Source organism: Toxorhynchites rutilus, chromosome 3 (assembly GCF_029784135.1).
Source record: "Toxorhynchites rutilus septentrionalis strain SRP chromosome 3, ASM2978413v1, whole genome shotgun sequence".
Taxonomy (NCBI): Eukaryota; Metazoa; Arthropoda; class Insecta; order Diptera; family Culicidae; genus Toxorhynchites; species Toxorhynchites rutilus.
In genome coordinates, this window is record NC_073746.1 from 2,785,331 (window position 1) to 2,857,419 (window position 72,089).

At 39.3% G+C, this 72,089-nt stretch overlaps 2 protein-coding genes across 2 annotated transcripts; both read left to right on the plus strand.

Moving 5' to 3' along the window:
- Positions 1–16,161: 16,161 nt before the first annotated feature.
- Positions 16,162–20,071, plus strand: LOC129779479 (uncharacterized). Its single transcript, XM_055786963.1, has 2 exons — positions 16,162–19,863; positions 19,916–20,071. Exons 1-2 carry the CDS (start codon positions 16,162–16,164, stop codon positions 20,069–20,071), a joined length of 3,858 nt encoding a protein of 1,285 aa, XP_055642938.1.
- A 9,779-nt stretch (positions 20,072–29,850) lies between these two features.
- LOC129779482 (uncharacterized) lies at positions 29,851–30,894 on the plus strand. The gene has a single exon (XM_055786966.1). The coding sequence runs from the start codon at positions 29,851–29,853 to the stop codon at positions 30,892–30,894; it is 1,044 nt and encodes a 347-aa protein (XP_055642941.1).
- The last annotated feature ends 41,195 nt before the right edge of the window (positions 30,895–72,089 follow it).

Here is a 72,089-nt window from a genome sequence, read left to right on the forward strand (position 1 = left end):
GTGGAGATTGGTTGTGTATGATTGAATCACACGTACGACTCGTTGGTTTTATGCGTTATGAAATAGATAGTAGTGACGGGGAAACAAATATGTAATCGGCTCGGGCTGCCTGTATCTAGCACGAAACGGATATCCGCGATGCATATTGAGTGCACTCGTGGATTGTTCACACGATAACAAGAATGATCCATGAATCGCCCAGCTTGAACTGCTTCTACTACATGGGCTGAAAAGTCCCAGGATTTTTAATGAAAGCAATCGTTTTGACGTAGGATTACGTCTTTCGGGAACATATTCGAATGCGAATTGAAAACCGAAAATCAAACACATCTTGAAAATTGTCTTGCCGAAAATCAAACACATCTTGTGAAAATTGGCTCAGCCATTTCATGATGGATTGATGATATTTTTGCGTCAATGGATTTCGGCACTCCATAACAATTTTTAACGTAGGATTACGTCTTTCGGGAACATATTGGGGTACAAATTGAAAAATGAAAATCGATCGCATCGTGAAAAATGTCCAATTTCAAACGCTTGTTACTCATTCATTTCATGATGGATTGATGGGATTTTTGCATCAAACGATTACGGCACTCCATAACAATTTTTCACATTGAATAAAATAGTATATATATCATATAACTAACTATCGAACAATTGAAACAATTCAACCCCTATCCAAACAGAGATACCCAGTCCTGATTGGTCGAAACTGACGTCATTTCTTTTTCGCGTCCGATTCGTTCTCTCACCGGCAAGCTGCATGGCAATCGAGTAGGAGGCGCCTACTCCACACATACCGAATGATATAAAAGGAAGGAGCATTCGTGGATCTCATTCATTCTTACAACGGACGTGGAACGGACAACAACAAGTGGAGAGCAGCAGCAGTGAAAGCGGCTAATATATAGGCAAGCATAGAAGTTGAGCGGTCAAAATGCGAGCTGTGTCTCACACCGAGCTTCTATGGCAGCATAAGCAGCGGCAAACAGTAGCAACGGTTGTTGAAACCGGTCTACTACTAATGGCAGAACCGGTCTACTACTAATGGCAGCAGAAGTGCGAGAACGTTTCTTGGCATCGTGAAAGTGCAGTATCGAATCTGAGCGGCCAACAATTGAGCTGTGTCTCACATAAGTGGCAGTAGCAGCAGCAGCGGCGGTAAACATCGAGGCTGAACCTCAACAATCGAGCTGTGTCTCGCATCGGTCTCTACTGCTGCTGCTGCTGCTGCTACTCAGTCAGATTTCTCATTCTTGTTGGACGCTCAGATCGATAAACATATGTGTTTCTAGTGTGCATTGCTGGTACTCCTGTTCACATCAACCAATACAATTGGATGCGGTAATGGAGGTAAAGGATACAAAAGATCCGGTTGAGGAAGAGTGTATCGCAAGGTTCCACATGACAACATCCAGTGTATCAAACCCGCTATCCGTTGTTTAGCTCACCGTGATGGTGTCAACGAAACCCTTGCAAACCGACGCACAGAAGCCGAAGATGCCAAAGCCAAGGAAAGCAGCAGCGACTCCGAAAAAACTACCGCTGCCAAAAAGTTAACAACTGCTACATCCGACTGAAACCTCACATTAGCACGCAGCAGATTCCGTACAACCCATTTAACCATTCCAGTCCTTTTCAGGACTTTCGATATTGCTTTGAAACGAAAGAGTTTAATTTATTGTTTTCCACTTATCATAAAAATGATATAAAACTACGATCAAAAATACTGTTTACTTTTACATTTTCTTTGATCATGTGCAACTAACAGGAAACTTATCACGTCAGAAACATACTTTCCATCAACCAACCTGACTGGATGCGGTAAGGGAGGCCAATGACATATGTATGCATATATATATATATATATATATATATATATATATATATATATATATATATATATATATATATATATATATATATATATATATATATATATATATATATATATATATATATAGCGAAACGGCTCCGGTCATGCCTCAAGGAATTTTCTAAAATAATATTTTGCCGATGCCTTTGCGCGAACTACACGGGCGAGTAGCACCATAACAGCAAATCAAATGTCGAAGTTCGTGATATGGGTGCGTTCATCGCTATTCGGTTCGGCGTCGGTTTAACCCTTTCATTACGGCAGTGTGCTCCGCCGAAGTGCTACCCCTGTACGAAGCACTGCGCCGAAAAGTATGTACATCGCGCTGGTGTGATCGAAGAGCAGTATGAATTTCATGTCGTCTAAAGACGACGCTCGTATACACAGCTCTTCGCGCGGATGTCGTCTATAGACGACGCTCGTAACGGAAGGGTTAACCATCAATAACTACGTTTGGCAACATTGACATCTGGCAATTTTCATATAAGATTTTTCCCCCGCATGTTAAAAGTGGTTTGTCATGTACATAAAAGCGCAGCGTAGTATGTCAACTGCTTCCTGGTTAGAAAATAAATGAGCGACCCGTCCAATTTCAAACGCTTATTACTCATTCATTTCATGATGGATTGATTAGATGTTTGCATCATACGTTGTCGGCACTCCATAATAAGTTTTCACATTGAATAAAATAATATATATCATGTAACTAATAATCGAACAATTAAAAAATCTCAACCACTATCCAAACAGAAGATACCTAGGCCTGATTGATCGAAATTGACGTCATTTCTTTTTCGCGCCCGATTCGTTCGTTCACCGGCAAGCTGCATGACAATCGAGTAGGAGGCGCCTACTTCACACATACCAAATGATATAAAAGGATGGAGCGTTCGTGGATTTTATTCATTTTTACAACGGACGTGGAACGGACAACAGTGGAGAGCAGCAGCAGTGGACGCGGCTAATATATAGGCGAGCATCGAAGCTGTGTGGTCAATAGGCTAGCTGTGCCTCACATCAAGCTTCTATGGCAGTATAAGCATCGGCAAACTACTACTACTCTACTAGTGGCAGCAGCAAACATCGCGAGCGGAGCATTTTGGGCACGCTCTCTCCATCAGAAGTGCGAGCACACGCTTCTTGGAATCGTGAAAGTGCAGCAGTGAACTTCAAGACGAGCATCGAATCTGAGCGACCAACAATTGAGCTGTGTCTCATATCGAACTTAAGTGGCAGTAGCAGCAGCAGCGGCGGTAAACATCGAGGCCTAACATCAACAATCGAGCTGTGTCCCGCATCGGTCCAGTACTGAAGGCAACAGCAAACATCATGAGCAGAAAGTTTCAGGCATGTTCTCTCTGTCTGCTGATGCTGCTACTCAGTCAGATTTCTCATTTTGTTCGACGCTCAGATCGGTAAACATATATGTTTTTAGTGTTTTAAGTGTGGTCACATCAGATCAACATCAACCAACATGACTTCATGCGGCAAGGAAGGCAAAGGAGGATCGAAGCGTATCGCAAGGTTCTACATGACAATATCCAGTGTATCAAACTCGCTATTCGCCGTTTAGCTCGACGTGATGGTGTCAACGAAAACCACTAAAATAAAAACAGAAATAAGCAGCAGCGGCTCCGAAAAAGCTACCGCTGCCAAAAAAACAACAGAAGTGAATTGTTGTTTTTGTTGCTCCATAAAGTTTTACGCGAGTAAATATGTCGGAATATATGTTCACGCAATATGAGCGCCAATCTCGTAAACGTGCCTCGGAGCTGAAACAACTTTCTATCACTGATACCGAAAGCTCGATTGTAACACTGGTGAAATGAACAAAAAATACCCAACAACCAAACCAAACGGCCCTTTTCAGGGCCATCAGATCATTATCAAAGAGTTTAACAATATATTTTTTCAAACATCCAATATCAGCATGCGACAAATAGCCTAACGTTATCCTACGTCAACTATGCGGTCGTGTCTCGGACACAACCTTCTGTGACTTTTTTATATTGAAGAAAATAATATAGGTCATGAAACTAACACTCGAACAATTGAAAAATTTCAACCCCTATCCTAACTTAAATACCCACTTCTGATTGGCCGAGATTGACGATACATGCGGCGGGTCCCCAACAGAGACATCAAAACCATGCTGACTGGGGGAAATCGGCATTGTAAATACATGAAAGTAGGGGGAGCTTTTGCTCCCACCGAAATGTGTTCCCTAACAGATACATCTAAACCAAGCTGCCTGGAGGAAATCGGCATTGCAAATACAAAAAGGTAGGGAAAACTTTTGTTCCTACCGAAATGTGTTCAAAACCAAGTTGCCTGGGGGAAATCGGCATTGCTAATATATGCAAGTCGAGGACATTTTTATATTGAAAATTGAAATTATTTTTTTTTTAAATTAATCGTTCATCAGCTAATCGAATACTTTTTAGCAGTTTGTTATTCGATACGATTAATCGCCCCAAATAATCGATTATTCGTCACACTGAGATAAATAATTAGTTGGTCTAATATTTCTCAATTTGCCATCTAGAATTAAAAAAGTGTTCATTCCGCCTGAAAATTAATATTATTTTTTACCCTCCCCTGAATTCGTAAACGAAGCTCAATTCGTGTTGGCGGCAAACTGCAGCGGCCGTACTTTTTTTTTCTGGGTTTGGATCGATTTATCCACGAAAATTATTCGTTCGCTTCGATTATTGGTTGCGCAGTATTCGTTCGATTAATAATCGATAATCGATGTGTTAAAAATGACTTGATATATGAAACGATTTATTTCAATTTTCATAATAAAAACCAAGGTGTTTTCCCGCTCGAGAACGGGTTGTTTGGTTTAAGCTGTCTGTTTTGTTGTGTTAATTTTCACCCAATGAAAGTTTATACAGCGAGAAAAATTGGAAAAATGAAGAAATATTCGGAAAAGTGATTTCCCATAAGCTCTACATATCGTATTAGGTGTTGTTAGCCCAAATAAAACTCGCATTCGCAGTAAAAATTTCATTCGAAAGTAAAAAATTATAAAAGAAAATTATCTTTTCCATTTCAAATATGTTTTCTCTATATTAAAGTAACATGTTTTTATTGATGAGTAAAATTGATAATTGTGTTCGGTATTGGTAATTATCTTATATTACATTGGTTAGTTTTTTTTCTTCGTTTATTTCATCCATACATCGCAGGCATCTCGTATAACATCGGTATAACATCGAGGCATCTCGTATAGGCTCATAGAGGGCGGTTTTCATCATATCTCGTTCCACTTCGGTATCTTTTTTCTGATATGCATCATACAACGGCTGTTTAGCATCCTTCTGTCATCATCACTCGGTAAACACTGGTGGAGTGAACAAACAATCTCCAACAACTAAACAAAACGGCCCTTTTCAGGACCTCAGCTAACTCGCGTAACTTCACTTTACGGTCGTTCGGAACGAGTCGATGCACTTGTTTTACGATTTCTGGATTCGTAGCCTCTTTTGGCTTTCCAGAGAGAGATGCATCTGCGGTGCTTGTACGGTGCCAATGCAAATTTTTTTGGCACCGTCTGAAAAGTCGATTTTGAACAAAACATTTTTTTTACATAACTGTATATCTCGATGTGTCATACAATTTTAAGACATTTGGCATCAAAAATTTTGTTTTTATAACCTCAATTCCGGTGATTTTCCGGTTTTCAAAACGCTCAAATTTTATCGTCTGTGACACTAATAAATGAAGTTCGAATGAGCTAATATTTTACACAGGGTATATTATCGTGCAAATCAACATTTCGCAGCAAGTTCCGAATGAAAAATCGAGATAATTATTTTTATTGGCACTTAAAACCACAAGTTTCGTCTCGTACTCCGAAAAAAAAACTATGTCGCAGAGTATCGATTTTAGATAAAACTTTTTTTTTTCGAGATGACACTAAATCTCGACGTTCCATGCAATTTCAAGACATTTGGTATCAACAACTTTTTTTCGAAAACCCCGATTTCCTTTACTCCTGATTTTTCGATTTTCTAAAAACTCAAACTTTCACCGCTTTGCGCCACTCTCCCTTAAGTCCGATTGAGCTGATATTTTGCAAAGGGTGTTTTTTTCGAAGTGGTAAACATCTTGTATAGGTTAACTTTTTGAAGTTTTAGGGTCGACTTTTTCCCATACATTTATTGGCACCCTATTGAACGGCATATTTCAAATTCGTTAAACCACCGATAAACTGTTGTTATCGAAGGTGCAGAAGTGGAATGACATTTCGTCAACCATTGATTCAGGAGTTTTCCCCATCAAAAATCAATGTTTGATCAAAATACAATATTCCTGTTTTTCCATTTTCTATACCAATGCTCAGGTAGTGGCAACTGTAGTATGTGAACAAACAAACGAAATATCATGAAACTTTACACATAAGCTATTGACAGATAAACCTCTCTGTATACGCGGTTCACTGCGCGATTTTATTTCCGCACGCGAAGGGATTTCTCTACGGCTGTGCCTCAGCCAGAATTTCGCGAACACTAAGCACCGTGTAACCAACTTAAACAAAATGACGGAATTGGGATCGCTCAAAACATTCCGGTTTCGGATAGGAAGAGAAACTCGACTGTTCTCCTCAACGTTCTTTATTGGACTAACTCTGCGATATAAAAACAAGCGAATATGGTGTCTGATACAATTCTGTTATCATGGTGTGCCTGTGTACATTGGCAATAGGGTAAAGTGTGTAGTTTAGGTTTCATAAATTGATCTTGAAATCTAATCTAGCGTAGTTTTACAATTAATTCAATGAATGTAGTAAAGTATGTTTATGGATTCAATCTAGTGTAGTTTTGACGTAGGACTGCGTCTTTCATTTCTATACCGGGGTGTAAAATCAAAGTTTCTAAAACGAAAGCGTTACGCCGGAGACCGAGATTTTGAGTGTTAATAGCTCCTAAACAACTGAACGAAATGGTATGATAAACACTTCATTCGAAAGATAAAATGTCTACGCGTTCTATACTTGTTACTTTCTGATCCAAAAACTTGTTTCAATAGTCTTAAATTTGCTTTCAAAATAGGCTATTGAAATCACCAATCGGTATATAAGCGAGCGCCGCTCGGAAATCCACTCAGTTCTAATTGAACAACGATTGGAGCATGTTGTCGCTGTTGTGGTGAAGCTCTTCATTTATCATGAAAGCGCGGATGAACGGTGTCACCAAGAGCCTGTTTGTGCACCTTAGGCCAGAAGGGAATCCATCAGGAGGAGAGTGATGCTACAAACGGTTCCCCGGGAAGATCTCGAAGCAGCCGCTACACACACACACATACACGCACGGAATTCTTTCAGTTTGGATCGAGAAAGAACCGGAAAATAATCTGCCAGTTCCTCTAGGAATTTAAAAATACATTCATGTGAAAGAGTTTATTTGAATGTTTTCTATCCATGTAACACTGTGACCAAATATGTTTCAATCAAGTGCTATTAACAGATGGTTATCGAGTTAGCATTAACCACTGGTGGGCTTCCAGTATCGAGGAAAATGTGGAAATATCTAATCGTTACTGAAAATAATCTGCCAGTTCCTCTGGGAATTTAAAATTACATTCATATGAAAGAGTTTATTTTAATGTTTTCTATCCATGTAACACTGTGACCAAATACATTAGGTTTTGTGATTTTTCAATCAATCGCAATCAACAGGATAGCTTCTGAAGATTATTCTTCCCCATCAGTAGGATATTTCCGTATCCAATATTGGATGCATAAAACCTTGTGCCTCCAACGTAACGCTCTCGTTTTCGAAGTTCTCCAAATATTCATTCATTCAGAATGAATTCAGATTCAACTTCATACAAATGATCTCTAAATCAACGATAATCCTACGTCACCCTTGCGGTTATACCATAGATATAACCCACTTCCTGTTTTTATATAGAAAACAACGAAATTCTGATTTACAGTACTATAGCCAGGTTGAAGTTATATGTAAATTCAAATTTTGATTATGGCTCGAACACTCTCAAAATGAATTTTGTTCATTTTTAGTGGCGCCATCTGTTGAAAAATTCCGGCACTTTCAAGTCCATGTCGTGCAAAACCACGCACACACATCGATCCTTTTTGGTGCTACCAAAACTTTTGACTAAAGAGTTATTTTAAAAATTTCGTTATAAAAACATTCCTATTCTGTTTACGAAAAATTGAAGAACTCTATGTCTGCGATAAGGTGTACTGTAGGTCAAGATATTCTTGTCAGTTTCATTCAGTTGGCTATCACGGTTATAGGTTGTCATGAAAATATAGCGGAGGTGCTACCACGCGGTTTTATTGGCGCTTGATTGAATAATTTATTCAGTTAGTTTAAAAAAAATATAAAGATACGTATCACATCTACAGCTTCGCGGAAGGCAGAAGTCGGAGAAGCGAATTACAACAAATATATTCAACATTCAACAACTAAATTGGATTTTGATACATGTATAATTTTTTTGGTGCGATTCTCTTTTGTGCGATTTTTTTTCCAAATTGTGTAGCGATGTTTAAAAGCTGCTGGTGATGTTTTGTTCGATTTTTTTTTGAACTCTCCCTATCCTTCGCGCAAAAACAGGATTACCTGTACTAGAGATTCCTGGTAACAATACTACCAGTATATGAATCTCCACAAAGTCATTGCTTTAAATCGAGTGTTGCACAAATGCAGCAAATGTGGACAAAACCCCGAAAATTGACTTATTTTGACAATTTATTTTCAAATTATGCAATATAATTATAAAGAATTGAGAATTTTGAGTCTATTACATATGTTGTTCTTCACATAAATAAAGAAGAGTGATGCATAAACGTTTTGACATAGTTTTAGCTTCAGAATTCATTTTTGAACGTTATTAATCAAATTTAAATATGGAAACGATGAGGTCAAAGTAAATTTCAACTTTTTTTCCGCACAGGTTTCCACAGGTTTGTTTTTTCGCACCGCGGATCATCCGCTCGCGGATAACCGAGGTTCTACTTATTGGCAAAAAACTCGGATAGCCAATTTTCACAGGCCTCTTTTGTGGCTAATTTATGACTACCTAGCTCGTTCGCCATGGACAAAAACAGGTGGTAGTCACTTGGTGCAAGGTTCGGACTATACGGCGGATGCAAAAGAACCTCCCATCCGAGCTCCCGGAGCTTCTGGCACGTCACCAAAGAAGTGTGTGGCCTGACGTTGTCCTGATGGAAGACAATGCGGCCTCTGTTTATCAAAGATGGCCTCTTCTTCATGAGTGCTACCTTCAAGCTGTCCAGTTGTTGGCAGTACAGGTCCGAATTGAGCGTTTGGCCATAGGGAAGCAGCTCATAATAGATTATTCCTTGACAATCCCACCAAACACACAGCAGAACCTTCCTGGCCGTTAATGAGGGCTTGGCCACCGTCTGAGCCGCTTCAGCGGGCTTCGACCACGACCGTTTGCGCTTCACGTTGTCGTAAGTGAACCACTTTTCATCGCCAGTCACCATCCGCTTCAGAAACGGGTCGATTTTGTTGCGATTCACATGCGTCGATACGGTCAAAGATGTTTTTTTTTGCGTCAACGTGTGTGGCACCCATACATCGAGCTTCTTTGTGAATCCAAGCTTTTTCAAATGGTTAATAACGGTTTGATGACTTATCCCCAGCTCTTGGCCGATGCTACGGCTGCTACTATGCCGGTCTTTCTCGGCTAATTCAGCGATTTTGTCGCAATTTTCGACGACAGGCCTTCCGGAGCGTGGCGCATCTTCGACGACCTCTACACCAGAACGAAAACGTTGAAACCATCGTTGTGCGGTGGAAATGGAAACTGTATCGGGTCCATAAACTGCACAAATTATATTGGCAGCTTGAGATGCATTTTCGCCTTTGTCATAGTAGTACTGTAAAATATGTCGGATTTTCTCTTTATTTTGCTCCATATTTGCGACACTATAACTCACGAACGACTTAACCAAACAAAACGAACTGTCAAGGACTATATTATAGCGCGCAAAAATACCTTTCCAACAAGCTATAGTATGACTCGATACAATGAATACAACTAGAACTACGCGCTTACAACGACACCTCGCGGAAATACCGCAGGACTTTTTTGACAGCCTAATATGATGATGAGTTTTGCTAGAAATACTGGGAATTTAACAGTAGAAGCTAAATTCAACGGGTCGATTAGAAGATCAATCAATGAACAGTTCTGCGATTGGAACCATGAACTTGCTCATAGTAAGAAAACGTGAATGTTTGAAGGTATTGATAACAAAAAACAAATGTTGGGCGTGACAAAGTTTGCCGGGTCAGCTAGTGCTTCATAATTTTGCCAGACTGAGCTGACTTAGTGTTACGATTTCACCAGAATCCCTGCAAAGTCTCCGGAATGGCATGAATGCATTGCAGTTTTCCATCTAATAACTTATTTATGAATTCAATTAATTAAATTCAATTGAATAAATGCAAATTTATGTAAAGTAAATTCCAGCAGCAAAATACTCACATCAGCACAATCAAATCACTCACATTCACTCGTCGATCATTACGAGAACAGTAATACCGCGTGCATAATTCAACCCGTTCTAGTACACACTTTCCCCCGCGAAACCCCTGCCGCGCGCTATCGACGAACCGAAACAAAGACTGTTGATGGGCCATGTTAGCATGCAGGGTTGGAATCTGCAACAAGAGCAACCATCCCGCCGAGGATAGCGGCGTTCTGTCGGAATATTCAGTTTCAATTTGACGCTCGGCAAACTCCTTTCAACCTCGGAAGCCACTTGCCAGCGTTATCACACAGCGGTCACGCGGTGCCCTGTCCCGTTTATCCGTTTTAGGTGCCCATCGCCAGGATTGACTGATGCGAGAATTGGTTCTGATTTACATGGCAGTAAGATAGCACTGTTTGCACAAATTGGCGTGTCAGACCGAATGGATTATTCATGTTTCGCCTAGAGTGGGGTGAAAGCATCGAATCTAGAACCAACCGTCTCGGCAAGACATGCAATGTGTCGGAGCAAATCTTCAAAAATCACCAGATGCGCTCTGCGATTTGATAGTTCGCGCTTCGTCGATGGCAATGCTTCAAACGAGCACACAATAAATGTCAATTCAACGTCGTCGTTAAGACGATTACGCCCGGCAAGATTCCCCAGTAAACATACACCACCAGCTATTGTACGACCTTCCTTCCCATCTCCGTGATTTCCAATCCATAAATCTCACTTCGCCCATCGATCCGGAACTGGCAGGAATCTATTTAGCACAAACTGGCATAATGAAATCGATTGGCTCGGCGAGGCAATGGCATAACACTTGCAGTGATGCTCGATGCGATTGGATCTACGGCACGGTCTACTTTCCGGACAGGGATCAGGGGGTTAACTGTTCCGGGTTGATGGATTATCGCTTGGCTGTAGGGAAGAAAGGAATCAATTGCTTCCAATAACAATGTATTCGACTATTTGCGATATCGGAGGTGAGGATAATGTTTAAATAAACGTTGGGATATTGCCTTGATAGGATCAATTCCAGACACATACTTTTTTTTTTTATTAAATCGTTTATTTTTACAGTTACATAAGTTTAAAGGAGCCAAACTCCTGACTGTATTGTTACAAGTATATATAAACATTTTTCCTTAATTCTAATGTTAATGGTGTAGAAAACCGATTACTCGCGGTCTACTCGAGTTTAGAAGGGTGACATATTTTCTTCAGGAAAAGGAAGGGATAAAAGGATATGTTGACAATGTTCACTCTCACATTCACACTCACATTCATTACACTCAATTCTTAAGCCTATCTTATATCTAATATGTTTTTACATTTCACCTTATTCTATTGTTAATAAGAAGGGATTTGAATTCTCGCGAAGGAAAAGGAAAAGGAGAATATAAGGATATAAGGACAATCAGACACGAAGATCGATAATTTTTAGGAAGACATATATTTGGGACATGTAATCAAGGTCTAAACCAGCCAACACATCTCTCACCGGCACATTGGGCTGCCTTCCTCTAGCCCGAAGAGAGTTTTCTAAATTCGATCTGGCAACAAGATACTCCTCGCACGACCAAACAACGTGTTCGACGTCGTGGTAACCTTGGCCGCAGGCACAGATATTGCTGTCGGCAAGATCAAAACGAAAGAGTAGCGCGTTTAACGAACAGTGATTGGACATGAGTCGGGAGAAGGTGCGAATAAAGTCCCGACTCAAGTCCAGACTTTTGAACCATGGTTTGAGGCTAACCTTAGGGATAATTGAGTGGAGCCACCGGCCCAATGCATCTTCGTTCCATTTGCGTTGCCAGTTAACGATGGTATTTTTACGAACTAAAGAATAAAATTCATTGAAGGCGATTTGACGCTGATAAATTTCGCCTTCAATTGCACCTACCTTTGCTAATGAGTCAGCCCTCTCGTTACCCGGAATTGAGCAATGTGAAGGGACCCAGACAAAGGTAATGACATAACAGCGTCTGGATAAAGCACTCAAAATTTCTCGTATTCTCTCAAGGAAGTACGGCGAGTGCTTTTCCGGCCTCACTGAACGAATAGCTTCGACAGAGCTCAGACTATCCGTTACAATGTAATAGTGTTCAACAGGTCGTGAGGCGACGCTGTCCAGCGCCCAGTGTATTGCTGCCAATTCAGCAATATACACTGAGCAAGGATTCTGAAGACTGTGGGAGGTGCTAAAAAATTCGTTGAACACTCCAAATCCTGTGGACTCATTCATAGAGGACCCATCAGTAAAGTACATATTATCACAATTGATACGCCCATACTTTGCATTGAAGATCGTAGGAACGATCCCCAATCGATGATAATCTGGAATCCCATGGATTTTCTCCTTCATGAACAGATCAAAAAATACAGAGGAATTGATGTAGTCAGGAAAACAAACACGGTTGGGAATATACAAAGAAGGATCAACCTGCATGGAGATGAATTCATGATATGAAGTCATGAATCCAGAATGAAAATTTAGCCCGATCAGCTGCTCAAAATTTCCGATCACCAATGGGTTCATAACCTTACACCGGATGAGGAACCGAAGAGATAATAAATTGAAGCGATCTTTTAGTGGGAGTACGCCTGCCAAAACCTCGAGGCTCATGGTATGCATTGAGGGCATACATCCCAACGCAATACGGAGACAAAGATACTGAATTCGCTCGAGTTTAATGAGGTTTGTTTTGGCAGCTGATTGAAAACAGAAACTGCCATACTCCATCACTGAGAGAATAGTTGTTCGATACAACATTATAAGATCTTCGGGATGGGCTCCCCACCAGGTGCCGGTAATTGTACGGAGAAAGTTTATTCTTTGTTGGCATTTTTTACTCAGATACCTAATATGGGCCCCCCAAGTACATTTGGAGTCGAACCAGACCCCAAGATACTTGAATGACATAGCATGAGTGATCGGTTTACCCAAAAGTTGAAGCTTTGGTTTTGCTGGTCTATGCTTCCTAGAAAAAACCACCATCTCTGTTTTCTCCGTCGAGAATTCGATCCCTAGCCCAATGGCCCAGGTTGAAAAATTGTTCAAAGTATCTTGTAAGGGTCCTTGCAGGTTGGATTCGTTTGATCCTACGATAGACACCACTCCATCATCGGCAAGTTGTCTTAGGCTGCAATTTTGTGTAAGGTAATTGTCGATGTCGCTTACATAGAAGTTGTACAAAAGGGGGCTTAAACATGAGCCCTGGGGGAGGCCCATGTAAGAGACCCGACTTACTGCCGAATCTCCGTGAGAAAAGTTAAAATGTTTCTCACAAAGCAAGTTATATAACATATTATTCAATAGAGGCGGCAGACCCCGAGAGTGTAATTTGTCTGACAGGACCTCTATTGAAACTGAATCAAAGGCCCCCTTTATGTCCAAGAATACTGAAGCCATTTGTTTTTTTTCGGCGTAAGCCATTTGAATTTCTGAAGAAAGCAACGCAAGACAATCATTCGTCCCCTTGCCCCTGCGGTAGGGAGGGAAAATATAGCCCACAAGATATATTTCTTGTTAAGTCTAGCGCAATTGGATAGGAAAGCGTGCAGTTACATGATAAACTGAATGATTTTTTTTTTCATTTCATGACATCGACATAATGTTATTGCGTCCGAATATTGTTATTTTTCTACAATCAAATTTCATTTCGATTGATTGGTAAATGTGACGAAATATTCCAATGTGTTTGCGCAAGCCTGCTACCCTACCAGGATGGAAAAATATTATCGAATACTCACAGCAAACAAACAATTCGTCCTCTGGGTTTAGGTAATAATCGACCAGCCCGGCCCGTACGCAGTGATAATAGACTGAACGGAGAATAACGTATATCTTGTTGCGAGGGCATACTTTTGTAACTCCAACAATGGAACTCAGAGCGTACGAAAGTTATCACAAACAACAATTCAAAAAGTCTGCAGCAAACAATAAATCATACCGCCAGTCCGTGGGACGTGTCAATGTTTTCTTTTTGCCCGACATTTCCCACCAGCTAGTGGAATATCGCTCGGAACTAACCAAGCCCCTACATTCCCCCCTCCCGAAGCGTGGGAGGCGGATGGTAGTAGGAGTGGGTATCGGCCAGAGAACAACACGAAAACCCATTATATATTGGATCGTTTACTCTCTAGAACAGAAAATAAACAGCTAGAGAACGACGAGTGGCCACCGTAAGCCTCTTGAAAACTAATAAGAAAACATATTTTTGTCGTCCCCGGGAAAGGGAAGGTTGTTGTGAAAATAAGAAAACTTTCGAAATCGTTGATATCGAACAGTCGAAGTGAGTTGAAAAGCGAACGAGCTAGATATGAAAGTGTCATAACCATACTAGTCTCGACGCCTCCTTAATTCGAAGGTCTAGTCGAAATTCCAGCAAAATGTTTCGTTCGATTTTCAAACATTAAATATTTTCCTCTGTCCTCATCGACGTCTGAGCCGTTAAAGTATTCTGAACAGTGTGGTGTGGCTGCTACATTCAATAGGATTTTTCACATCTTCGACTTTTGTCGCGTACAACGCGAATGAAGTTAGAGTAGCCCGAGATAACACTCAACAGACGAGATAACACAAACGCTGTTCTTGTGCACAATAGACATCACACAAGAAACATCTCAGTAGCAGTATAAATACCGGTCACCGACACAGCATCCCATCTCAATTCTTTGTAAACCGTCACCAATAAACAATCGAAAGGAAGCAGCGAGTTTTCTATCCACCGAAACCAATAGTCTTTTTTAAGACTCAAAAAGAGTTAACAGAGTTTTCCGATCAGTCCGCTCCGCCTGTTCAGGCGTGGGAGCTTTTCGAGGAGGAGTCCCGGCGCGGACATCTTTGTGGTCCTTCGAGCCGGATTTTAAATCCGTACTCCGTACTGCATTGTCGCAGAATCACCGCCATTGCCGTCGCTTTGTCGCGACTTCACCGCTACTGTTGTAGTAGCATCAACGCGATTATCCATTGTGGGACAAGAGGTTTTCAACAGATCCATTGTGGGATCAACGTGAAGTTTAATCTTCTGCATTGCCGCCGAATCACCGCCATTGACATCGCTTTGTCGCGATATCACCGCCACTTTTTTTGTGGCATCAACGCTATCGTCCACTGTGGGACATTAGGTTTCCTCAGATCCATTGTGGGGTCAACGCAAATAGGAACTGCTGCATCGACGCTGAATCACCGCCAGTGTGGTCGCTTTTCCGCGACATCGCCGCTACTTGTATTGTAGTATCAACGTTATTGTCAATTGTGGGACAATAGGCTTCATCAGATCTCTTATAGGATCAACGCACCATCTTGTGATTTGGTTTAGAGGAGATCACAGCTTCCTTCTATTGTTCGGTTGTGCAAATGATTCGCGAGTAACGAGTGAAACTATCGCGATTTTTAAATCGAAATATTATAAGTGTTAACTGATCTCAAAAAGAAAGTGAAATTGGATTCCACCTGAGCGCAGTGGACACTATTAATTGTATAGCGCTAGTGTGTGACGACGGTTCTCGGGTGTGAACGATAAACCCGCATCTTTACTTCCGCCGTTTCCCAGGTTTCGCGTGAAAACCTGTCGAAGATCCTGTCGGTTCCAGATTCGAGTATCGGAACCTATCATAGAGAGTGAGTTTGGTTGCATTGGGTTGGCATTCGACTGGTGAGTACACAACTAGAGTAGTCGAAGTTTTTGGAATTTTGTGTGGTGGAGTGAGCCGGCATCGTATTTTGAGAATTTTCTGTGGACTGTGGTGGTTTTCGGTGGTTTTAATTTACGTGACGTTCCCAGCTGATACAATGACTTCGCTGCGGGAGCGATCTAAGATGTTGAGTGTGACGGTGGAGGCAATTAGAACCATCGAGAGCTTTGTGGAGGACTACGATGCCGAGATTGATCAAGACAAAATCGAATCTAGATTAAAGAGACTGGATATACTATATGATCGCTTTGTTGATACATCCATCGCAGTGGAATTGTTAATGGAGGATAAATCCGAAACTAAAGCTATTCTAGTGAAAGATCGTAACGAAATGGAAGAACGATATTATACATTACATGATTTCCTAACAACACACAAACCGAATCATCATGTTTCGGCTAATTCCCCTCAGATTTCCACATCTGTTGTACGTTTACCGAAAATTGATTTGCCGAGTTTTGATGGTGAGATTGACAATTGGATTCCTTTTTATGACGCATATCGTAGTTTAATTCATAACAACAAAAATTTAGCTGCTGTGGATAAGTTCCATTACCTGATGGCCGCACTCAAATATCCTGTTAAAAAACTACTCGATACAACTAACATAACGGGCGATAATTATAAAATCGCTTGGGATCTGCTTGTAAGTCGGTATGATAATAAACGTTTGCTTATTAAAAATCACATTGCGTCATTGTTCGCCATTGATCCTGTGAGGAAGGAATCTTCAAATGCGATATTAGCCCTGGTTGACCAATTTGAACGTCACGTAAGAATTCTATCGACGTTGGGGGAGCAAACTGAACGATGGAGCTCTCTGCTGGTACACATGGTGTGTAGTCGATTGAATCATAACACTTTGAGGGAATGGGAGCGGTCAACAGCCTGCGATAAGGAGAAGATTCCTACCTATAATGAATTGATTACATTTTTGAAAGATCAAGCTCGGATCTTAATATCCTTGAATAGTGGTAGTCCAGCAATATTATCACCAAAAGAAAAATCTCGTTTTTCTGTCGCCCATGCTGCAGCTGTGTCCAAATCGTTTTCACCTAAGTCTTGTATCGTATGCAACCAATCACATCGCATTTATGATTGCGAAGTCTTTAAACGAATGCCACTTGAGCAGAAGCAAGATGTCGTCCGCAAGAAAAAGCTTTGTTGGAATTGTTTATCTATGAAACACCTTAGTCGTGATTGCTCATCTCAATCCTGTAGAAAATGCAACGAAAAACATCATTCTCTATTACATCCACTCTCCCCCAACGATCGATCCACCTACACCAATATGAATTCATCACCTGTGAACATACGAACCACCAACGCCACCGCCGGTAGTGAATCTGTTACTTCGGCACAGTTATCCACTCCCACACCATCCACATCAACCACCACGTCCGCCACCCGACAGCCACTCACCAATGCTTTAGCTGCAGCGCAGTCATCGAATACCACCTATTCAACTGTTTTGTTATCCACCGCCGTGGTGAGGGTCCACGGTCCATCTGGGAAATCCACCTTCGTCCGAACTTTACTGGACTCATGCTCCGAGTCAAATTTTATCACCGAAAGAATCGTTCAACTTTTGAGCTTGAACCGTCAAAAGCAAACAACGGTCATCGCAGGCATGGGTGGCGCTACAGTCAACAGCACACATTGCACCGTCGCCACTTTCAGTTCCATCGACACCACGTATTCACACACACTGACTTTCAGTATCCTCCCAAGGATCACTAACGATTTACCAGCTCGACCGATTGACGTTTCACACTGGAAACTTCCTTCCGAGGTGACCTTAGCTGATCCCGATTTTGCAAAACCGCAAAGGATAGACATGGTAATTGGGGCTCAACTTTTCTTCAGCCTTCTGGTGAAAGGTCAGATTCAAGTGGACCCAATGTCTCCTGAAAGCCAGCCTGTTCTCCAACGTACCTTACTTGGATGGATAGTTAGTGGTCCTGTGTCCACCGGTACAGCCTTTGGAGACTCTGGAAGAGTCGCTATGCTTTGTACTACCGATGACTTAGATCAACAACTGACTCGATTTTGGGAAGTCGAGAGTTGTCCGCGGAGCCGTGGGCTTTCTAAAGAAGAATTATGTTGTGAAGATCATTTTTCTAAAACAACCACCAGAGATGAATCAGGCAGATTTGTTGTGCGCCTCCTCAAGAAGAAAAAAATGTTGAGTCAACTTGGCGATTCCCAGATCAGTGCTTTTCGTCGATTTCAGTGGATGCAATGTCGATTCATCAAGAACCGAGAATTAAAGGAGCAATATTCTGATTTTATGACAGAATACATTGCTCTCGGCCATATGGCTCCAGTGATTCCATCCGAAGATACCAAAAATTCCAACACGTATTATCTCCCTCATCACGCCGTGCTCAACCCAAGCAGCACCACCACAAAATGTAGAGTGGTTTTCGATGGATCTAGCAAATCCTCAACGGGAATTTCGCTCAACGAGTGCCTCATGGTGGGGCCGACCGTTCAGGATTCATTATATGCCATCGTCATACGGTTTCGTATGTACGAGATTGCACTCGTTGCAGATATAACAAAAATGTATCGCCAAATATGGGTACATCCCAATGACAGAAGTCTTCAGCGTGTTTATTGGCAAAGCAAAACTGATCCAGACGTCCGTACATATGAGTTGACTACGGTGACATACGGCACTGCATGTGCTCCGTATTTAGCTATCCGATGTCTCCAGCAACTTTCTCACGATCATCGGAGGAACGAAGATGATGCTGCTGAAAGAATTGGAAAAGACTTCTACGTGGACGATTTTCTCAGCAGTGCTGACAATGAAGACGAAGCAGTACAATTGTACTCTGATGTTAAAAGCATCCTCGCGTCGGCAGGATTCGAGCTCAGAAAGTGGAATTCGAATTCGTCAGAAGTATTGTCAAACATCCCAGCAAATTTGAAAGATGATAGATCGATTGTAACAGTTGACGATGTACAAGGATCCGTTAGCACGCTAGGTCTGCTTTGGCATCCGGAATCAGATACGTTCAGATTCAAAGTTCCAGAATGCTTCATTAATGCTCCAATCACGAAACGAATCGTGGTCTCCGAGATGTCCAAACTTTTTGATCCTCTGGGAATCCTGGGACCAATTGTCATCACAGCCAAAGTATTTGTCCAGTTACTTTGGAAATCGAAACTGGGCTGGGATGAAGTGCTCCCCAGCTCGCTTTGCAACGTGTGGGAAAATTATAGACGAGGTTTGAATACGCTCGAATCATTCTCTATTCCACGCTTAGTGAAAGCTCCAGGTTCTGAAAAAACTATTCAGCTTCATGGGTTCTGCCATGCATCCAAAAATGCATATGGTGCATGCATTTATGTCAGAAGTGTAGGCACGAATGGTATCACCACAACCCGTCTATTAACAGCGAAGTCAAGAGTAGCTCCCATCCAGACCCTATCAATCCCTAGGTTAGAGCTCTGCTCTGCTGTTCTCCTTAGTCATTTACACGAAAACGTTATGCTAAATCTCAATATGAATATTAATTCCTTCTTTTGGTTTGACTCGTCGATCACCCTGCATTGGCTGCACAATCGACCATCGAACTACAGCACCTTCGTGGCAAACCGTGTCGCGGAGGTACAGCGACTAACAGAAGGAGGTATTTGGAACCACGTCGCCGGGTTGGAGAATCCGGCTGATCTCATCTCCAGGGGCTGCGATCCCTGCGAACTTATCAACAATACCCTGTGGTGGAAGGGTCCACCATGGCTATCGTCTGACCGTTCAGAATGGCCAAGCATGTTTCCTGTTCCTGATGTAAAGGAATTTCCACCAGAAGTCGTCGAAGCGAAGCCCTGTTCGCTTGCAGCGGTTACCAGATCATCAGGCGTCACTGATTGCACGCTGTTCACCCGCTATTCGTCACTGTCGAGACTCACCCGCATCGTCGCATACTGTCGCCGGTTCGTGCATCACTGTCGGATCAAGTCTGCTGGATCCGATTTGCAACTCCTTCCGCATTTAACATCAGATGAACTCCGCCAAGCGTTAATAAGCCTCGTCAAAGTGGTACAAGAAGAACACTTCAGCAACGAAATCACTATTCTCCAAGTCAAAGATGATGCACAACTCAGCAAGTCACCATTACGTTGTAACGTTTTTCCGCTGTCAATATTAAAAAAAAAGAATAATTGCCGAATATTTAAAAAAAAACAACAACAACGACATCTATTAGGGGTCCAGTTTTCCTCAGGTATCCATTATCGATAATGACTATCGATAAGGGAACGACGTACAGTTTCACGGCGAAATCGTTTGCAAGAAACTTTCGGGCGGAAATAAGTCGCCATTTGGCATGCTACGGCCTCGGCCTACTATTTTCAGGAACTCTCGGCCATTTCGTTTGCGGAGCGGTCGGAGAGTGGAACGATCTTTTCCTAAAGTGAAAGTACAAAAGGTACTTAGTGGAGATGTTGTTTCGATAGATAATAGAAACGGTAGTTTTCAAAGTACGTTTAGTTTATATAGATTTATTTTTTTTTGTTTCATTAGTGAACTGAAATTACAAAGAAAATATTATTGTGTTCCGCTTGAATTTTATTATACAAGGATAGCAGGTAATTCCGCTTCTCTCATTCCCATTCCCAAAATTATGAGTTTCCCTTACCGTTGAACAGAAAGCCTGTTCAACAGGCGGCATACGTGGGATGGAGATATTCCCCGATTCAATGAGCTCTTTCGGAGCACGATAGGTTTTTATTCCAACCGCAACGAAACGGATGTGTGACATTAAGGATCATCCGACCGGCATTCGACGAAGTCGCAGTGTCCCCCAGCGACCGCCATTACACGCTGGGCTTTTTGATTTGTGACCCGACCGCAATATACTGTGAGGTAGTTGCTGGAAGAAACGGTGGCATACCGACGATAAATCGGGCTTCATCTGTATCCAGCCTGTATCAGCGCACACAGCATAGCACGCAGCCAGTCAGCAACGTCCGGTAAAACCCTGCGCGCAGGTAGGTGCTAACTTTACGCATGGCCATGTCGTGAAACGTAACACGTTACACGTTACGTTAATTTATGTTGAATTTCTTAACTTGGAGAAATTTGGGAAGAGAGAAGGATAAAAGGGAGAATTAGGGTAGGAAGAGAAGAAGGAGAGAGTAGGTAACAAGTAGAAAATAAAATTGTAAATAGGGTTCTAAACACTGTTTTCTTTCCTTCATTGAGATAACATTTCCTAATAGATTTTATTCATTTCTCGAAGATTGGTGATTGATTCGCTCTCCCAACGCTTTCATTCGGTTTGGTGAGATTTTTGAAAGTGTTTCTTTGTGCGTTCATGAAATCCGCGCATTGGTCGGACATGATTTCTTGCAAGAGAGTTCACCTGTAACTACGTGACCTCTTACTGGAATCGTACGTGATCGTTCGAGGCTAACTTGACCCTGAGCTATTCTTGTAGTTAGTCGGGCATTAATTCAACACGACAGGTGGTCTCCCTACTGGGAGTGGCGCTAAAGCCACCGTGTTTCACTACACTCGCGTGTCGGGACTTCGAACGGTTACATTGGCGCCCAACGGAAATTTGTTTCCTTAACTCACAGATTTCTACGTTATTCACCATTACAAATTATAATCACATATATTAGAATATTACAATCATTTTAGTTCTTAGAATATTATATGATTTTACCTTTTCCAATATTGCGTTATTTTGTACATAAACATAGTTATAAGCTTTCTCATTTTTCTTTTTTTAAATCTATTATTCTATTATTTTTAGCTTTAAGAATATATTTTTTCCTACGTTCTGAATTATTTTCCAAAGAGTAAATTTTAATTGGATTTCTAATCGTTTGAACTGAATTTTTGAAGTGTCCAAGATGAGTGGTCCTTATATTTTACCAGTAGCGGATCATCTCACTGAAGATGAAATTAATTTTGAGCTTCGTCTTAGACGACAAACTATCGATCCTCGTGAACATCTAGAAGATAAAAAGAGACTTTTAAGAAGATTATTTATTGAAGAGAAAAAAGAGCAAATAGAACATCGTGGTACTTACAATATTAGAGATGAATCTAAAACAATCGAATCCAATGTCTGTTCAATAACAGAAACGTTGAAGAGGAAATTTGACCGTGCGCTTATCTCGAGATTGCGCCATTATCTAATCCGGGCAGCATGTGCCTCTACGAGTGATGAGAGCCAAGAGACGCTCAAAAACAAGCTATGCAGTGTCATTGAAGAAAGTCTGAAAGAGTTTAATCAAAAGATACATATTAATTCAGGTAGCATAAATGATGAAGAAGAAATAGAGAAAGAAGAAAATGCTTCAGCACAGGCATCATTAGAGGAAATAGCAGAAGGGAGCATTAGTAGTGGCATTCAACAAATGAGATTATTAGAAGAAATTTCGAGACCAGAAATAAAGACGAAATTATTACAAGCAAATGTTAGAAATGTTGGGCATAAAGGAGCTATTCCAAAAGATTTATATGTACGAGATCAAGAGAAACATGTTAGAACTGTTCATGAAATCGCGCCTCGTGAGATACCAAGTCGTAATAGAGAATATAACAGGAACGAAGAAAAACGTTATGATGATAGAAATGAAGAAAAACGAGTAAAACATGATAGTAGGGAAAATGAACGACATACCACGCGCTACGATCGGACAGAGAATAAACATTCTCACCGAAGAATAAAGCAAACTAAACATCGAAGATCAGACATATCTAGTAGTTCGGATAGTGCAGAGACAGAAGGTCGATATTCCTATCCCAGCTCATCAGATAGTGAGCATGAAACCCGCAATAGTAGACGATATAAAAAGGAAAGAAATCGAAGAGATAATCTTAGATCTAGGCGATATTCAAGAACACCAGACAGAAGTTCGAGTAGAAACAGGAAACAGTACCGAAAATCAAGAGTAGAAAATTGGGATCTCACTTTCTCAGGTGATAGTAGATCGATACAAGTTGAAGATTTTTTGAACCGTGTAAAAAAATTGGCACGTCATGAAGGAGTTTCAGATAAAGAACTGTTACAAAACATTCATAACCGTCTGAAAGGTGAAGCTTTCGACTGGTGGTTCACCCGTGAGGACAGGTTCACTCATTGGCACAGATTCGAAGAAGAAATTCGTTTTAGGTATGGAAACCCAAATAGAGACCGTGGTATTCGAGCTCAGATTAGGGAACTGAAACAAAAGAAAGGCGAAACCTTTGTAGCATATGTTACTGAAATGGAAAAATTGAATCAGTGTCTTCAACGTCCTTTTTCGTCCAGAACAATTTTCGAGCTAATCTGGGAGAACATGCGCCCACATTACCGCTCTCGACTGTCCGTTATGGATATTCACGATCTAGAACATTTGATAAGAATAAATCATAAAATAGATGCGAATGACCCGAACTTCTTTAGACCTTTGAATACTGTCAGAAATGAAATTCACAACATCGAAGCTTATAATTCTGAGAACGAATATTCAGAGGAAGAAAATATACAGCTTAACACGTTACAAAGAAAACAGAAAGTCTGGAAACCGCAACAAATGGCAGTAGAATCCGGCCAGTCACAGCAATCCAGTTCCAAGAACATTTGCTGGAATTGTCAGAAAAATGGACACTCGTGGAGATCTTGTAAGGAGCCAAAACTGGTATTTTGCTACGCGTGTGGTAATTTAGGACGAACTACTAAAACTTGCGAGAAAAATCACCCAAGTTTTAGCACGTACAATGTTTCTGAAACGCGCCCATCAACAAACTGAATGCGGGGTGTTTGCCTGGGAATTCAGTCATCTCGCATATAGAACCAATTCCCAAATTTCGCAATACAATGATTGAGGAAATAACATCAATTTTAGAACTACGTGTTAACCCTAACGTCTGTCCTCATATAAAGATTAACGTGCTCGGGACGGAAATCGTAGCCTTACTCGATTCTGGAGCAGGAGTCAGTGTTATGAACTGCATGAATTTAATAGAAACACATGGTTTCAAAATTTTGAAGTCCAACATAAAAATATGCACTGCTGATGACACAGAGCATACATGCCTTGGTTACGTCAATATTCCTTACACCCTTGGAACCGAAACCAAAGTTATTTCAACTCTAGTGGTTCCTCAAATACGAAAGCCTTTAATATTAGGAATGGATTTTTGGAGAGCTTTTCAAATTCGTCCCATGATAGCTTCTCAAAATAAAATCGAAGATTTGGAACTCACGTGGACATCAAACATGGCTGAAAAACCATCAATTAACTATCTACGAATCGAACAAAATATAGCTTCGGAAAAAGCAGAGCTAATTTCATTATCAATCCATTTTATGGAAACAAACAATGAGGGAGAAATTGTAATGAAGTCTCATCCTGAAGAAGATGATTCACTCGATATACCCACTTTAGATTTACCGGACGATACAGACCATGTAATCGATACAGTAGAAACTGAGCATATACTATTAAATAAAGATAAGAATAGGCTTAAAGAAGTTTTGAAATGTTTCGATTGTACAACAGAGCATCGCCTAGGACGCACATCGTTAATCACACATGTAATAGAGCTTAACGAAGGTGCTAAAATAAGGGAGTTACCTATGTACAAATACTCACCCAAAATGTGGGAGAAAATAGAACCAGAACTGGAACGCTGGAAAACTCTGGACGTTATTGAAGAGTGCACTGCAGAAATGGCAAGTCCTCTAGTGCCCGTCAAGAAAGCCAATGGGAAGATCCGCGTTTGCCTCGATTCACGTAAAATAAACTCGATCACGAAGAAAGACGCTTACCCTATGCGTAATATGACCGAAATATTCCACCGTCTGCAAAAATCGAAGTACTTCAGTATCGTTGACCTTAAAGACGCGTATTTTCAAATACCTCTCGAAGAAATATCCAGGAACTATACAGCATTCCGAACACCCAAAGGGTTGTACAGATTCAAGGTTGTTCCATTTGGACTCAAGAATGCACCTTTCACTATGAGCAGGTTAATGAACCTAGCCATAGGGTTTGATTTAGAGCCAAACGTTTTTATTTATTTGGACGATGTTATAATTGCTACCGAAACGCTTGAAGATCACTTCCGTTTACTACAGATTGTAGCTTCCAGACTTAAACATGCTGGACTGACTATTTCCGTTGAGAAAAGTCGCTTCCTGCGCAAACAAGTTAGGTACCTTGGATATTTACTGAACGAGAATGGCTTGTCCATTGAGAGTACAAAATTGGAACCAATTCTAAATTATCCTCGACCTAAAAGTATACGAGAAGTGAGAAGATTATTATGTTTGATTGGATTTTATCAAAAATTTATAAATAAATACAGCCATATTACTTCACCTATCACCGATTTGTTAAAAAAATCTAAGAAATTCGCGTGGTCTGAAGATGCAGAGAAAGCACTTTGTGATTTGAAGTCAATATTAACATCGGCACCGGTTTTAGCAAACCCGGATTATAGCCGCCCGTTTCTCATCGAAACAGATGCATCTCAATTAGCTGTTGGTGCTGCTCTTCTTCAAGAGCATGACGATGGTAAACGCATAGTCGGATACTATAGCAAAAAATTGTCAAGTACTCAGCGTAAATATTCAGCTACAGAAAAAGAGTGTTTAGCAGTTCTGTTAGCAATTGAAAATTTTCGACACTACGTTGAAGGAACCACGTTCACTGTGATAACCGATGCCAAAAGTATCACTTGGCTATGTTCAATTTCAGCGGCAAACGCCAACTCCAGATTGTTGCGTTGGGCCTTGAAATTACAATCTTATGATTTCGTGATTCGATACCGAAAAGGCAAAGACAACGTACTGGCAGATTGCCTATCAAGAATAGAGTCTATTGAACAAGTTGACCAAGAATATGAACATCTTACGCAACAAATAAAACAGAACCCTGAGAAATTTAAAAGTTTCATGGTTTCTGGTAATAAAATATACAAGCATGTCGATGAAAACGGAAAATTTAAAGACAAGCGTTTTGAATGGAAGTACTACCCAACGACATTGGAACGTACTGAAATCATTCGTTCTATACATGAACCTTCTCATCTTGGGTATGAGAAAACGCTAAACAGGCTTAAGGAGAAATATTTCTGGCCGAAAATGGCAACAGAAACGAGGAAATATTGCAAAGATTGTCTACCTTGCAAAACATCGAAAGCGATTAACATAAACCCGACACCTCCGATGGGCTCACAGAAGAAATTTTGTGAGTACCCATGGCAATTCTTGACACTCGATTACCTGGGACCTTTCCCATCTTCTGGCAAGGAAAGATACACTTGTTTACTCGTGTTAACCGACGTCTTCACGAAATTCGTCCTGGTAGAACCATTCCGTCAAGCAACGGCTTCTTCACTGGTAAAATATCTCGAGCAATCCGTATTCCTCCTATTCGGTGTCCCAGAGGTTGTGTTGTCAGACAACGGAACGCAATTCTGTTCAAAAGAATTCAGCAATCTACTGAAACATTATGGAGTGAAGCATTGGCTCACACCCTCTTACCACCCACAGGTGAATAATAGCGAGCGTGTAAATAGGGTCATAACGACTGCAATTCGAGCATCCATTAAGGATAATCATAAGCGATGGTCCGATAATTTACAACAAATCTCTAATTCGCTTTGTAATTCAGTGCACGAATCAACAAAATACTCACCTTTTTACCTAATGTTCGGTCGTAATCAGATTATAAATGGAACCGAATATGAGAAAATAAGAGAGACCAATCCCCAAACAAGTGATAGCGAAGAACAGGATAAACTTATGTCGGATGTCAGGAAGAACTTAGCCGAAGCATACCAAAAACAATCCAAATATTATAATCTACGATCAAATAAAAACGCACCAACATATCAGGTGGGGGAGAAAGTATTAAAAAAATCCACAATACTATCAAGCAAAGCCAAAGATTACTGTGCGAAACTCGGACCAAAATACACGGTGGCATTTGTGAGAAAGTGTTTAGGAGATAGCTATGAATTGGTAGACGAGAACAATAAAAACCTTGGTATATTTCATGCCAATTATTTAAAAAAGTTTTAGATAAAGATGATCAAGCTATGACATTATCCAAAGATGGAAATGTACGAGAAAGAAAGAAAATATGTCAGGTAGATTGAGCGAATTAGATTTGTAAACCTATGTTAGCCTTGTTTGTTTACATAGCCTAACCTTATCGATGTCATCACCGAAGCGGAACATCGTTACAATATCAATCATGCAAATCTAATCTCATCACTTTTTTAGCATCGCTCACCAACCTGAACATAAAAACATAACAAAAGTGTCGATATAGTCGATGTCAATGTTTTTTTGTTCCTAGTGTCGATGTAGTCGATATTACACCATCCTCTTTGTTCTAAACCTGAAAAAAAAATATGGAGAAAAAACCTGAAAAGAGAACCTGAAAAGATCTGGAAAATAACGCAGATATTAGTAAACAGAAAAAAACAACAAAATGATACAGATAATCAAATAGAATTCTTACCTTTTTTTTACAATATTTCTCAAATTTTAAAATTTCCTAATCGGCATGTGCATCACTCCAGAGCTCCAAATACTTTTCACGTAACGCAATGACAGTTGTACCGATGACAGTTCGTATTTCGATCACAGGGTATAGCGTTATGCTGTCAGTTCAATTCGATGTTTTTATTCCGCGTAGAGCGGTGCGGTATTATATATTAAGTAGTACACTATTATATGAAAGCATATACTCTGATGTAGGTCAAATTGGTATTTGATGAGCAGAATTATTTTTTTTTGTATTAAAATATATCAGATTTATGGACAAGATAAAGTCTTTTGCAATTCCTATTTCGGTAACAGAGTTTCCAGTGGGTCGAAACATCAGCGAGGAAATATTTCGATGAGAAGAAATTCAGTTCAAACGAAGCATAGCAGAATTTTTTAGTTTGGTCAAGTTTACGTAATTGAGTATATCAATTGAATTGTTGTAGCATACATCTTGTGATTGATCTGACATATGTGGTTGTAGAAAAAAATATCTATGATCTGGATTATGAAAATTTGATCAATTAATTGATCAAATTTTCATAAAACTGTGAGGGGTGATGTAACGTTTTTCCGCTGTCAATATTAAAAAAAAAGAATAATTGCCGAATATTTAAAAAAAAACAACAACAACGACATCTATTAGGGGTCCAGTTTTCCTCAGGTATCCATTATCGATAATGACTATCGATAAGGGAACGACGTACAGTTTCACGGCGAAATCGTTTGCAAGAAACTTTCGGGCGGAAATAAGTCGCCATTTGGCATGCTACGGCCTCGGCCTACTATTTTCAGGAACTCTCGGCCATTTCGTTTGCGGAGCGGTCGGAGAGTGGAACGATCTTTTCCTAAAGTGAAAGTACAAAAGGTACTTAGTGGAGATGTTGTTTCGATAGATAATAGAAACGGTAGTTTTCAAAGTACGTTTAGTTTATATAGATTTATTTTTTTTTGTTTCATTAGTGAACTGAAATTACAAAGAAAATATTATTGTGTTCCGCTTGAATTTTATTATACAAGGATAGCAGGTAATTCCGCTTCTCTCATTCCCATTCCCAAAATTATGAGTTTCCCTTACCGTTGAACAGAAAGCCTGTTCAACAGGCGGCATACGTGGGATGGAGATATTCCCCGATTCAATGAGCTCTTTCGGAGCACGATAGGTTTTTATTCCAACCGCAACGAAACGGATGTGTGACATTAAGGATCATCCGACCGGCATTCGACGAAGTCGCAGTGTCCCCCAGCGACCGCCATTACACGCTGGGCTTTTTGATTTGTGACCCGACCGCAATATACTGTGAGGTAGTTGCTGGAAGAAACGGTGGCATACCGACGATAAATCGGGCTTCATCTGTATCCAGCCTGTATCAGCGCACACAGCATAGCACGCAGCCAGTCAGCAACGTCCGGTAAAACCCTGCGCGCAGGTAGGTGCTAACTTTACGCATGGCCATGTCGTGAAACGTAACACGTTACACGTTACGTTAATTTATGTTGAATTTCTTAACTTGGAGAAATTTGGGAAGAGAGAAGGATAAAAGGGAGAATTAGGGTAGGAAGAGAAGAAGGAGAGAGTAGGTAACAAGTAGAAAATAAAATTGTAAATAGGGTTCTAAACACTGTTTTCTTTCCTTCATTGAGATAACATTTCCTAATAGATTTTATTCATTTCTCGAAGATTGGTGATTGATTCGCTCTCCCAACGCTTTCATTCGGTTTGGTGAGATTTTTGAAAGTGTTTCTTTGTGCGTTCATGAAATCCGCGCATTGGTCGGACATGATTTCTTGCAAGAGAGTTCACCTGTAACTACGTGACCTCTTACTGGAATCGTACGTGATCGTTCGAGGCTAACTTGACCCTGAGCTATTCTTGTAGTTAGTCGGGCATTAATTCAACACGACAGGTGGTCTCCCTACTGGGAGTGGCGCTAAAGCCACCGTGTTTCACTACACTCGCGTGTCGGGACTTCGAACGGTTACAACGTACATTGAATCCGTTCATCCACGATGGTCTACTCCTGGTCGGTGGCCGGCTCAATCATTCTTCCTATGCATTCACCCGCAAACATCCGATGATCCTACCTGCAGGCCACCCATTCACCTCTCTACTCATCGATTCAGTGCACGTGCAACTCCTCCACGCTGGCCCTCGTGCAATGATTGCACACATCCGTGAAAGATTTTGGCCATTGAACCTCCGTAACCTGGCACGGAGGCACGTAAGATCCTGTGTACGCTGCTATCGCACTCGTCCTCGAGCAGAACACCAGCTGATGGGTCAACTACCGAAGGTGCGCATCACTCCTGCTCGTGCGTTTCTCAATACGGGAATTGACTTTTGTGGACCCGTCTGGCTAAAGATCCCGTTACGTCGAATGAAGTCTCCACCAATCCGAGCGTACGTTGCAGTATTTGTCTGCATGGCTACGAAGGCCGTACACCTTGAATTAGTAGGCGATCTTAGCGCCGAAACGTTTATTGCAGCATTGAAACGCTTCGTTTCCCGCAGGGGTAAACCAATCGCCCTGTTTTGTGACAACGCAACCAACTTTAAGGGAGCAGACAAGGAGCTACGGAATCTCTGCAAACAACTTAACGATCAGCAACTGCAAATGAAAGTAGCGTCCTTCTGTGCTGACTCATCGATACAATTCAGCTTCATTCCAGCTAGAGCACCCACGTTTGGCGGCCTATGGGAGGCCGCTGTCAAGGCATTCAAACACCATTTCCGGAGAGTTATTGGTCTTGATTCGTTATCAGCAGAAGTTATGCAAACCATTCTGTGTCCGATTGAGAGCTGTCTTAACTCACGCCCACTGACTGCGCTTTCTGAGGACCCAAGCGACATGAAAATCCTCACACCGGGACATTTTCTGGTCGGATCAGCCCTCCAATCAATCCCGGAGCCCGACCTAGCCCAAATTCCCAAGAACCGGCTTTCGCTGTGGCAGGAGATGCAACAACGAATCCAATCCTTCTGGAAATTGTGGTCAACGGACTACATTACCCAGCTACAGCAACGGACGAAGCACTACTATCGACAGCCGAATGTTCTGGTCGGCAAACTGGTACTCCTGAAGGACGACAACTTACCCCCACTCAGATGGAGTGTGGGCCGAATCACAGCAATCCATCCCGGCGCGGATGGCCTCGTCCGTGTGGTTACCATCAAACTGGCATCCGGCGCAGTCTTCGATCGGCCGATCGTGAAGATCTGCCTTATACCAATAGATGACGAGATGAAGTCTACTCCCACTTCTGGTGAAGTGACTGGACCTCCTGATGAAGACGCAGCACCCGCTGCTAACCCAAAATAAGCATTGTGAATAGTGAATTGAATTAAAATATTATTGTAAAATTGAATTTGAATGAAACAGATATTTCATTGGTGGCCGGTATGTCGCGTACAACGCGAATGAAGTTAGAGTAGCCCGAGATAACTATCAACAGACGAGATAACACAAACGCTGTTCTTGTGCACAATAGACATCACACACGAAACATCTCAGTAGCAGTATAAATACCGGTCACCGACACAGCATCCCATCTCAATTCTATGTAAACCGTCACCAATAAACAATCGAAAGGAAGCAGCGAGTTTTCTATCCACCGAAACCAATAGTCTTTTTTAAGACTCAAAAAGAGTTAACAGAGTTTTCCGATCAGTCCGCTCCGCCTGTTCAGGCGTGGGAGCTTTTCGAGGAGGAGTCCCGGCGCGGACAACTTTAATCTCGCTAGCAATGCGCTTCGAATTAGATTAAATGATTATTTCAGAATAAGTTGACACTCGCAATGCGTGTATTTGATACTGACTTGGTTAGGTCCATTAAGACAATTTGATGTCAGATGGATTAAATAAAATAAAATAAAGAAAATAAACAATAGGTTAAAATGGCAAAAGTTGACCCAACAACTTTTGATTCTTGAGAAAAACGGTTATGTCATTAGAAAGTGGGTTTCAAATAAGGTGAAACACTAAATGATTTATTATTGATGAATAACATAATTTCATAAAACGAAATTGTGTAAATTGGATTGTCATATTTAGATAACATGCAGTGAAGAGTGATGTGATTCTGCATCACCAATTTAGACGCATACCATTGCTAAACGAAATACCCGAACTGAAATGCAGTTTGCCAATCGCCTGGAATTAGTTTACTCAGCACTTCATAAGCTCATACTCTCAGCCAAAATTCAAACAAATCAGCCAATGTGTTCCCGTCCAGTTGGGGCTAAAATTATAATTAAACTAATGCAGAAAGTTGGTTTCGTTCGTAGCCATTATCACTAATATTTGATATCAATTTACCAGCACTTTTCCGAGCACGGATTGTTCATCCTGAGCTCAATGGATGTGCAAACACTGATTCTAGCTGAACATTAGTATTCATAAGGGAGTGCTGTTACTTCCATTTTTGACTTGCGCATAGTTTTTTTTAAATTGGCCTAAAATCTTTCAAATCAGCCAACATGCACCTAGCGGATCTTACACGCTACATTATTACACTCTACCAACTATTACCATTTGGTGTAAAAAAGCAAAAAATTAGTTTTTTTTTGTTAGAATATAGAATATAGAATATAGAATATAGAATATAGAATATCTTAAGTTTTTTAGCGTGATTCTCCCTATTTTTTGTTTGGTTACTTTGTTGTTTCTCTTCTAAATTGTAAAAATCAAATTCAAGGGTCATTTCTCTGAATGAAGTTGAAATAAATCAAATGGAACAAAGGCCTATTTTCTATTTTGTTTTATTAAGAGTTCCAAATCAGGAAACATGTCACGTTTTTGTGAAATGATATTGGCGATAATTAGGGGAGATGGGGGTAAGACGGACATGTTGAAGAAAACTTCGATTGTATCTTTGGAAAGTCATGTTTTCAAAAATTTAAAAGCAGTTTCTTACAGTTCAATATATTGGTTTTCGAAATGACTGGCTAAATGTTTTAAAAAATCGTGTTTTTCGATGTTTTTTAAATGAAATTAAAACAAGTCGAAAAGTAGAACTTTTTCATCGGTGCGGGTATAATGGATATGTAGGGGGGGGGGACGTAATATGGACAGGTTCATAATATATGAAGCGTAGAGGTTTATCGCTCGCGAGAGGATAATTTCACTTTCTCTCAGTGTTAATAACTAAATCTAACACTAGATTAATTAGACAGGATTAGGATTTGGGATTAGGATGGAACGAGTGGAGAAGTTTTATTTGATGAGGAGGGTAGAAATCAAACTAAGATATCATTTCTTTTGAGAAATTGGTAAAGAGGAAGCATTAGGTTGAGGTCGCGACTAGCTAATATGTCTCTAACCGGTAAGTCAGATTGAATTCCTAGTGCCCTGAGTGACTCCGATAGATTACCCCTGGAAGAATGAAAGTTGATACAAGACCAGACCACATGCTCGATGTTATGATAACTATCACCACAAACGCAAATATTGCTATCAACGATCCCAATGCGATAAAAATGTGTATTTAATAAGTAATGATTAGACATGAGGCGGGACATCACGCGAATGAAGTCCCGGGACATCACGCGAATGAAACATGCGTTTGTCGATACCTTGGGAATAATTGTATGTAACCAGCGACCCATATTATCTTCACTCCAATTGTGTTGCCAATTTGAGAGTTCATAACTACGAGGAGTACAAAAAAAATCATGATAGGTTATTTGTTGCTCAAAAATGGTGCGAGTCCGCTTTCTCGTTACCTGGAAAGGAGCAATGGGTTGGGACCCAAGCTAATGTATTTTTTTTTCCAAAATATATATTTTATTAAGTCCAATATTTTGACAATTTTTGTCTTACAACTATGTTAGTAATATGTAACCGATTACTCGCGGTTGGCTCGAGGTTAGTCAAGCTAATGTAATTCTATAATATTTTTCTACTGGTTTACCCAACAGCTGTCTTACAGTAGTCATTTACGGGGTAAGAGTATTCCAATCTTATCGATACGCATGTTGCTTTTTTCGGCGTAAGAATATTCCTATTGTTCAGATGTTCACAGATGGACCATACACAGCGGGGCTGTTGATATGAGGCTTCCATTGTTGTGTTATTGATAGTATCAATCACAGATGCAGCAGACCGTAATGTGAGCGGTAAGGGACTGGGTTTACCGTCACATGATGATTGTTGCGTGAACGTTGTAACTAGAATAACACACAAACATGGTCAATTGAGGGCCCTGAGTTATGAGGTCATGATCGTTCGTCTAGTAGCGGACATGCAACCAATTAGGCTACCCCAGTAGATAGCTACCCCAATAGATAGCTACCCCAAAACCCCCATAGGATGCGTTGAAGAAATACATTTCTTTGCAATGCGAAGACAAAGGTACTGAATTCGCTCGAGTTTAATTTGGAGCAATCATTTTGCCCCAAGCTGTCGGATTGGAGGCGCTGATATATGTTGCTTGGAAAAAAAACTGTCATCTCAGATCATCTCAAAGTTTTTGAAGAAGAAATAAATAAGAAAAATAGTTGGTAGCATGTGAAAAACGGAATGAATAACTTCAAGAAGAATTACGTCTAACAGCTCTCGTATAGAGTTGTGAAATACTAAACACAACATAATTACACACACTCGTGCTGAGGAAAACACTTTTCCTGAAACCTCACACTCCTGCGTTCTCTGTAAGTGTTTCTCCGAGTGCAAAGGCCAAATTTGTTTGCATCGATGCACACCCTGCATATGCATTCATCTGATTGACCTGTCCGTACGACTCCACACAGAAAAACCAGTGTTCATGAATGAGGTATACAGCAATAGTCATTCACCACCCACTTCTCTTACACAGTATATTCTCCGAACGCACCATTTCGGATTTCTATGCTTTTTGCTAGAGATGTTGTACTCAATCTCAGAATTTTCTCAAGTATATTGATAATGCTGCCAACATACACTTTCAATGGCACACAAGTGCACTGCAATTCGGTAGTCTTCCCTCCGGTCTGAGAAAAGCGTAACTTTTTGCAATTCACCTTTGAATTCGATTCTACCTCTCACAAGTAGAGGAAATCACATTCGTACCAGTTGTGTTTATATGTTTCTAACGTAAACCTCTCCGTCGTCGCCAGAGTTGAACTTGTTCATATTATTTTGCATACTGCAATACCACCTGTAGAACAAAAAACAGTATATTAAAATGTTGGTTCCAGCCCTCGATGCTGCTGCCCAAAACTGTGGAAACCGGGATAATACCGGGACGGAAAGGAGCGAGACAGATTGAAACAAAAGCGCACTGTTGCGAGATTAAATTTATTACACAATCTTTTTCCCATGCTATACATGGAAAACATAAAACCCGTTGTTTAACATTATTAAATCCTTCGTTAGCGTCGGAAGCTGTTTTGTGTTGCTCTTCTACTTTGCCGCCCGCTTCGAGACTCGAGGACGGAGGCGGAGGCTGTTCAGATCCGGATGAGGATCCGCTTTCTGCTTTCACTCATTTCGGAAGAACACTCCGTGATATTTGCTCGATACTGGATTACGGTGCGAAGTATTTGCATGCTTTATCCTGCACATAGTCAACGAAATCCGATTTTTAAAGAACTCTAGCAAACATTTCACTCCAAACGGTGACGTCTAACGACGTGTCGAAATCCTCTTCGAGGGAAATCTAACAAATCATTGGAACTTCCATTGCTTCAGCCGAATGCCGAATGGGGAGATAAAACCATCTCAAGAACTAGCAAAGGATTTTCGCTGCTTGGTGTGCACAAGCAAGCGTGAAAATATGTTGCGCGTCATTAATCACTTCCCCAGTACATAGTTTTTGCATCCAGCTGTGCTGAACGCTTCGTTGCATGCCGAAGGCATGTGGGTGAAGCCATCATCACGATAGCAACTCTCACGCAGAACGATAAGTATCAACTATTTCCGCATAGACAATTTGCACGTTTTGTGGCATCAACCTCTCTGAACTTAGCGGTGAGCAGTTTCAGGATATGTTGTCAGGCAATGACTCGAGTTGATGACGGTCCGTGAAATTCAGGGGTAGGTTGAAGTCGTGGAACAGCTGGGACACAGAATGTGATGTTTCCTAAGAATGGCGACCCATCGCAAATCCTTTGATGTTACGATTGTGAATAGCATCATTTCTGTAGATCGCCGGATAGAAAAGGCTACAAGGATAGATCACTGTTCACTCGTTTGGAAGCGGTTCGCCCTCGCACACAGTTGAAGGTGGCTCCAAATCAGTGACCCGCGTGGAGGATGCTCGAAAAACAATTACGTTACCTGAAATACACGGAAGCACATCACAGCACGAAAGGAACGGTAAAACTAATTCCGGAAACGTGCTTTAACATCCTGTGCCGTTGCCATGAAGAGTGAGCCCGGTGACTGGAATTCGGAGTTTAGGAAAAACTGTTAACATTGTGTGTCCTGGTGTGTAGCGTGTAGTGTGCTTTTGCGCGTGGATAGAGTTTTGAGGAAATAAAGTTGTTTCATTTTTTTCTTCAAGTTTTGAATTTTCAACTCGTTCAACTCATCGCATTTCCGCCGTGCTGCCATTCCCATCCAGTGCGGGTGTTGCACATGAGTACCCGGGTGGAATATTAAACATTACTGCCATTTTTTTAGAAGACCAATTTGAACGTGGATAGTAGCAGCTATAGGGATGCACATAAAGTTGATTAGATAATTTTTATATTGCATTCAGTCTTCGACTCACCGACTCACCAATATTTTTTTATCATTGGTTTATTTTTACAGGCTCAGCTACATAGGTTTTAAACTTTATTTTTACTAGTATATATAAACATTTTTCCTCAATTCTATGGTTAATAAGGTAGATACATTAGTTATAGCTAATTGATTGTTTTTTTTTTCAATAATATCATACGCAGCAGTGAGAAACAATAATTGACAATATGACACGACGGGGGTCTCCGTAGCCACATTGGTTGCGCGTTCGTTTAGTAAGCGATCGATCGTGAGTTCAAAACTCGGGGCCCTCATTCACCATCTTTGTGTTGTTACAAAATAACTTCGTCCACGCAACAATCTTCAGCGATGGGGATCGATCCACGGTCGAAATAAGATCGATTTATCCATACAACTGCTCTGCTCTGCAAGACACATCGGGCTGCTGTTCTATAAATAACTCAACAATGATCAATCAACTGTCTGTACCAAATGTAATGGAATAGAAGGGAATACTCTAACGCCGAAAAATGGCAACTGTGTAATGTGCTAATTATAGATATGATATACATGTGACATGTACACGATAAAAATTCGGCTCTGTTACAGCTAAAATGCTAATGAGCCTAAAATAAACAAAAGGGATAAAAAAAAGTATATGACACGCCAGCTACATGCTCACTGAAACCATTCTAAATGAATGATGAATGATATTGAGAATGGATAAAATAATAACCTTCATTTAGATATGTTTTAACATCTTGCGAATCATTTTCTAATGCAATAATCGAATCGAGAAACCTTGCCAGCCCGGTGTGTTTGGCTATCGACACTCAATCTGCCGTTTCACAGTATAATTGTTTGCCTTTTCACATAACTTTGTATTTTTTATTTAATTTTTCTAATAACTTCCATACATCATCTAGAAAATGTGGGGTCTCCTTAGTCTAATTGGTTGCGTGTCCGCTACTAAGCGAACAATCATGAGCTCATAACTCAGGACCCTCAACTGACCATCTTTGTGTGTTCTTCTAGCTACTACATCCACGCAACAATCATCATGTGACGGTAATACCAGTCCCTTACCGCTCACATAACGATCTGCTGCATCGGTAGTTAGTGCTATTTGTAACATAACGATGAAAGCCTCGTATCAACAGTCACGCTGTGTATAATGCTCAACTGTGAACATTCCAACAATAGGAATAATCTGACGCCGAAAAAGGCGACATGTGTTGGGCATCGATAGAATAAGAATACTTTAACGCCTAAACGGCTACTGTGTAACATATAAAATGTGTATTGATAAGATAGGAATAATATAATGCCTAAAAATGGCTAATGTGTAATATACAACATGAGAAAAAATGTACACGATAAATTCGGCTCTGTTACAGCTGAATTCCTAAATGAGTCTAATAAAAATAAATAAATGAGATAAAAAAATCTAGGAAATTTGTAATGATCATAATAATCTTCTTCCGAGTACTCTCAGTTAACGGTGAGTGTTTATGATTTATCAGTTTTCGAATACTACAATATACGAATATCCCGAATGTTCTTTTTGATGTTCATTCTTCAAACTTTTATTTCTGACAGCTTACGCTTGATGCCAAAGTAAAAAATACTTGGTTTGTATTTTTATTTCGACATCAAAGTGCTACCCGAGTAACGTTTCCAATTCATTGTTTTTATCGAACTCTAATCGTGACGGATTATTAAAGTATAAACTGTATCTGTATTCGTTCATAATCTGATATCAAGGATTCGGAACCAATTATCGCGCTCCAATACACATGTCGATTTGTGTTGTAAAAATAAAATGAAATGTTTTTGCATAATATTTTGCACTTATTTTTGCGTCATCGCTGTAACGCATCTCCGAGAACTCGCTCGATTGCACAACAGTCGGTACAAATGCAGTGCTCAACTAAATCTGTTTCCAAAGACAGGAACAGACAGGAAGTACAGTAACAAATAGTTCAGGAATAAAAACAGGACACGTAAGTCATGAAAACTTTTATATCATAATATAGGGTGTGCAACTTAATTCGTTTTGGTTTCTGCATGAAAAACACATTTATTTGAATAATAAAATAAAGTTGAAATATTATTCAAAGTATTGACCATCCCTAACCACTTATTTTTCCCATCGGGTTCTCTGGATTAAAGCATATTCCACTCAATGCGTTCTGCGTCCATCGAAACAAATGGTAGTCGGAATGGGCAAGGTCTGGGCTATAAAGCGGGTGAACCAAAATTTCCCACCCATTATGTTCCAAATAATTTTTAACATGAACAGCAGCATGAGGCACAGCGTTGTCATGATGGAATATAATCTGGGCGTTTTTATGCAATAGCTCGCTTTAAACGGATCAACGGATCCGGATAACAGACTCGTTGTAAAGGCCAACAGACTCGTTGCGAAGGTGACATTTCACACTAAAAATATTCTTTCGCTGTTTCCAGATAGTTGTGTGTTATAGAGTGTTAACAATGAGAAAATTCGGTACATTTTACACTTTGTCTTTTATAAAGGCGATAATGCAAACCAGGCTGCCAAAATTGTGAATGGCGTTTAGGGTGCCGATCCTGTAACAGTAAAATACGCGCAATTTTTTTTTAAATTTTAAATTATTTTTTTTGTGTAATACACTAAATTTATATCTCTAATGTCAACAAATGGAAGCTAGCGATTGACCAGAAACGTCCAGAAGTGGCCAACAGAAGAGATGTTGTGGTTCAGCACGACAACGCAAAGCCACACAACTCCTGGAGCTTGATTGGGATGTTTTAATGTACCATATAGTACCACCTTTTTCTCGCTTTGGGATCAAGAGAAGGTTGTGGAAATCTGTTGCTAGAGTTTTTCGCCAATAAGGACCAACACTTCTATGAGAGAGGTATTATGAAGCAACCTTTAAAATGGCAACAAGTTTTACAACAAAACGGTTGACCCAAATCGGAAGCATTTTTTTTGTCAATGTTCAAACAGTTTATTGCCAAAAGTTAAAAAAAAATTACAAAATAATTACTCGAATGTCGTTTCGAGTTCAAATTCTAAATAAGCTATATCAATTACGTTACTACATAGCATAATAATAATTACATTACATAATCAAAAAAGTTTAGAATGTCACGCAAAAATAATAGATGACTTTTTCCCCAACTATATTAGGTAGGGGAAAAAGTATTTGCTTTTTTTCAAGAATGAAGATTACCGCTAAATTCCAAAATCACACATTGAATTTGGAGGAAACAAAACAAAGGACCAATTCAGAGACTGAGATGCTCGAAAAGTAGCGCCAAATGAGAGCTTTCACATGGATACCACCTCAAGTGTTGTCGCACCTAACATTTGCAAAAAATTAACTTCAAAAAGTGAAGGGCACACATCAATTTATCAATTGTAATAAAAAAATCAAACACGTTTTACAATATTTGTAGGTTTTATTTTGAAGTGAAAAAAAAAGTGAAAGAAAAATCATCAATTATCCTGTAAAAAAAACACTCCTTCTGGAAGACACCATCGACAGCGTAACTGATATGTAAAAATTTTCCAAAGCTTGTGGATGGTTTCCGAATTGTGTCACATCGAAGACAAATCGATTGCAGATATGCGAATCAAGGAACATTTCTTAGAGTTTATCAATGGAATTTAGGAGATTGAATCAATTGAAGGTGCCTAACAAAATACAGGTTAGAATCAAAGAATTCTTGGCACTTGCTTAATATCACTATCCTGGGCAGCGTTAGAAACATCTTCGACATGATTCTTAACTATAGACTGGAACACACTTTCGAATCGAATCGGCTGCTCGTTCCATCAATGTAGGGGAAAGGCGGTAAAGACGCCAACCTTAAGTGATAGTTGAATTTTCGTTTTTCGTGAATTTCTCAAAAAATATAGAGCTATCTCACCATAAATTGATAGTCTAAGTCTCTTTTTATAATAAAATTTGTTTTTGAGGCAGAAATTTTGAAAAATTAATGTGTCCTTGTGTATTTGAAAGAATAAGAATGAGTCGGGAAAGACGCACACTTGATGGGAAAGATAGACACTAACTAAAAAGTTATATTAGGCTGTCAAAAAAGTCCTGCGATATTTCCGCGAGGTGTCGTTGTAAGCGCGTAGTTTTAGTTGTATTCATTGTATAGAGTCAGACTATAGCTTGTTGGAAAGGTATTTGCGCGCGCTATAATATAGTCCTTGACCGTGTTTTGTTTGGTTAAGTCGTTCGTGAGTTGTAGTGTCGTAAATATGGAGCAAAATAAAGAGAAAATCCGACATATTTTACAGTACTACTATGACAAAGGCAAAAATGCATCTCAAGCTGCCAATTAAATTTGTGCAGTTTATGGACCCGATACAGTTTCCATTTCCACCGCACAACGATGGTTTGAACGTATTCGTTCTGGTGTAGAGGTCTGTCGTCGAACATTGCGACAAAATCGCTGAATTAGCCGAGAAAGACCGGCATAGTAGCAGCCGTAGCATCGGCCAAGAGCTGGGGATAAGTCATCAAACCGTTATTAACCATTTGAAGAAGCTTGGATTCACAAAGAAGCTCGATGTATGGGTGCCACACACGTTGTCGCAAAAAAAACATCTTTGATCAACATCTCACATGCGTCGAATCGCTGCTGAATCGCAACAAAATCGACCCGTTTCTGAAGCGGATGGTGACTGGCCATGAAAAGTGGGTCACTTACGACAACGTGAAGCGCAAACGGTCGTGGTCGAAGCCCGCTGAAGCGGCTCAGACGGTGGCCAAGCCCTCATTAACGGCCAGGAAGGTTCTGCTGTGTGTTTGGTGGGATTGTCAAGGAATAATCTATTATGAGCTGCTTCCCTATGGCCAAACGCTCAATTCGGACCTGTACTGCCAACAACTGGACCGCTTGAAGGTAGCACTCATGAAGAAGAGGCCATCTTTGATAAACAGAGGCCGCATTGTCTCCCATCGGGACAACGCCAGGTCACACACTGCTTTGGTGACGCGCCAGAAGCTCCGGGAGCTCGGATGGGAGGTTCTTTTGCATCCGCCGTATAGTCCGGACCTTGCACCAAGTGACTACCACCTGTTTTTGTCCATGGCGAACGAGCTAGGTAGTCAGAAGTTAGCCACAAAAGAGGCCTGTGAAAATTGGCTATCCGAGTTTTTTGCCAATAAGGAAGCGAGCTTCTATAACAGGGGTATTATGAAGTTGGCATCTCGTTGGGAACAAGTCATCGAACAGAACGGCGCATATTTGACTCAAAACAGATGATTGTAACTAATTTTATGAACAAATGAAAATTCAAAAAAAATACCGCAGGACTTTTTTGACAGCCTAATATATTGAAATTTGAGTTGATATTCTCAATAAGTTTTGGAGGTCTGCAAATAGGGCTTAATCATGGTTGAACAACAATGGCTCGACTGACTAAAATCACCTTTTTTGAAAGCGATACTGCGATATAGCTGACGGTGCTCGATTTCTCGATAAATGCTAGGTTTATAGTGTGAGAGGAATGTCCGTCGTTCGTGTAGTTCTGGATTCTCTTCGGATGGACGCACATTCTCTACAAAGTTAGTCAAACCAGTTATTGTAGATATTGTAGATATCAAGTAATGTATCCCGATGCATTTTTCGAGAATTTAACCCAATATGAAGCACTAGTGAACGTAGTTAGTGCGCATCTGCGAAGAAGGAGCTAGGCAAGTTGCTTTCAAAACAAAATGTTTGTCTTCGGTGAAGTGTCCGTTTTACCCGACTTGATTAGTATTTTTTCATCCATATTTCTGGAGTAAAAATGAGAGAACTTCACCGCTCATTCGATAAACTGGAAGAGAAGTGATGTTTTAACATCACGTAACTTACGTAACGAAAAATATCCCAAAAAAATACCCGATAGCATCGAGCTGCTCTTCTAGATTACTTTTTTGTTTTTATTTACAATATCAACAGAATGCCAGCTAGGTGTACACAGAAAGTGTCAAAGGTATTGATACACTGTATTGCAAGTTTGTACATCATTAAAATTCAAAATGAAAATGTAAATTATCAATCATGCATAGGTGTCCATCTTTCCCCACCTTCCTCTACGCATTCTTTTTGCGGGTTTGAAGTAACAAAAGAATTGCTTGCCACAGGGAGCACTTTTCTTCATTGGAATGAACTGAATTTTTGAGAAGATATCAAAGTTTATTTGATTTGTAAATTTCGATCACCTTGTATACGAATTTCGAGAAAAGCTCCAGAGAGTCGTTTACCAGATGTTGATATGTGCTCCCCAAAATTGGATTCTGAATTTACTGCATATAAATTTACATATCGACGGTAAAAGAAAGCCGACGTTTTGACTAATCGTGAAAAAGCAGCATTGAGAAAAGGTTCCGGTATCTGACCGAATATTTTTGAGTAACGATATCATGCTCGTATTGTGCTTAGTATTCAATCCGCATCAATTATTTCACAACCCTTAGTGTATCTTCCGCTGGGACGCGTATATCATTTGGAGACTATCGTCTTGCTTGGTGCGGCAACCTTGACACTGCTTCTAAAACCGACAAGGCCAGGGCATCAACTCAAGAATCAAACATACATGCCCAGAGCAACTCTTTTCTTTCCTTGGAGCCGAAAGTGCCAAGATGCCACTTTTAAAACTCTGGAGATATCTTCCTATATGAGGTGAAGCAGAATAGCGCTAGAAAATAACACAATGAAAAATGCTCTGATCATTGATTCATAACTAATTTTGAACAGATTTTTGAAAGAAAAAGCTGAAAATTCTATGCAGAATTTTGTAAAATGTTAAAGTCTAAAATTCAAATAAATTCAAAAATACTAATAATTTGATAGTTATGATAACCCTGATGATCGGTCACGCACAATACTCATGCACCGGGAAAGAATATAAAAGATGTCCAGTAGCGCTCTAGCCAGCAAGCAGTTAACAGAACTTGTTAAAACTGAGTCTTAATTTTAATGTTTTATATTTGTGTTCTTGAAGGCCACGGGAGAGTTGTGACAAACATGCAAATCCTCGGCTTTTTTTTACCAAAAAATTATATAGATAGTGCTAAACAGACGAATCGAATTCGAATTGAATTCGTAGCCCTACGTTAAGAACACAGTCGTTTCTGCATCAAAATGAGTAAAAGATTTCCTCGCCCTAAAATATGCCTGATTTTCGATTCTACTATTTTCATAAGTTACCAGAAAAGAACAGTAGGGTATAGTTTGATAATGATGGATTTGAAAAATAAAATTTGAATGCTCTTGTTATGGAACATACAACACATTCGAGCATCTCTACAATGCTGTCAAAATTATCTTTGTTTTCAAATTTCTTCCAGTACATATAAGTGAGTACACTGCATTGCAGCAGCAATGCATTGCCTTACTTCTGCCCGCAACACATTAAGTCTGAGCTTGATGCGAAACCCATTCAGCCATAACGACTCGGTTATACTCGTACTAACATTTATATTGGGTCTATCGTGCGAGCAGAGAGATGTTGCATCCGAAGGTCTAGGTTCCCTTTCTTTTTGCACTTTTTTTCCTTGTTGTTGAACGGAACACCCGTTTGCTCGGTATGCTGGCAATGGTACATCTCCCTGGCGAAAACTTCAGAGTGGCACTCAGGATCTTGATAGCAATTCCTATCAGCACCCGTAGATGTCGAGTCGATAGGCAATCCATATTTTTCCGAACACATAACCTCATCTATCACTCGATACCTCACCCCCACGCTTGTGATGCTCTGACTTCACTCGAACGCCAAAAATGCAATCGTTCCGAGATTCCAGAAGACGACTGCTTCCTCCAGCGAAGTGCTTCCACTCCGCAGTGGAAACCCATTCAGGACAACGACGGCGTTAAGCATAAATTATTTCCACTGTGCAGTTACGTGATCTTCTTAGCATTCCGCTGAGCGTGAGCCATTTTGAGACTGATTTGTGCCTTTGCTGGGCGAGTTTAACATCATCATCATCAATTGGGCTGCCCGTGGAGTGCCGGAACCTTCCCAATTGGGAGGGCGTTCGCAGCAGTCCCAAGCCAGCAGTACCAGCAGCAGCAGCAGCATCATTATCGTCATCGCTTCGGGTTCGCCTATTTTCAGCTTTGTCTTTGACTTAGGAAGTCTAACCGAATTTTGTAGATTTGCGGCAATGGTTCCAATCCTGGGGGGGGTGCACCGCTTCAACATTTTTACAACTTTCCCTTGGAGCACTTTATGAATATCGAGCGTGACTCCCCCTAGTCTCGAAACCTGCAACAATGTGGTTATTTGGGATGATGAGTTTTTTAGGGAATTCGCAGAGTAAAAATGAAATATTTGTTTCTTTTAAGATTTTCAAATCAAATATTTCAATGCTTTCTAACAGAAACCACATTTTTTACAAATGCAGCAACCGATCCGAATATGGGTTATGCACAATTCAACTTCGCAAGCTGTGCATTTCCTGGAATCAATTAAATGTCGGTTTGGTTGCTTGATGCTCAATCATCACCATTCACCTGCTGGTTGGTTGGCTGGTTTTAGATGCTGCAATTGCTATTTTCTTTTTCCCCTTCGAATGCTGAGAATTTCAATTACGATTGAAGGTAAATCTCATCTTCGTTTACACGCTCATCCTCTCGAGAAGCAAATGCAATTCCGGGATGCTAAATTGGAATTCGTGCATTCCACCGAAGGAAAGCGTTCTTTTTTTTGCTACCCCCTTGGAACACTTTTCGGTACAATAGACCCGATAATGATGACGCGATGAGTTGATTCCGATTCGGCAGCAGGCGATAGCGAGGGAAATGAAAGCATAAACTAATTGGAATGTTTTTCAGTCTTTCTTTCTCCGCCATCTATTACAGTATCCGTTTCACTGAGATGGATTCCAGTTAAACGGCGATTCTATTAAAAATATTGTAGATTTTGAAACTAATGTGAAGCATTACTCCGATGCTCATCAAATATTCAAATATTCGAATAATCCAAAAAAAATCCACTGTGAAACTTTTCGTTAATAATATTTTTATTTTTATTGGAAGATTAAAGGATTATGATGCGTGTAGCCCAGTAAAGACGGCCATCGTTCCTAACTGCGGTTACACACGGGTCCCGCTATTAATCATGGGATGAGACGACAATGCGCTGCCTGCTGCCTCACACCTTTCGTCAAACGCTCTCTGTATATCGCTATACCTAGAACAGACAGCATATCGATTGTTTTGATTTAATTATGTCCGCCCCCTTACCACGACTGCATTGGCAAGCATTCATTTGACTGTTGCATATCAACTAAATCGGGCCACTGCATATCGCATTAGACGCCGTGGGTTGATGGGTTGAAAATCCACCCTGAACTCCTCCCAGGCCTCCCACAGCTGCCTCGGCATCGCTCCTATCAATGGCTGATCGAATAGAGTGGAAATCTAATTTACGAGCATGTGTATGTGGCGTGGTATGTCAGCCCTTTGGTTAGCCGTAAAGTCATGTAGTGCTATAGTGAACGGTGTGTTGTAAGCATGTCGAATACGGAATTGTTTCCGTGAAATGGAATATTTGTTGAACCCGTCGAATATCAATTTGTAGAACTTATGTACATGGCAATCCAGAAACATGTTTTAAGCATAGTACAATATTCATTCCCGTAGTTTTATCTTCAAGGGAAATTTTTCCGGCCAGCCTTGATTCACGCGCTTCTTTTCGTTTCCTACTAAAACTTACAAGCGTGTTAATCGGCATAACAAACTCAAATAAGTGCAATTTTCAATTATGCAATTGATGACTACAGAAAGCGTTTTATTTTTTATTTCTGCAGTCTTAATTGCTGAAACTCATTCTTCAAAGTGTTGATTGACTTGATCGATCAAAAAAGAACTACAGAGGGACATATCAGGAGGTTTTAATGGACGTTGAATCGCATTAGTTTAATATATGGTTCGATCTAGAAGTTCCTGGAAAAATCTTGCTTCTCGAAAATTTATCATAATATCAAGGAGTTCTGACATCCACATACTGTACGGTGATAATCCAAATTAAAGAAGAAAATGGAGGAATGAGAATGAATCGTAAATAACTAATATTCAATTTTCTTTTTTGGTGAGAAAAAAAACTAAATCAGTATCAATCGACAGTCCGTTGAAGATAAATGAAAGATATGCTATGTGGTTTGATGAGACCATCTAAAGAAATTATCGAATGATTTGGTATTAGATGTTAATAGATCTGAATATACTGAACCTAATTCTGAAATGGTGACTCATTCCAAACGGAATCCGAAGTTGTCATTGAGAGATGTTTGAAAAGTTTCAAGACACAAGTTGTACCGAACCCAATGCGAATCAAAATGTGGATTCAAGGAAACGCCCAAGCACAATCTACGAGAATTTCCAAATACGGTTGTGTCGTTTTGGTTGATGAGACGCAGTACAAAGCCGGATATAAATTTGGACTAAATCCCGTATAAGAGTTATAAACCTTACCTTACAAAGAATTTCAAAATCTTCCTGTTCGATCGGCAGAGTGCCAAGGATTCCAAAATAGAAAAGGGATCGCAATTCCCGAAAAAGTTCCTCGTTTGGAACTGTCGACTGTAAAATGATGCTTCATTAACTTCTATAATCATGAATCAGGAGATTTATAGAAATGAGTGCAAAATGAGAATGATATCGATTGCTTTTCTGGCCCGGCTCGGCAAGTTGTCAGCGGAGAGCGGAATACGGCCAATACTCCGGAGTTACGGTCGATTGAGGAATCCTGGTCGACTATGGAGGGAAAAACAGAAAAGGAAGGGTAAAGCGGCGATAGACTAGAAGAAACTCGACAGAAAATGAAATTAGGATTGGGGAAGGTTTTTGATATAATGTTATTGCTTCTGATTTCGAAAGAGGTTGTTTTTCGTGTCATTTATAAGCGATCTCCAGTTACATGTTGTGTGCTTCTGATAGTTCGCACTGTCAATTGTGTCACTTAATTTTGAAAAGACACCGGCGGGATGCATTCGAACCTGATGAAAATATTTGTTTAAAATCTCATAAAAATTCGATGATAGTTTCATCACCTACAATAGTTCACCCCGTTGTGCAATTTTGATGATAATTTATGAGGGAAACTGCATTTAAGCATATTGATTATCAAAAAAGTGTCATTCGGGACTTAGCTCCATCAAATAAGTTATGAATAGTTCGTTGATTTTAAACGTGACCATATTAGTACTGATAAACTGATAATATTGATAATATTTCCATGTGTTTTAGTTTTTTATTTCTCTTATTTCGATCTTCAGTTAAGAAGGGTATCATTGACATACTACAAAACCATTTCATCATATTTGTCATTGTGTTGCGTCCTTTTGTCCCCCAATACTTTGTTCAAATGAATCAATTGCATTCGATGCCAATGGTCTTGGATTGTTCCAGTCGGTTTTGGCAGCCATCCCTAGCTTGTGCTCCCGGAAGCAGATTAGCTCAACGTCACACTGTAAAATTGCGTAGATCGAACAACCTCGATATTTGCATTTTTTGGTGTCATCATCTGATTTAGAGCTGGATCACAATTGAGAAGCAGAAAATTTATACATAATTTATGTTACTTTTCTTAAATGAATACGATTTTACAAAGTATTGAAATTTAATAAACCACAGCATCACTGTTCGTCAAACTTTGTTAAATTTGAGGAGTTTTCCATTAAAAATATTCTTTAGAATATATATCAAAGGGAGGATGTTTGGAGATATAAAAGAGTTTAATAATAAATTCAACTTTTGAGTAAGTTTTTTTCTAAATAGTTCATTCATTTTCTAACAACTTTGTCAAACATCATATCCTAATCGGATATGGACATGGATTTAGAGTTACGATTTTTTGAAAGAAATATCAATATTCGCGACCGACAAGGCGAAAGAGGAACATGTATCTATTAAAGTTGCTTCCCTTTTTTATTCCAATCCTTTTTTCCATCCATGCCTCTCCCTTCCTTCTGAAATGCAATGTGTAATGCATTTCACAAATACAGACAGCATTATATCTCGATGCATAGCATAACACGAAACTCATACGAACTAATAGGTAGGGTAACACGGGGTGATTTGGACCACCACTTTATCTCAAAAATTACGGCTCAACTTGGATTTTTTATAATGTCATTTCCTTCTATTGTTGAACCGTATGTACCTAAAGTAAAAAAAAAAACTTTGGTGAAACTTCACAAGTAGAGGGAAACGGTAGCATAAACACAGCCAGGTATGGGCGAAATCGCATCGAAATTCGTTCAACAACACTCACTCACAGATAAAACTCACCCTTCTATTCTCCGTTTATGCCTCACTTTATTTGAGACAGAAAATAATAACCTATCATCTTCGCAAAGCTCATTCACGAATTCAACGGAAAAATACTGTCTCGATTCCGCTCATCTATTCTCAGGGAATTTTGCATTCTCTCATTTGACTCTCGGAGTGACGTTAGATGGTGAGAGAATCAGATTGGAAACTTTTGCTTGAGCCAGCCAGTGTCTCTGTGATACAGTTTACATTCAATTATCGTACATGCAAAATCGTTTGTTTTTCACTCAAATAGCAATCATCGGAGCATCGATCGCGGCAGTAAAATACAGGCAGGTAATTGAAATCGAGTTGTTTCCTGTTCACTATTGTAATGAAATGTTTTTGTTTATAGTATGAAACGATCTAAGCCAACGCAAAAGACAGTATTAACCCAAGTTATTGGTGTGCGGGAAGGTAGTTTCTTTTGCATTGCCGATAACAAATGCATTTATGAGCAAAAAGTGTTGAATTATGGGAACTTCAAGCGGCATATTAAAAACAAACATCCAAGTGTTTATGATAGGTTGGGGTTGCTATCGTTTGAAGCTGTTGATTCTGATTCATCGACAGTCAACAAAAAACCTAAAAAACTATTAGTGGAAACAGATAAAGGCAAACTGATATTGGGAACCATGCAACTGTTAACTGAAAGTCATATGTCATATAATTTTTTTTAAAAAGGTTCATACAAAACTCTTCTTGAGTCACAGTACGTAGCTGCAGGTCTTCACATTAACAGGAAGACAATCTCAGACTTGGTTGATAAAGCTGATATTCTGATGCGTATTTTTGTTAAGAAAGAAATGGAAACAAAATTAATAAGCCTCAAAATTGACAGCGCTTCACGTAAAAATCGCCAATAATTTGGTATTAATGCGCAGTACTATCACAATGGCGAAATGTTATTTCGAAATCTTTTTTTTTTTTTTTATAAATTCGTTTATTTTTACAGGCTCAGTTACATAAGTTTAAAGGAGCCGAAATCTTAAATATATTTTTAAAACTATATATATGAACAATTTTCTTAAATCTATGGTTAGTAATGTGGGAAACCGATTACTCGTGGTGGACTCGAGATTAAAAGGGTGACATTTTCTCAGGAAAAGGATGGGGTATAAGGAAATTATTACAATGTTGATAATCACACACACTCAATTCTTAAATCTATTCGTACATCAGTTGTGAATTTACATTTCATTCTTCTGTTTATAGCAAGCGGACCAATTACTCACAAAGGAAGAAATGGAGGGTATAAGGATATAAGGATAATCACACACGAACATCGATAGATTTAAGGAAAACATATATTTGGGACATGTAATCAAGGTCTAACCGAGCCAACACATCTCTCACCGGCACATTGGGCTGCCTTCCTCTAGCCCGAAGGGAGTTCTCTAAATTCGATCTGGCAACAAGATACACCTCACATGACCAAACAACGTGTTCGATGTCGTGGTAACCTCGGCCACAAACGCAGATATTGCTGCCGGCCAGATTGAAACGAAAGAGTAGCGCATCTAACGAACAGTGATTGGACATGAGTAGGGAGAAGGTGCGAATAAAGTCCCGACTCAAGTCCAGACTTTTGAACCATGGTTTGAGGCTAACCTTAGGGATAATCGAGTGAAGCCACCGGCCCAATTCATCTTCGTCCCATTTGCGTTGCTAGTTAGCGATGGTATTTTTACGGACTAAAGAGTAAAATTCATTGAAGGCGATTTGACGCTGATAAATATCGCCTTCAATCGCACCTACCTTTGCTAATGAGTCAGCCCTCTCATTACCCGGAATTGAGCAATGAGAAGGGACCCACACAAAGGTAATGACATAACAGCGTCTGGATAAAGCACTCAAAATTTTTCGTATTCTCTCAAGGAAGTACGGCGAGTGCTTTTCCGGCCTCACTGAACGGATAGCTTCGACAGAGCTAAGACTATCCGTTACAATGTAATAGTGTTCAACAGGTCGTGAGGCGACGCTGTCCAGCGCCCAATGAATTGCTGCCAATTCAGCAATATACACTGAGCAAGGATTCTGAAGACTGTGTGAGGTGCTAAAAAATTCGTTGAACACTCCAAATCCTGTGGACTCATTTATAGTGGACCCATCAGTAAAGTACATATTATCACAATTGATACCCCTATATTTTTCATCGAAGATCGTTGGAGCGATCCTCGATCGTTGGTAATCTGAATATCCATGGATATCTTGCTTCATGGACAGATCAAAATGCACAGAGGAATTGATGTAGTCAGGGAAACAAACACGGTTGGGAATATACGAAGAAGAATCAACCTGCATGGAGATGAATTCATGATATGAACTCATGAATCCGGAGTGAAAATTTAGCTCGATCAGCCGCTCAAAATTTCCGATCACCAATAGGTTCATGACCTTACACCGGATGAAGAACCGAAGAGATAATAAATTGAAGCGATCTTTTAGTGGGAGTAGGCCTGCCAAAACCTCGAGACTCATGGTATGCGTTGAGGGCATACATCCCAACGCAATACGGAGACAAAGATACTGAATTCGCTCGAGTTTAATTAAGTGTGTTTTGGCAGCTGATTGAAAACAGAAACTGCCATACTCCATCACTGAGAGAATAGTTGTTCTATACAACATTATAAGATCTTCGGGATGGGCTCCCCACCAGGTGCCGGTAATTGTACGGAGAAAATTTATTCTTTGTTGGCATTTTTTACTCAGATACCTAATATGGGCCCCCCAAGTACATTTGGAGTCGAACCAGACCCCAAGATACTTGAATGACATAGCATGAGTGATCGGTTTACCCAAAAGTTGAAGCTTTGGTTTTGCTGGTCTATGCTTCCTAGAAAAAACCACCATCTCTGTTTTCTCCGTGGAGAATTCGATCCCTAGCCCAATGGCCCAGCATTTCGAAATCTTGGTGAGTTTAAACCGTCTGTAGACACTTCATCAAATTTTGAAAGCATTTTTTCTCAACTATTTCAACTTATTTTTCTCTGCAATTATTTTTTTTCAGCCCTAAAGGAAATGCATTGTCGACAGACGAAGGAAAATCTAACAGAAACATTAGAGTATGTGCTCAACCAATATGGTGTTAAATTGAACCAAATTTATTCTGTCGCCCACGATAATGGTAGCAATATGGTGGCGACAGTTGGATTGTTGAAGAAAATGTTAGAGAAACCTAATTTAAATAACTGCCCACCAATTATTTTTGCTCCTTGCTAATGAAGAAGCTTGTGGCATTTTCGAACATGCTGATGATACTTGTAATGACACGGATAACGACGACGACAACGAAGCTGTATCTAAGTATCAGTTTTGTACTCCATCCAATAGTGCATTACCTGCAAACGATTTTTTTGATAAAAACCGAGAAGAGACACGATTTGTTGCACCAGGCGAAGAAAACGACGACTATGAATTCGAGGGAATACTTGATAGTACGCGATGTGCGGCGCACACGGCTCAATTGGCTGTGTGGGATGTCATACGTCCATACAAAGAACGTATCGCGAAGATCCAAGGCATAGTTGTAAAGCTGCGAAACCGTAAATATCATAAATGTTTCAAAACTCACGATGCTCATCTACCTCCTATCGCCAATGATACAAGATGGAATGGAAAGTATCTAATGGTGGCATGCCTACTTAAACAACGGCAATTTTTCAATTTGTTGAAGACAAGTTTTCCCGAAACAGGAGAAATCGTATTATTTCCAAATATTTTCATTTTGTATACCATTTTCATTTTGTAGATCTTACTCAACACTGGCCATTCATCGAGAAGTTTTGTGAAGCCTTTGAACCTGCTTTCATACTTACGCTTAAACTGCAAAAAGTACATTGTGCATTGTCTGAATTTTACACGTATTGGCTACAGTGCCAAGCAAACCTGGATAAATTAAAAGCCAACGAGCTCGCCGTACAATTGTTAGAGACTTTCAAAACACGAGCTCAAAAACTGATTAGTACATTGCAGTTCAAAGCATGCATGTACTTTCGAAATAAGATATAATTTTTTGGGTGCAAGGCGTATATCTACGAAGGACAAAGCGAAAGTTCAGGTAAGAATTGTTTTCGTCATTTGATGAATAACGATTATTTGATAAGAAAAAAGTTAAAATGTATTAGCTTCCTAATTTCACAGACATTTCTCCTCAACTTGCATCATCGACTCAATGACATCGAAGGTATAAGAACAGAGCAGACTCCAGCTAGTGAGCCGCAGGACGATTTGGATATATATATCTCGTCATTTTTTGAAGAAGAGAATATTCCGATGGGACTATCACACTCTATCGACGAATCAGTACTTTCTCAAATCAAAGAACTGGAAATACGGGAGAAAGTACCAATAATTCAGTCCACAATACATGCTGATCCAAATGCTCAATTCGATTTACTTAAGTATTGGGAATCGCAGAAAATAACTTCACCGATACTGTACCGTTTAGCGATGGTAGTTTTAGCAGCCCCTTCTACTCAGGTATCTGTTGAGAGGGCTTTTAGTGGCCTAAAACTAATCCTCACAGACCATCGAACGCGATTAAGTGAAAATTCAGTGGAAAATTTGCTTGTGTTGAAACTCAACTCAGATCTACTTCCTAAAGTTGCTGAAATGTTGAGCAATGACATCGGATTGCAAGCTAATATAAATCTTTAGCTTAGTTACCTAAAACATTACTATATATTTATAATGTATTACCTGAATTGATGCTCAGATAAAATAAATGATTGAAATCATATACAATGATCTATTTGTTCCGTTATTAGTCAATTTCCATTCTATTTTATTTCTTTTGAGACAATTTCCGTTGTCTATTGAAATACGTTGAAGAAAACAGTACGTAATATAGGAATATTATATACTGCATTCCATAGGAAATTCCTAGTTATTATTTTATGTAAAATATTTGATGAAATGCACGTTTCAGTTTTAGACGTTTCAGATTCTGACATTCTTATTTGAGAATCCTTATTGGATTCTTCCCTATATTCTGGTTAGATTATCTCATTAAATCTATTTGTAAAGGGGTGCTGCAATGACACTTGCAAAAAAATGGATTTGTGTTCGTGATTATTGATTGAACCTGTTTTTTTATAGTTTACATGGTTTCGGGACCAAGGGCGCTATATTTTTAAATATTTTTTACAAAACATCCAAAAATCAGAGATATATTCTTTTTCGTTTTGGAGTTATGATTTTTTTAAATTAACATGTTTTTAGTCCTCGTTCGATATTCCTCTGTGTGAATAGAATTTCATTTTTCTACAAACGTGATATTTTTTCAAAAAGAACTAGCTCATTGAATTTAATTTAATATGTCGATTATCTAAATCGGTGCAGTAGTTCAAAAGTTATGATTTTTTGAAAACGTCATTTTTGGAAAAAAAGGAGGAAACTGATTTATTTTACTATCGATTAGCTTTGAGAAATCATAATTCAAAAACGAAAAAGAACACATCTCTGATTTTTGAATATATTATGTGAAATTTCCTCAGCTTTTAAGAAAAAATATAAAAAAATACAGCGCCCTTGATCCCGAGACCATGAAAACTATGAAACCAAATATAATCAATAATCATACGAAGATACAATTCATTATTTTTGCAGCTGTAGCATATTTTTCAAAAAAGACCGGTTAGCTGGCTTTAATTTGATATGTCAATCATCCGATTCGATTTAGTAGTTCAAAAGATATGAATTTTTGAAAAAAGTCATTTTTCTAAAAAAGGGGAAAAATTAGATTTTTCGGACCACCCTAAATTGAAATGGACACCCTTATGAAAAAATAAAAAAATACGGGTCTGATATTTTGTGATAAAGAACCAAACTTCCACGAAAATCTGAAAACCGCTATATCGTTTTGGCATGGAATGGCTGATATATAATGCTGATGGAGATACAAGGCTTGAATGCTAACAAGGAAGAGAGTAGAAGGGAAAATAAAATAATACATGAACGCAGATTGAGCCTATTTTGAATCAATCGTTATTTTGTTTCGAGCGATCCTTCCAAAGGAGCATTCATGCATCGAATGTTGTTTTCCATTCTTTGTTTTGTTACGTTCACTCTCAGTTCCGATTGTAGATGGTCGGATAGTGAAAAAAAAAATCATCGTGCAATATCACGATTGTTTGCTGCATTCTCTCTTGATTTATAATCAGGTGTGGAGAAATGAGTGAATGAATTTTTCCATACTTGAACACATGTGAGTTTTCCGATAGTGGTTTTAAGGTTTTCCCACTAATTAAACAAACTTTTCGTGTATTGTGCAGTAAAGTTTTGTTCGCCTACAGAAGAGGAACAATTTGATGTAGCGAAACTGTAAGTTCGATAATAATAAATGAAATTAATTACATTTTAATTTTTGCGTGTTGTGTGTGGTGACATGGACACGTTTCTGTGGGGTGAATTGGTCCTACAGGTTTGAGACTTTTCTTTGGTCTAATTGATTCCAGATGCCACTGAATTACAAAAATAGGATGGACAGACAACGTTGGAAGAAGGAGGAGCTAGAAAGAGCAACGCAGGCCATCGAGAACGGATTTTCTTTGACCAAGCATCAAAAGTGTTTGAAAATGCTCGACCAACAGTGAAAAGATTCATGCAGAATTCGAGATGGTGTCAATCCAACTTTTCTGGTCTGGAATCTGGCCAAGACACCTGGTATTGATCCCAAAACATTGTTACTGATTGTAAAATTATCCCAAAATACTTCTCATTAACATAAGTATGTTTTTTTCGATGAAACACACACTGGACCAAATCACCCCACAGACGGTCCAAATCACCCCGCATCAAATTTTAATGTCCAAAAATCATCTCTTTTATTTTATGATATATTTGGCAGATTGAAGCTTTATATAATGATTAAACATTATTTATTGAGAGAAAACAAGTGTAGCTCAGTATACAATGTGACATTTTTTATTTAGACCGTATTGGTTTGGAAATATTAGGCGATTTGCTTAGGTGGTCCAAATTCCCCCCTTTTCCGCTACATACGAATCGATCTCTACCAATGCGATGTTTCATTCCAATTTCAACTTTTAAGTGCAAAAGGTCGCGTGAAAAATCCCGTGTTTAGTTGTTATCCAAGTGTGTTTAAATTTTTCATACAAGCCACACCCAATGGTCTTTCTGCAGACCAAAGTGCCATATTATAGCGAATCTGAGCTATCACCATCCAGGCCTCCTTCAGTCGAAGGATCTGCCATCTCCCTCACTGTTGAGAACCACCAATCAATAATTTTGAATTCCCCCTTTTAACAAATGGCGTTTTTCGACTATTTTTTGATGTCCCGTCTTTTTATTAATTTGTACCGTTTTTTTTGAGTAGAAAACATATTTGTGATAAATTCCTGTTGTACTACACGATTTATTAAAATCTCAATCCTCAAACTATGCTTGATTTTTTTTACCAGATATTAGTTAGTAATTTTTGAAACATTTATTGGCCCTGTTGAAAAATTACTTACTTTAAATTTCAATGATTTTATTAGAATTCTTCATATATATTTGAACAGTGCAGTGCAAAGTGTTTTTAAAAGTTTAGTAGAGAAACGGTAGTCTAAATGTCTTTAAACTGGATTTTTTTACGATAGTACATTGAAATGGTCAGAGATCCAAAGAAGTATTAGTAAAAAACTTTCTTGTTCGGATAGATGAAAACATTTTGTTTGATGGGTGGACAATGGTTAAAAGATCTATGATTAATGACATAATAAGGTGGAAAAAACATTCCATGCCAACTGACGAGAAACGAATTTCTAGAATCCCTATATACTATTCTAGAAATTCTAGAATTTCGTGAACCTTACTGGTTATATTTTGTAGTTACCGCATCACTTGGAATCATTTTTCTACAATGAAAAATTCCCTACATTTCGCGCGGCGAATGACGTTCGATAGCAAAGTTTCTCGCTATATTATTGAAACCACCTCACTTTTCAGCTTGTACTTGATTCCCGAGTCGATAACATCTGAGAATCCGACTTCTGATCTCGCCTCGTGACAAACTACAGTCACGCCATTCGCCTTCGGGAAAACCGTCACTTGAGCCATCTCGCGACATTCGCCACGCGGAATAAAGGGGACTATGTGGACAACGGAAAAGTCACGACTCAATGTCCATATTGTCAAACAGGAGCCTGTTGCATAATGAAACTAGAAGTACAGGTCTACAAATCTAGTATTACAAGTTGTTTTCACTAATATTATTATGCCATTGTTGCATATCTATCTATATATATAAAAATGGAGTGATGTCTGTCTGTCTGTCTGATTCTTATAGACTCGGAAACTACTGAACCGATCGACATGAAAATTGGTATGTAGGGGTTTTTGGGGCCGGGGAAGGTTTTCGTGATATTTTGAGACCCCTCCCCCCTCTCTAAGGGGGGGCTGCCATACAAATGAAACACAAATTTCTGCATTACTCGGAAATTAACCAAGCAAACGAAACCAAAGTTGGCATGTGAAAGTTTTAGGGTGCAATAAATGTTTCTATGATGGGTAGACAGTCCTTCCCCCAATCAAAGGGGGGGCTGCCATACAAATGAAACACAAATTTCTGCATTACTCGAGAATTAATCAAGCAAATGAAACCAAATTTGGCATGTGGAGGTTTTAGGATGCAATAAATGTTTCTATGGTGATAAGATACTCCTTACCCCTCTCTTAGAGGTGGATGCCATACAAATGAAACACAATTTTTTGCATTACTCGGAAATTAATCAATCAAACGAAACCAAAGTTGGCATGTGAAAGTTTTAGGGTGCAATAAATGTTTCTATGGTGATAAGATACTCCTTACCCCTCTCTTAGAGGGGGCTGCCGTACAAATGAAACATAAATTTTTGCATTACCCGAGAATTAATCAAGCAAATTAAACCCAATTAGGCATATGGAAACTTTAGGGTGCAATGAATGTTTCTATGGTGGTTAGATATCCCTCCCCCCTCTCTCAGGGGTGGCTGCCATACAAATAAAACACAAATTTCTGCATTACTCGAGAATTAATCAAGTAAATGGGCGGGATGAAGTTTGCCGGGTTAGCTAGTATAACATAAAAGTGTACATGTACTTTTACCTACAACTTCGAGTAGATACATGGATACATTTATAAGTTGTTTTTTAAAGTTCGATTTTCCGTTCCAATTTTTTTTAATACGGAAATGTACCGTTTCAATGTTTTAGATCAGGGATGGCCAAACGGTAGTCCGCGGTCTACCGGTCGCCCGCCTAGGTATTCCTAGGCGCCCACCAGCTGGTCTAGAATAGTGTCACTTCCAAATGCAATGGAATAAATATCCCTCACCTTTTTGCCGTGATCATTTTTTAATGTGTTTATGTTAACCTCAATAAAACAAATTAGTTGTAAGAGTAGATATTTCTTCATTGAAGTTTCGGTTTTATATTTTATTTGAGATTGTTAGTTGTTTAATATTAATACATCCAGTTATTCAACCTCTTGTGATGAGGTAAAAAATTGTCACTAGGAATAATTTCAATAATTTGTTAAATAAACAATTGAAAATGATGGAAACAACCGGCATAAGATTTCGAAAATCGATAAAAAGTAGATTTTCGAACAAAACTTCGCTTTTGACTGTGTACTCGTATGCGAGTTTTAATAAAGCATTGTTATTTTAATTCAAAAAGTAAACTTTAAGTAATGAGAATTAAATCTGCAGATTTTTATTTTTTCCAAGAAACATAGTCATGAATATAACAACAATGATGAAAGAGAAATTAAAAATTTCTAAAATTAAAGATTGGGACCTATTATGTAATTCGAGTGGAACATTTTACTGTTATAGATACAGTCGGGTGAAAGCTGTCGGCATAATTTTTTGAGTTGTTTGGTTTGCTTGTTACATTCCTGATGCTTTGCTTTAAGAAACATTTGACAACTCGATTTGATAAGATTCTATCGATTCACAAAATGATAGTGATTGATCGTTCGATCCAATTTACATAATAGGGGCCAACATTTTCGATAGATAGTTCTTATGCTTCTAGTTGATTGGTTAATTGGTCTCACAGACCGAGAATCAATCTACATTTTCGTTTAATTAGCAAAAGTGATTCGCCTCTAATTGGACATCTAGCTAATTGGACAGAACTGTAATGCGACACGAATAATTGGATATTTTGTTTTTTTATATTCCCAATATATTCTCGATGATCCCTAGAGGAGCGCTATCCTCAAACTCGAGCGATCAAAATCAATGTTCACTGAAAAACAAATTTTCAAAAATATTTCTACGATCAAAAATATCGATAAGATCGAAAAAAAGATCGATTTTCGTGATTTGTTGCAGTACAAAGATCGAACCAAAAAATTGGAAATCGGAGAGGAAAAGATCGATCTTCTGAATATCGACGCAAGATCGCCCAATCCTAGTTCAATCTTTGTTTTATTGTCTAGTATTCATTCATTTTATAATGAATTTTTGATACAGTCAATGTCGGTAGCCCGCAGCCCGCAACATTTGAAAAATTAGTCGCCCGTCATGCTCAAAAGTTTGGCCACTACTGTTTTAAATGAATCGAATGACGAAGAAAGTTGTTTTGTATAGATAAAAATACCGTAGAGTGAACTATTATGCACCGAAAATAAATATCATTTTTTTTCATAAAGCTATGTCGAGGAATTCACAAATCAACAGTGGAAAAACATAATATTCATAAATAAAAAAAAAACTATACTCGACCACGCTTTCTTGTGTACCTTTTTTGTTTTGTCTAGCAGAGAAAGGTCAGAACAACACGTCCTTTTACTCGCAAATGCCATCCAGAACGCAGTGCTGTAATTTTCTTTAATCGCGTTTTATTTTTTTGTTTTGAATTAAGTTAGTTTCTGTTATTTTCTGAAAATGCCCACGAAAAAAGAACGTTTTCGAAAAATAACAAAAAAAATCATCCAAACATTCAAACTCATTCAAAACAATGTTATGATTTGATTCTGACAGACTAATAAAACGTTACTAACTAAATAATGATGCGTTACTAATAGAACAAGTACTAATATTATTAGTCTGATTATTATTATTATACAACGCGAAATATCAGCACTAGTAGTTTCTAGACTTGTAACTTGTAACTTATATTATTAAATTGAATCTGCAACAGGGCCCAAAACATTTATTTTAATGTTACCATTAAATGCGTGACGTTTCAACGTACGTCCAAGAATGTTTGGTTTTATTTTTGACAAGCTGACCCGGCAAACTTTGTCCCGCCCAAAATTTATTTTTCGTTATCACATCCACGTTTTCTTACTAAGCGCGGTTCATGGGTCCAATCGCAGAATTATTCATTGATTGATCTTCTAATCTACCCTTTAAAATTACCTTTCGCTATAAAATTCCTAGTACTTCTACCACAACTCGACATTATAATATCAGATTATTTTCAGACACAATTCTCGTTCAAGATTTCTCAACCACTTGTAAATAACAGTTATTGCACCCTAAAGTTTCCATATGCCTAATTTGATTTAATTTGCTTGATTAATTCACGAGAAATGCAAAAAATTGTGTTACATTTGTATGGCAGCCCCCCTGAGAGAGGGGGAGGAGTATCTAACCACCATAGAATCATTTATTACACTCTAAAACCTCCACACGGCGAATTTCGTTTCATTTGCTTGATTAAATCTCGAGAAATTTAGAAATTTGTGTTTCATTTGTATGGAAGTCCCCCCTTAAAGAGGGGTCTTAAACTGTCACGAAAACCTTCCCCGGCCCCAAAAACCTCTACATACCAATTTCTATGTTCCATGTCGAACGGTTCAGTAGTTTCCGAGTCCATAAGAATCAGAAAGACAGACAGAAATCCATGTGAAATATATATATATATATATATATATATATATATATATATATATATATATATATATATATATATATATATATATATATATATATATATATATATAATAAATATATATATCTATAATAAATTTATATCTGCCATATAAATTACTTCTAGTGAATATTTTGACTGTGGAATAAAAAATAACTAATGTATTGCAATACATGTGTGGTCAAATATTTCAACGATCTATAAAATTAATTGATTATGATCTTTGCATTCAGAAATCTGATCATTCGTGCTATGAAATGTAGCAACCTTGCCTCGGCGCAAAATAAACTTCAAAATAAGTAATCCGTGTTCGTGGAGCAATTTAATCTGTATCAGATTAGCAGACACGAAAATAATTTTAAATTGCTTAAATTTGGATGAAAATCATTACTCGATGTTGTTTAAATACTTAGAAAACAGTCCGAACTTAACGATTCTTCTATAAATCTTGCATACATCCAGCAACATGTTGGACGAAATACGTGTAATTTTGTAATAGAGTCCATTAAAGACTGCATTTCTTTTGTTTGAACACACGTGCTGTCGTTTGAACAAAGGCTGTGTAGGTGTTACTCATGATAGCGTCTCGCTATCATTCTTCGAACCGCTTCTGTTGATTGTCTCATAGGAATCGCAGTCGTTCGCTATGTTGATATGTTGACCATGTATTATTGACACAGCTCAAGACATCCTAGAATGACGTTGTTCTGACTGCGCCAATTCATCAAACGACACACATAAGAATCCATCGAGGGCACTCTTCTGTTTGTTTCGTCTCCTCCTACCACATAATTTTAAAATATTAATTCAAAATAAGTAATGATATTCCTAATAATTAAAGTAACTGTGGCGCATTGGATCTACACACGTGCTCTTCAATCGGTTTTTTATCAGGATTGACGACAATAGCATGACTGTTATTTTGCATTCCGAGCATGGGTGTGATTAGAATAATTTCAATAATTCATTGTGCTCATCCAAAAAGGCTTCCAGCTCGCCGGCGATATTCCTAGTTTTAGTCGAATTGAGGTTACTTGCGTATGTGTAGGGTGAAATTCGATGAAGAGGACGAAGTGCCATCTGGCATTAAACAACGTAAATAAATTCGTCCTGTTTAAAAAACGAACGACGAATCAATTATTTGGTATCGTTTACATAAAAATACATATATCGCGAGAAAAAAGGAGATGAGGGTGAAAATTGGTTATATATGGTTATAAGTTTTTTTTCAAGCCAAAGGGCCTGACCGGGTAAGGAAGTAAAAAGTGCCCCCAAAGAGCATTGCGCTGTACAACTTTTTTTCTCGCATCTTGAAATATATGAGATTACCTTTACATTGGATTTAGATGGTTTACCAAATTCAGTACGATAGAGCTCTGTGAGAAAAAAAATAAAGTCCTTGTGAAAAGATCATTCGGATTAATGAGAAGAACACTTAAAAAAATCCGATTTGAATCTTTTGAGGATGGCGTGAAATAAACGAAAAAGTACGTTTTTCACTATAGATCCTACGTCAAACCACATAGTGGTTCAAATAAACCGCCAAGATTTCTTATTTAATACCCTTTACAATATTTGTCATACAGCTAGTGATTTGGTTTGGGGGCACTTTTTACTCCTTTATGGCCGGTTAAGGCCCTTTATGCAAAAAAAATACGAAAACAAAGTTATTCAGATTTTATTTGCATTGGACTACCCTAGCGGTATCATATATAGTTTACGACTTATTCTCATGCCTACCAAGTTTTTTTGAATATTAAAATCATTGAAATCGGTCGAGCTGTTTCGGAGGTGTTTGACCACGAACATCGTGACACGAGAATTTTATATATAAGATAGATTTCATTCACCCAATAAAGTTCTTCAAAAATACTGTCTTTTTGTTTTATTTGCTTACTGTCCCGTTTTTGGTACTGAATAATTTGGTCAGCCTACAAATCAGTCGTAATTTAATTTGGTAATATGTGCTTCCGTGGCCGAGTGGTTAGCGTCAAACCTAGCATGCGGGGGGTTCGGGTTCGATTCCCGTTCTGGTCGGGGAAATTTTTCTTCAAAGAAATTTCCTCTGACTTGCACTGTGGTCACGCGTATTCTAGAGCTTGCCACTCAGAATGCATTCAAGGCGTGTTATTTGGCATAGAAATCTCAACTAAGTACTAATGAAAATGACGCAAGTAATATTACGTTGAGACGGCGGAGTTCCTCTAGGAACGTTAGTGCCGTATAAGAAGAAGAAGAAGATATGTGGAGTCGATCTGGCGTAATGGTCACATCCATACCTCTTAGGCTAAAGGTCACGAGCTCTATTCTCACTCATGACATTCTTCCGAGATGGAGGGTAAAAGTTACGAACCAGCCAAAAGTGTTGAAGGTCACTATAATACAGAAAGAAACTATTTATTGCTTGTTTTTAGGAACGTTTATATCTCCACCATTTCTTGACAGCTAACAAAAATGTATGCATCAATTGATTAATTCATTCCATGTCAAACCGATATAGTGGTTCTCAGATTTTCGTGGGAAGTGGAAATTTTGTTTTTTGTCGCAAACCATTAGACCCGTATTTTTTTTATTTTTTTGTTAGGGTGACCATTTCCATTTTAGGGTGATCCGAAAAATAATTTTATTCCACTTTTTTCAAAAAATGACTTTTTTTTAAATTCATGACTTTTGAACTACTGAGCCGATTCAAATGATCGACATATAAAATTGAAGCCAATTAGCTGATCTTTTCTGAAAAAATTCCAGAGTTGCACTAAATTTTAATTTTGGTTTCTTCATTAATGATTGTATTTATGTTTTATAGTTTTCATTGTCTCGGGACCAAAGGTGCTATATTATTTTATATTTTTTTTGGAAAGCTGAGAATTTTATACATAACATATCTCGAAACCAGAGAGGCGTTTTAGTTTGAGAAAAACAACTTTTTTCACTGCGGTCGTGATTTGATGTTGAAGTGATTTTTGTTCGTCATTTTTTCGGTCTTTATACAATTTTAATTCCCACCCACTAGTCGTCGCTACATTTCTTGTCTTTACCTGATACATGTTTTTCATTGTCCTTAATCTCTAGCGATAACTATTTTTTTTTATAAATTCGTTTATTTTTACAGGCTCATAAAGTTTAAAGGTTAATAAAGTTTAAAGGAGCCGAAATCTTAAATATATTTTCAAAACTATATATATGAACAATTTTCTTAAATCTATGGTTAGTAAAGTGGGAAACCGATTGCTCGCGGTGGACTCGAGATTAGAAGGGTGACATATTTTTTATATTTTAATACATATTTTAAATTATTACAATCTTGATAATCACACACACTCAATTCTTAAATCTATTCGTACATCTATTGTGAATTTACATTTCATTCTCCTGTTTATAGCAAGCGGACCAATTACTCACAAAGGAAGAAATGGAGGGTATAAGGATATAAGGATAATCACACACGAACATCGATAGATTTAAGGAAAACATATGTTTGGGACATGTAATCAAGGTCTAACCGAGCCAACATATCACACCGGCACATTGGGCTGCCTTCCTCTAGCCCGAAGGAGGTTCTCTAAATTCGATCTGGCAACAAGATACACCTCACACGACCAAACAACGTGTTCGATGTCGTGGTAACCTCGGCCACAAACGCAGATACTGCTGCCGGCCAGATTGAAACGAAAGAGTAGCGCGTCTAACGAACAGTGATTGGACATGAGTCGGGAGAAGTTGCGAATAAAGTCCCGACTCAAGTCCAGACTTTTGAACCATGGTTTGAGGCTAACCTTAGGGATAATCGAGTGAAACCACCGGCCCAATTCATCTTCGTTCCATTTGCGTTGCCAGTTAGCGATGGTATTTTTACGGACTAAAGAGTAAAATTCATTGAAGGCGATTTGACGCTGATAAATATCGCCTTCAATCGCACCTACCTCTGCTAATGAGTCAGCCCTCTCATTACCCGGAATTGAGCAATGAGAAGGGACCCACACAAAGGTAATGACATAACAGCGTCTAGATAAAGCACTCAAATTTTCTCGTATTCTCTCAAGGAAGTACGGCGAGTGCTTTTCCGGCCTCACTGAACGGATAGCTTCGACGGAGCTAAGACTATCCGTTACAATGTAATAGTGTTCAACAGGTTGTGAGGCGACGCTGTCCAGCGCCCAGTGTATCGCTGCCAATTCAGCAATATACACTGAGCAAGGAAACTGAAGACTATGGGAGGTGCTGAAAATTTTGTTGAACACTCCAAATCCTGTGAACTCGTTTATAGTGGACCCATCAGTAAAGTACATATTATCACAATTGATACCCCCATACTTTGCATCGAAGATCGTTGGAGCGATCCTCGATCGTTGATAATCTGAATATTCATGGATATCTTGCTTCATGGACAGATCAAAATGTACAGAGGAATTGATGTAGTCAGGAAAACAAACACGGTTGGGAATATACGAAGAAGGATCAACCTGCATGGAGATGAATTCATGATATGGGCTCATGAATCCAGAGTGCGAATTTAGCTCGATCAGCTGCTCAAAATTTCCGATCACCAATGGGTTCATAACCTTACACCGGATGAGGAACCGAAGAGATAATAAATTGAAGCGATCTTTTAGTGGGAGTACGCCTGCCAAAACCTCGAGACTCATGGTATGCGTTGAGGGCATACATCCCAACGCAATACGGAGACAAAGATACTGAATTCGCTCGAGTTTAATGAGTTGTGTTTTGTCAGCTGATTGAAAACAGAAACTGCCATACTCCATCACTGAGAGAATAGTTGTTCGATACAACATTATAAGATCTTCGGGATGGGCTCCCCACCAGGTGCCGGTAATTGTACGGAGAAAGTTTATTCTTTGTTGGCATTTTTTACTCAGATACCTAATATGGGCCCCCCAAGTACATTTGGAGTCGAACCAGACCCCAAGATACTTGAATGACATAGCATGAGTGATCGGTTTACCCAAAAGTTGAAGCTTTGGTTTTGCTGGTCTATGCTTCCTAGAAAAAAACACCATCTCTGTTTTCTCCGTGGAGAATTCGATCCCTAGCCCAATGACCCAGGTTGAAAAATTGTTCAAAGTATCTTGTAAGGGTCCTTGCAGGTCGGATTCGTTTGATCCTACGACAGACACTACTTCATCATCTGCAAGTTGTCTTAGGCTTCAATTTTGTGTAAGGCAATTGTCGATGTCGCTTACATAGAAGTTGTACAAAAGGGGGCTTAAACATGAGCCCTGGGGGAGGCCCATGAAAGAGACCCGACTTACTGCCGAATCTCCGTGAGAAAAGTTAAAATGTTTCTCACAAAGCAAGTTATATAACATATTATTCAATAGAGGCGGCAGACCGATATTTTCAACCCGTTTTTTTGTACAAGATGGAACACCAACTATCTATCTTTTATTACTGTATTTTGGACGTTCTTTGGAATAAAGCTAGCTTATCTATTTGGTAAAACCTTGCATCTTAGCTACCGTCAACAGTGAGTCGCGCTGCGAGAAGGCTGGATTGCATAGTCGCGCTGCCATGCTGGATGTCCGGCTAACACCGATGCCGCAAACAATTATTTACTATCCGCTTTAATCATATGCATAATGTTGCCACAATGGAGATCACTAGGCCAACGCATGCCACATCTGGGCCCCCTTTGTAATAACAGCGAAGAATCTGTCCGCCGCGCGTTGACTGCGGGCCACGCCGGTGGTCATCGATGTCAACATGTCGCGATATGAAATTTCACACAAGTTTCCATCCATGCGTTTACACCCTCGTGCGGTGGTAGGTTTACCTATACAACCGTATACGACGTACCGGATGGTCGTGAAACGCCCCACCCGACAGATAGTTGTCAGCGTTTGGATCAAAAATAGAGATTTAGCTACCAACCAAACTGCGGAAGGAATCGGACCGGACAGCAGTGCCCGCTTAGCATCCCGGAAGCATAAATATAAATTCCGACCAGTTGGTACGTTCTATTGTTTGCTGAATTTTGAGCACGAAACATTAAACCACGGTGGGCGATCTATGCATAATTAACAGTGACAGATATGTTCATTATCTTTATTGTGTCACGGAAGTGAGTCACTACTGCTGGACGGATATGCGCGTGGGATCTGTTCAGCTGGTCCAATATGGGGTCTGAGCATGCAGTGATTTAGCGATTTGTCAACCGTTGCGTGACTGCGTGGGTGGTGGACTAATTAATGCTGAGAACTATGACGGCTGCGGTGGGTCTCCTATGTCAGTAGTGTAGTGTGTGTTGGCCACCCACACAGGAGGCCAAATGAATATTTTAAAATTATTTCGATTGTAACCCAATCCCAAATAATAAACCCAATCGCTTTGCTGAACCGCAATAAACGAAAATACACACAGGAAACAGCATCTCTCGGTTATTACCTCGCGTGCCTTTTTGCGCTCGTAAACGGTACCTTAATTCGGGGCGAAGACAAAAACAAAAACAAAACCAGACAACTCATCGCTCGAGTACCCGGAAAAAGCGATTTAAACCTCTTGGAATGGCGGCCCCCCTGCGTTCGTGTATAAAACCAATCGTAATGTATCTCAAGAATTTTCCACTCGTTTTAATATTTTTTATTAGCTTTCCTCCGACGCAGAAAGCACTCTTTTGTATTATCGAGTGGGGGGAAAAAATAACACTGTGGGAGGACAAACTAAGGGAAGTGAATGCAGCCGCCAAAACAAAGGCAATAGAACCTGCGGATATAGGCCATACCCTCGATACCCGGTGCCGGGCTTTCACGAGTGGGCTTAGCGGTGATACGCGCCACGAATGCCAACTTCGGAAATATACAATATAAATTTTTGTGCTCTCGCCAGCCTCGCTATCAGCACTTGATAAAGCAAACCGGAGGCGCGGCCCCACGATGCGAAATTATGCCAGTGGGGTATCCCTTATTACATTTTATTTGATTTGAAATCTTATATCCATGCAGAGGTCCGTGATGAGAAGAAAGGGCGCCGAGCGCGGGGTAAGAAAGGAAAATCGCTTCCAGTCAGCACGATTTATACATTATTCATTAAATTGGATTTTACTTACTTTCGCTCGTATTTCCCCTCACGCGCTTTGTTACGGACAGTCGATCGCTGGGTCATCGGGTTGTGTTATGGTGTTGGCTTGGTGTGAGGTGTCCCAATCATGTTTTGTCTTAGCGGTTGGCTCAGGGCTCAATCGAAGGACGTCGCACCAATATCCATTACTCATGCACCAAAATTCGCCGAAGGGTTCAACCCTTAGGTGAGCTGCTGGTCCGGCTTTCACTTTCATTTCCTCCTGCACACAAACACAGCACGATGCTTCTGGACACGATTAACCTCGCTAGGACTGGAGAACGAGAAAAAAAAAAGATAAATATTTTGATTTATGTTCCGCAATTTCGACGTTTCTATTATTACAACGAACAAACGATGCTCATTCGGACACTAAAGCACTGAGTAATAGGAAAGCGCAAAAACGAGGCACTTCATTATGATCATAACGATGGGTTTTCGAGCTAATAGTCTTCTGATTTAACTTGGTAAGCTGGAGCCATGCAGATGTCTTGATGCGTCAGGTTCAGAAAAAAATATTTCCTTGATAATGAACTCGATAGTAAAACTTAAAATTATATTTTTTCCCGAATTTATTCATTCTTTATTTTTGAGACTTCCAGCCTCCTGGATTGGTTTGTCTCAGCCTGTTCTCGATCATTGTGGACTAGTGTTTTTGTGCTGTGATTGTTGGATAATATTACTTAGGTTTATATCTATGATGATCCAATCTATTAAGATTTGTGTTTAAACATGCATTGATAAATGATATAAATGAAAGAGAAGGGTCGTAATGGCTTTAATGTATTTTGTGCATATCTTTTATCATCGGTATAAAAAAAATCAAATTGTGTTCAGTTCCTTGTGTCCATGTTAGAATGTGGTTACGGATTCTACCTCATCCTACTCGTTTATAGGATATGAGTTAATACAAGAATAAAGATTACGGATTCCTGAACATTTACAAAACTCAACTCTAATGCAATTGCTACATTTTTTTAATCTGTAAGATAGTGACTTCCAACATTTTTGGTTGGTTCGTCACTTAAAATTGGATTTCAAATAAAAAGTTTTCAATTACTGTGCAAAAAAATTAGCCGCAATTAATAATCCACAAAACGAATGCTACAGTAATGCTTCAAAATCAACGAAAGAAACGTAAATTAGAAAATAGTGAAAATGATGATGTATTTAAAGATGAAATAGGTTTCGCAAATGTTGTTAAAGGTTCGAATGCAGTTGATAATAGTAATGTAACAGGTAAAAGTATCAAGCAAACTAATCGTAAAACTCCTCGGGTCATCTGTAATAAAACATAGAGAGCCCAAACTAGCTTGCGAGGATACTCGTGAAATTTGGAAAACAGAATTAGATCCAGGAACACACAAAATCAGTAACTTTAGAAATGGTAGAGTTGGCTCCATCATTGTTGAGTGTGCAAATGAAGCCAATGTGAACGAGATGAGAAATAACATCGAAAGCAATCTGTTTGAAGAATATAGAGCTGTTGTTCCCACATTGGTGCTGATATTGAAAGTAGTAGGCTTGAGCGATCATAATTCCTCCAATGTATTCATTGACTTTTTAAGAAGTAGAAATGAAGGCATCGCGATGAAAGATGTGTAAAAATAAAAAATGTACGAAAACTCACGCTTCACTTACAACAAGTTTAGTGTGGTAGTTGAAATCAATCACACATATAATAATTTGTTGGATGCGTTGTTGCTCACGCGATTAACGTTTTAGTGTGTTTTAAATTTGGATAATTTAGACTAGATTCCAATCTTTCCGCAAGTGTGATTGAAGCGCCCAATATTTAATTTAATTAGTTCCGCGTATGGTGAACTTGGCTAACTTTACGTTCTTGTTTATTCGTTAAATTTCCGGGAGACAAGTTCAACAACGCGGTGTTTAATTTTGTTCTGTTTAATTCCACAACGGGGCTCGCGCAAAGTCAGCACCACGGAAACGTGTGTGTACGATGCGAGTGCGCCCTAAATTGAAGTTAGTAAATAGGAAAAAAACAACAATGTAAACATTACGAATAATAAAAGCACTCGAGCCGGTCAGGCTCGAGGAAGTTTACCACAGAATTCCTACCGCGCCGGGCGTGTTTTTACTTTGGGCACCCTAACTAAAAAATAAAAAAAACGGGTCTAATGTTTTACGATAAAGAACAAATTGACCACTTTTGACGAAAATCTGAGAAACACTATATCGGTTTGGCATGGAATGGCTGTATATACAAATGAATTTCTGTCTGTCTGTCAGATTCTTATGGACACGGAATCTACTGAACCGATCGACATGAAAATTGGTATGTACGGGTTTTTGGGGTCGGGGAAGGTTCTTATGATAATTTGAGACCCCTCCCCCCTCTCTAAGTGGGGCTGCCATGCAAATAAAACACAAATTTCTGCATTGATCGAGAATAAATCAAGAAAATGAAACCAAATTTAGCATGTGGAGGTTTAGGGTGCAATAAATGTTTCTATGGTGGTTAGACACTCCTCCCCCCTCTCTAAGGCGGGGATGCTATACAGATGAAACAAAAAAATCTGCATAACTCGAAAACTAATGAAGTAAATGGAGCCAAATTTGGCATGTGGTGGTTTTAGGGGGCACGAAACGTTTCTATGGTGAATAGACACTCCTCCCACCTCTCTAAAAGAGGGGGGAGCTGGGCTGCTATTCAAATGAAGCATAAATTTCCAGAACAAAATTTGGCATGTAGAGGTTTTAGGATGCAAGAATCGTTTCTAGGGTGGTTTGGCACTCTTCCCTCTCTCTACAGGCCCATCTGAATAACTCAGAAACTAATCAAGCGAATGGAAGCATACTTTGCATATAGAGGTTTTAGGGATAGACAAATGTTTCTATGGTGGTTCAACACTCTTCCCCCTCTCTAAGGGGAGGCTGCCATACAAATGAAACACAAACTTCTGCATAACTCGAGAACTAATCAAGCAAATTGAGCCAAATTTGGGATGCGTGCATACGATACGATATAACGATAAATGTTTCTATGATGGTATTACACCCCTCTCCTCTCTTGAATGGAAAGGGGGTCCCATAAAAAATACACATATTCCAACCAAACATGACAATTGAACATTTTCGGAAAACTCTGAAGGAAAATGGGAAAATTCGAGAAATTCTATTCGCATATGTTCTACAATTACAAGCGTTGTTAGTCCATTTATTTTTATGTGCTAACGAAATTGATTTTCGTTCGAAAGTGGAAATAGATTTTAATGTGATAAAACGCGCTCCTATATCTTCTTCTATCTATATAAATAAAAATGGATAGCCGAATATGTTGATAAGGAAATGTCCGATTTAGGGCTGTCCTTATTCTATCATATTTTCTGTATCAAACATTTGTTCCATGTAACGGAGAGACATGATATTTGCAAGTGATTGAAAAATCTTGAACTAGAATTGAGTCTGAAAATAATCTGATATTATAATGATATTATTGAAATAATAATGAGTTTTGGTAGAAGTACTAGGAATTCTATAGAAACAGGTAATTTTGAAGCGTAGATCAGAAGATCAATCAATGAACAGTCTTTGTTGCTCTATTGTAGTGAGCAGAGCATTCTGAATGGAATCTAGTTGAGCTGTAGTCAGTTCAGTGTTGGGGTAGTTCTCCGGGAGAATTCTAACTTTGATCTGCTCTAAGGCTTCTTTGAAGGAGATTCCAGATTCGATAGTGGTTTCTGTGGTGTTGTTTTGAAGAGTGTTATATGCATTTTTTTTGCTCATTCAGCCCTGCTCTTTAACGGGGGCAGAGATTTTGCTACGATTTTTCAGGAATCGGTTTTTCATCACTACTAGGTAGTTCCGATCCTCCGGGGTGTTTTGTTGGCCCAGAGATATGCCGACTCAATGCTTGCAGCCGAGCTTCCTTTGCAGGGATCCCAGCTACGACCAGAAGTTCTTCAGCTTCCTTCTCTGACCCTTGGCGAGGTTCTTTTTCCACGAAGAGTGGACCTCGGCTAAATATAAAACTTTAAATTCAGTTTGGCTGCCGAAACCCGAAGTTTTTTTTTTTAATTGTTGTCATTTGGATTATTCATAGAAGTCCCACGAGTCTTGCGGTAAAGAAGGTCCGCTGCATCAGTGACCGGCTTAATGCAGCAAGGGCAGACGATACTGTGGAGGGTGTCCAGGTGGTCCACAGGCTCCGTTAACGGCAGGGTTTAGACCCCCCCCCCTACCATTCATCCCTCGGAACGGGTCGCGTCACACCTTGGCTTAGGGCTTTATCCATTATTTTCTTTCCATAATAACTATGGATAACTGCTGTTACAACCATCCTACTTTTCTGGGGCTTTGGACCTATTGCATTGGTTTTTAATAATTTCAGGTTCTTATTCGGACATGCTATTATTGGGATCCGTCATTCGCAGGCGGAGTTGTATTATTATCAGTTTAATCGAAAATTAAATTTTCTTTTCAATTTGGTTTACCTTTTTATAATAGCGCCATTGGTTTGAGAGTTACAGCTGTTTAAAGTTATCCATTTTTTGTGCCTCAATCTTTAATACCAGAACAATCGGGTGTTATCAAAATGGAACGAAAAACTAGAAGGTAAAGACACGATTGTTGCTATTT

Excerpts from the sequence above, each read along its gene's own strand:
- LOC129779479 (XM_055786963.1), top strand. The coding sequence starts at position 16,162 with ATGACTTCGCTGCGGGAGCGATCTAAGATGTTGAGTGTGACGGTGGAG. Across the intron at positions 19,864-19,915 it reads GCATGTTTCCTGTTCCTGAT|CGGTTACCAGATCATCAGGC; the intron begins GTAAAGGAATTT and ends GTTCGCTTGCAG.
- LOC129779482 (XM_055786966.1), top strand. The coding sequence starts at position 29,851 with ATGGGTCAACTACCGAAGGTGCGCATCACTCCTGCTCGTGCGTTTCTC.